At 35.4% G+C, this 72,089-nt stretch overlaps 4 protein-coding genes across 4 annotated transcripts in view; 2 read left to right on the top strand and 2 right to left on the bottom strand.

Annotated features, from left to right (window-relative positions):
* Positions 1–14,054: 14,054 nt before the first annotated feature.
* On the bottom strand, positions 14,055–32,199 carry LOC144436988 (aminopeptidase N-like). The gene is made up of 17 exons (XM_078125858.1): positions 31,257–32,199; positions 30,405–30,684; positions 29,180–29,300; positions 28,554–28,708; positions 26,897–27,016; positions 26,016–26,222; positions 24,648–24,713; positions 24,094–24,266; positions 23,194–23,279; positions 22,334–22,470; positions 21,344–21,399; positions 20,950–21,097; positions 19,466–19,650; positions 18,661–18,828; positions 17,666–17,806; positions 16,684–16,762; positions 14,055–16,157 (listed from the first exon to the last, which is right to left on the bottom strand). The coding sequence occupies exons 1-17, from the start codon at positions 32,123–32,125 to the stop codon at positions 16,005–16,007; spliced, it is 3,144 nt and encodes a 1,047-aa protein (XP_077981984.1). The 5' UTR covers positions 32,126–32,199; the 3' UTR covers positions 14,055–16,004.
* Positions 32,200–40,044: 7,845 nt separating this feature from the next.
* LOC144435487 (epoxide hydrolase 1-like) lies at positions 40,045–44,906 on the top strand. The gene is made up of 5 exons (XM_078124083.1): positions 40,045–40,642; positions 42,010–42,139; positions 42,839–43,038; positions 43,610–43,838; positions 44,687–44,906. Exons 1-5 carry the CDS (start codon positions 40,045–40,047, stop codon positions 44,904–44,906), a joined length of 1,377 nt encoding a protein of 458 aa, XP_077980209.1.
* A 986-nt stretch (positions 44,907–45,892) lies between these two features.
* On the top strand, positions 45,893–66,655 carry LOC144435618 (5-aminolevulinate synthase, erythroid-specific, mitochondrial-like). The gene is made up of 12 exons (XM_078124214.1): positions 45,893–46,017; positions 50,849–51,072; positions 54,629–54,748; positions 55,281–55,415; positions 56,301–56,462; positions 57,200–57,431; positions 59,164–59,348; positions 59,893–60,072; positions 61,093–61,257; positions 61,539–61,678; positions 63,336–63,464; positions 63,910–66,655. The coding sequence occupies exons 2-12, from the start codon at positions 50,898–50,900 to the stop codon at positions 64,189–64,191; spliced, it is 1,905 nt and encodes a 634-aa protein (XP_077980340.1). The 5' UTR covers positions 45,893–46,017; positions 50,849–50,897; the 3' UTR covers positions 64,192–66,655.
* Positions 66,656–71,734: 5,079 nt separating this feature from the next.
* The window catches only part of LOC144440386 (mitochondrial potassium channel-like), a 2,120-nt gene continuing 1,765 nt past the window's right edge, over positions 71,735–72,089 (bottom strand). The window contains exon 2 of the mRNA XM_078129759.1: positions 71,735–72,089. This exon is cut by the window's right edge and continues 1,149 nt beyond it. The gene's annotated coding sequence lies outside the window, so the exon portion shown is untranslated.

Here is a 72,089-nt window from a genome sequence, read left to right as displayed (position 1 = left end):
TTCAATCACCTTGATATTTTTCTTTTCACATGTTTTATAATGTGTCCTATTTATCACTACTTCACTTTCTTTTATACAGGTTGCAAGTGAATCTTCTATATGTATTAGTTTTGCTCACACATCTTTTATTGTGTCGATTATGCCACTCCTCCTTTGTCCAGTGTTCTTGTCCTGTGTCGCCTATTAGCCTGTTAACACTATGTCCATTGCATATCAGTGTCCTTTTTATTTACATGTCGTTTTACATCGCGTGTTTCGCACTGTGACCTGTTCCATTTTGTGTCCATGCTAGTGTACCTATTTCGCACTGTAGACTGTTTTTTAATGTCATTTTATATAGCCATTCTCTGTCTTCAACGTGTCCTCTCACTTGCCACTTTTCTTGTTTCGAAGTGTGGCCCGTTTCATTTTGTGTCCACACTAATGTGCCAGTTTCGCACTGTAGACTTGTTTTTTAACGTCCTTTTATATCACAAGTGTCTCTGTTTTCGATGTGTCCTCTCACTTGCCACTTTTCTTGTTTCGCATTTTGGCCCGTTCCTTTATATGTCCACACTAATATGCCAGTTTTGCACTGTGAACTGTTTTTTAATGTCCTTTTATATCGCCATTGTCTCTGTTTTCAACGTGTCCTCTCACTTGCCACTTTTCTAATTTCACACGGTGGGCTATTTTATTATGTGTCCACACTAATGTGCCAGTTTCGCACTGTAGACTTGTTTTTTAATGTCCTTTTATATAACCACTGTCTGTTTTCAACGTGTCCTCTCACTTGCCACTTTTCTTGTTTCGCACTATGGGCCCGTTCCTTTATATGTCCACACTCATGTGCCAGTTTCGCACTGTAGACTTGTTTTTTAATGTCCTTTTATATAACCACTGTCTGTTTTCAACGTGTCCTCTCACTTGCCACTTTTCTTGTTTCACACTGTGACCCGTTTCATTTTACGTCCACACTCATGTGCCAGTTTCGCACTGTAGACTTGTTTTTTAATGTCCTTTTATATAACCACTGTCTGTTTTCAACGTGTCCTCTCACTTGCTACTTTTCTTGTTTCGCACTATGGGCCCGTTCCTTTATATGTCCACACTCATGTGCCAGTTTCGCACTGTAGACTTGTTTTTTAATGTCCTTTTATATAACCACTGTCTGTTTTCAACGTGTCCTCTCACTTGCCACTTTTCTTGTTTCACACTGTGACCCGTTTCATTTTACGTCCACACTCATGTGCCAGTTTCGCACTGTGGACTGTTTTTTTAATGTCTTTTTATATAACCACTGTCTGTTTTCAAAGTGTCCTCTCACTTGCCACTTTCTTGTTTCACACTGTGACCAGTTTCATTTTATGTCCACACTCATGTGCCAGTTTCGCACTGTGGACTGTTTTTTAATGTCTTTTTATGTAACCACTTGTCTGTTCTCAACGTGTCCTCTCCCTTGCCACTTTTCTTGTTTCGTACTGTGGCCCATTTCATTTTATGTCCACACTCATGTGCCAGTTTCGCACTGTAGACTGTTTTTTAATGTCTTTTTATATAACCACCGTCTGTTTTCAACGTGTCCTCTCACTTGCCACTTTTCTTGTTTCACACTGTGACCAGTTTCATTTTATGTCCACACTAATGTGCCAGTTTCGCACTGTGGACTGTTTTTTAATGTCCTTTTATATCACCATTGTCTGTTTTCAACGTGTCCTCTCACTTGCCCTTTTTCTTGCTACGCACTGTGGGCCATTTCATTTTGTGTCCACACTAATGTGCCAGTTCCGCACTGTGGACTGTTTTTGAAAGTCCTTTTATATCACCACTTTCTCTGTTTTCAACATGTCCTCTCACTTGCCACTTTTCTTGTTTCGTACTGTGGCCCATTCCATTTCATGTCCACACTCATGTGCCAGTTTCGCACTGTGGACTGTTTTTTAATGTCTTTTTATATAACCACTGTCTGTTTTCAATGTGTCCTCTCACTTGCCACTTTTCTTGTTTCACACTGTGACCTGTTCATTTTGTGTCCACACTAATGTGCCAGTTTCGCACTGTAGACTTGTTTTTTAATGTCCTTTTATATAACCACTGTCTGTTTTCAACGTGTCCTCTCACTTGCCACTTTTCTTGTTTCGTACTGTGGCCCATTCCATTTTATGTCCACACTAATGTGCCAGTTTCGCTCTGTGGACTGTTTTTAATGTTTTTATATAACCACTGTCTGTTCTCAATGTGTCCTCTCAATTGCCATTTTTCTTGTTTCGCAGTGTGACCCATTTCATTTTGTGTCCACACTAACGTGCCAGTTTCGCACTGTGAACTGTTTTTTAATGTCATTTTATATAACCACTGTCTGTTTTCAACATGTCCTCTCACTTGCCACTTTTCTAATTTCACACTGTGGGCTATTTTATTATGTGTCCACACTAATGTGCCAGTTTCGCACTGTAGACTTGTTTTTTAATGTCTTTTTATATAACCACTGTCTGTTTTCAACGTGTCCTCTCACTTGCCACTTTTCTTGTTTCGTACTGTGGCCCATACCATTTTATGTCCACATTAATGTGCCAGTTTCGCACTGTGGACTGTTTTTAATGTCTTTTTATATAACCACTGTCTGTTCTCAACGTGTCCTCTCAATTGCCATTTTTCTTGTTTCGCAGTGTGACCCATTTCATTTTGTGTCCACACTAACGTGCCAGTTTTGCACTGTGAACTGTTTTTTAATGTCCTTTTATATAATCACTGTCTGTTTTCAACGTGTCGTCTCACTTGACACTTTCTTGTTTCACACTGTGACCAGTTTCATTTTATGTCCACACTAATGTGCCAGTTTCGCACTGTGGACTGTTTCATAATCTCTTTTTATATATTAACCACCGTCTGTTTTCAACGTGTCCTCTCACTTGCCACTTTCTTGTTTCACACTGTGACCAGTTTCATTTTATGTCCACACTAATGTGTCAGTTTCGCACCGTGGACTGTTTTTTAATGTCTTTTTATTTAACCATTGTCTGTTTTCAACGTGTCCTCTCACTTGCCCTTTTTCTTGTTTCACACTGTGACCCGTTTCATTTTATGTCCACACTAATGTGCCAGTATGCACTGTAGACTTGTTTTATAATGTCCTTTTATTTCACCTCAGTGTCTGTTAAACACCTTGGCCTGTTTTTAACATTGACACTACATCCATTTCACATCAGTGTCTAGTTTATGTACGTGTCCTCTTACCTGCCACTTTTCTTGTTTCGGACTGGTGGCATGCTTTTTACATGTCATTTTATTTCACCACTTTGCTCATTTCATTTTTCATATCAATTTACCCTTGCCATTGTGTACATTTCACAACAGTAGCCTATTTTTTCATCTCGTTTTACCCTTGCCACTGTGATTGTTTTTGCACCGGTGGCCTTTGTTTTTTCATTGCCACTGTGACCGTATCTCACAGGTGGCCTATTGTTTTTCCATCCTTACATGTATATCACAATTGTGTTCTTTTTCACACAGGTTGCACATTTTTTCACATCTGAAAATTCCGGAAGCACGCATTCCATCCACTTAGTTGAGGTTTCCACTTCTCCTGGTTCATTAGGTTTTTTTAAGTCTCCGGTTGGCATCACCAGTAGTTACAATATGTCATCTATCTCAGGAGGATGAAGTTCAAAATCTCCATAGGCATTCACAGAGAAGATCCTTCGTATTAGGATGTTTATGATTCCAAATTTGTAGTAGGCACTAAAGCTACCATCTCTCTGTCCATCCCATTGCAATGATGGACTTCCTTACCAAAAGTAGGTAATAGGTGGAAGTTTTTTATGTTCCTGTGTTTTGGGCTGCAAGTTCATTAACCTGATCCTTTAACACTTGAATACTTGACAGTGCTTGACTGATCAAATGTTTGATTTGCTCTTCTCCCTGTGTTTACTTTGTCTTCCATATACACGCTCTTCATATATGTAGTCCATCCTGCCTGGGAAGTAGCAGCTTACATAAGAATTTATAGTCATCAGCTCCCCTCCCTATTGAGGGTGTCCTCAAGGAAGGCTCTATTAGCCATAGAGTGATGGCTTTTCAGTCACACATTAACACCTGTTCATACAACATATCTGTATGCATAATCTGAAAGAAAGAAACAAAAATAAATGTCAGTGTTCTGCCAAGGTTTAAAGCTAGTGGTGTCAATATCCCATAGGCTGCAACAAAATGGGGACATTTTACCTCAGGATGGTGACAATCATCAGTTGATAATAAAACCTTAAACTAACTATTTTTGATAGATAATCAACTACCCAGTTATTTCACAATCAAAATTAACACTATAATATATAAGCCTAGTAAACTATTTTTGCAAATATCAGGGGAGGAATTCAAATTTCAAGATTGCCAAAGCAACGCTGTCTACCCTAACATCATTTACAATGTAAACAAGTCATTGAGAATAACATACTCCCCACTATGATTGGGTTTTAAGGAACTGGCAGTTTATGTTGTCATTTTCTTGATATCACTACACTGATTACGCAACAACACTTGTGAACCTAAATCAAACAGACTAAGATATGTTGTGTCTGCTCGTTGGACATGGAACATGACTACTCTTCAAGATAATGTGATGGAATAAACCATTCAACAATAAAGGATGGGTCGGGATGAGGGGAGGGGACCTGTTCAAGCATGTCTGGGTTATGGCTTTCGACATGAAAACTGCACCAACAAAATTGCTGCCAGGCGGATTGTATCATGACGAAAATGGATATGCACATGTATGTCATAGCACACTGTCAATACCAACTTTGAATGAGATCTGTTCAAGCATGTCTGAGTTATGGCTTTGGACATGGAAAATTCACAAACAAAATGGCTGCCAGGCAGCCATATTGGATTGTATCACGACAACAATGAATATGCACATGTATGTCATAGAACACTGTGCTAATACCAACTTAGAATGAGATCTGTTCAAGCATGTCTGAGTTATGGCTTTGGACATGGAAAATTTGCAAACAAAATGGCTGCTAGGTGGCCATATTGGATCATATCACGACAACAATGAATATGCACATGTATGTCATAGAACACTGTCCTAATACCAACTTTGAATGAGATCTGTTCACGCATATCTGAGTTATGGCATTGGACAGGGAAAATTTGCAAACAAAATGGCTGCTTGGTGGCCATATTGGATCATATCATAAAACAAATTGACGTGCATATGTATGCTATAGGATGTTGCCCCAGTACCAAATTTGGAAGAAATCGGTCCAGGCATCTCCAAGAAACGGCTGCGGACGGACGGACGGACGGAACCCAATCCATAAGTCCCCGTCCGGACTTCGTCCGGCGGGGTCTAATAATGACTGGCAAATGCACAAAAAAAGGAAAAGGATTTTTGAGGTTGGCTATAAATAATTCCAGTGTTTTACAGCTTTAACCCTAGAAAATGTTAATGATGAATGAAATAAACTAGGGATCTAAAATAATTTTGAGGCAATTCGAATTTCAATTTTCTAACAAATTTACCAAAAAAAACGTCCATAATTGTCAACAACATTCAACTTGTAGTAGACATAACATTGTCTGCTATTTTAATTTAATAGTCTATGGATCTGCATGCAGGTGGTGCACATATTTTGTTAGTCCTGCTTGCATACGGAACAAGTCACCCTTTGGTGTTGAGGGCTGTGTCAGTAATATAGACCCCTGCCCATCTGCAAGCAGGGCTAGCATTTCGTATGCAAGGTGGACTAAATTTAGTCAAGTGTTCAAAGCTCCATGTGACATGGCAAGATACATTGTGTAAATCGGAATTGTAGACCTACTAATCTCGACAAAAATAAATATTCCGCTAATCATAACTGAAAAGGTCTTGTCTGAAAATTTTTCAATCTCAATGACAGAGATGCAGAGTGCTAGAGCTCATACAACCAATACCTACCACTCACACATTGTACTGTCAGTACAGTGTACTCATACACCAATACCTACCACTCACATACTGTACTCTGTCTGTACAGTGTACTCATACAACCAATACCTACCTCTCACATACTGTACTCTGCCAGTACAGTGTACTCATACAACCAATACCTACCACTCACATACTGTACTCTGCCAGTACAGTGTACTCATACTACCAATACCTACCACTCACATACTGTACTCTGCCAGTACAGTGTACTCATACTACCAATACCTACCACTCACATACTGTACTCTGTCAGTACAGTGTACTCATACTACCAATACCTACCACTCACATACTGTACTCTGTCAGTACAGTGTACTCATACTACCAATACCTACCATTTACTGTGTTATCATAAAATTTAGATCTAGATATAAGCTCTACCATTTGCATAGCATAAACCATTATCACTTCCTTCTTACAGAACCAGTAAGCTTGTATCCCACAGTATCATCCCATCAACTCAGGTGTGGGTGAAGATAGGGGGTGACCATGGAGGAGGAAGTATGAAATCTGTGTTCCAGATTTTGAATGTGTCTGAGCCCAACAGCTGTGATAACACAGTTGTCTGGAATTTGTTCCAAGCTAAAGACACAGACAAGAACCTTTGCACAGCAATGCAACTGAATAGAGACCAAGTCAATTTACTTGATGGTCATGAATGGAAGTAGGTTTATTTCATATGTACTTTGCTATAATGTGGTCTCCTTCTTATTTCAGATTTATTGTCTGTTGTCTTTTGCACTCAATAATCACTACATTAACCAACATATGTTTAAATCACCCAGGGAGAAATCACTTGTGGTCTTGATAGTTGGGGATTATGAGTATCTCCAGAAGATCTATGGTTTATCTGGCCCAAGTGGTATGTGATCATATACATGATATATACATTGTATTTATAATAACCATAATTTTGCTTTCAAGTAGCCAGCAACATCACATGACTGTCTCGAACAAACATGCTGTCCCAAATCAGAGTACATATAATTGTGTGGTCATATCTGGCCATATTCAATGACAGCAGTCCATAATATATTGGAAAGAAACCAATTATTATTTTTAAAGTTCTGGTCACACACACACACACACACACACACACACACACACACACACACACACACACACACACACACACACACACACAATGCATGTGACATAGTTGAAATTTTACAACGGTATCACAAATGAACAAGCACAATATTTCAGTACCAACTATTTTTCCATAGAAGTACAACAACCATAGTCCATAGAACACACTTTGTGTGTTTCTATCTTTGTAATTAAATTCTTCTCTTTACAGGTAGCCATTTAAGACAAAAGTACAAACTTGAATGACATATTCTCAAAAACAATACTCAAACCTAGCATTGATTTTTCACTGAGATATCAGTGAACCCGTTTGATTCTCTGTATTTCCAAAATGTAACAATCTTTTTTACAATTGATCTAGATAAAAGATAATAAAATGTATAATTTTATCTGTTTATTTTTATTTTCTATCTCCAGAGTCAACAATTACCAAACTGATGAAACATTACAGGGTTTACATTACAAACGTATTTCCTAAACTACATATGCTGGAGAGCGCATGTTGTACAGAGGGTGAGGGAATTTAAGCGTGGATTGGGGTTCTTTTCTGAACAATCTTTTTTGAAGCTATCCACCAAGAATTAAACAAAAGTTTGGTAAATTTCCAAAGTATGCCTGGGGATGATCTGAAGAAAGTGCAGTGTTTAATGAATGACCACCATGTCACAGTACATCCAGACCAATGTAAACCAATAATTGCACGAAGGGAGAACTACAAAAAGTGTGGCAAATAGGACAAAACAAAGTGTAAATATGTAAAAAAAAAAAAAAAAAAAAATGTAACTTAAATATGTAAATATGAAAAAATCAAATAAAATGTCAATATTTTCAAATTTAACAGAATAGCAGTAATATACAAACAAAAGCATGAGTTAACATCTCAATCACAAGTGAAAACAATGTTGTAAGTCCCTTTTCAAATCAGGTTTACATTATGTAATTAGAGCATCTATGTGATTGAAATTCAAAATACACTATAAATATTCAAATTTTCTTTTAAAAAATGACATACTTTCATTATGCATCCAAACTTGGACACTTCATGACAAAAGAAAACCTGTTTTTTCAACAAAATATAAACTACAATAAGCAGTAAACTTGAGTAAACCAGTAAACAAAAAAATCATAAAGTAGTCGTTGAGGGCACAATCCAACATAGGGAAACGCATGTGTATTACTATAAAGCAGGTATCTCTTTTTGCCTGGTAAAATACTCGTGTATCTTACCAAGCTTCTGTGATTATGGCTGGGTTTGTCCTAGTTTCACAACAGGTGTCGGAAGTATACATAATAATTACAGGAGTAGTCATTTACTTGAAGTCGCTAGTCGGCAGACAACTTCCAAGAGTGCTCCAATCAACACAGACAACGGGCAATTTATTTAGTTTACATCCAACTATTATAACTTCGACAGGAAAAAAAGCAAATATGGCGAAACTATTTGAAAACTGAAATTGGAAATTCAGAGATTGCAATCACTAATTCTTTAATAGGACCTCAAAAAATTAATCTCTGAATAAAGGGGCAAATAATAAAATTTCTAAGACAATTGATGGACTCCAGGGGAGCTGCCTAACTGTTCAGCAAAGCAGGTACTGGGTAGAGGTAAACTATCTATGAATGTTTACTAACTACAAAATTTGCTGTAAAAATAAACAATGTACTACCCCAGTATTAAACATTATAACACACTGCATACTCAACTCTTGGTCATGATTGGTCAATGCTACATCACATGTTATGGACTATTCTCGCGCTATTCTATGATAAATGATGTGGCAGGCACTAATTAATGGAACTAGTCTCTAGCTCCATTGATTAGTGCCTCTTGATGACATCATATATACACGCGAATAATGACAATATTTTCAAAGAACAACACATTGTAAACATGTCTGGCTCGTCTGAAACTACGACCACAAGCAGCAGCCAACGTAAATGTTTTGCTCGATTCATCGAAATTTCGGAAGATGAGCTGGCCAACATTGTCTCTGAGAAAGACTCTAAAAAAACAAAGACAGTAATCAAGACAGCGGTTGGTATTTTGGAGAACTATTTGTTATTGGGGCAACTCTAAAATGTTATTGAACACAATGCAAACAAACTCTGCTTGCTGGAGAAGTTTGTTATAATTATTTTAGTGTGCTGTGGTGTATGATTCTAGTTTGGTGTTATAAAACACATGTTGACTGACATAATTTGGGTGATAGCATGAGTTCTTTCCCCTCGGGACCAGCCAGTCACACCAAATTAGTTTCATTTAATTCCAATCAGGTTTTGCCCTCAGGGGAAACCAAAACAGTCTCGTTTCTGAGACTGTTTTTGTGTGACCGACAAGTCCCTTGTCAACAAACGTACGCTATTGCCCTCATTGTCAGTCAACATGTGTACACTATACCGATACCACTCTCCCTGTCATTTTTTTTGACAAAGGAAAGAGCAGCTATGTGGACAGCAAATGAACAGTCAGTAACAACTAATTGCTCTGTTAATTCTGGGCTAACGGCTGTACACAAAAAAAAAACAAAAAAAACAGGAAGTCCCTAAAAATTACAAAATTAAATTCTCACTCCCAAGGCAAAAAAGAAAAAATCTTGTTTGCTGACTGAAACAGACACTATTGCCTCAAAACGGAATTGACAAGTGTTGATTTATTCACAAACTTAAAAGGTTTTTTTGTGTGGAAGTTCAAAAAAATGTAATTCCAAGCCTCAACAAAATAGAAAATGAGTGGAAACTTGTAAGGGCTTGTTTCCAAAATTTACCAGATGTTTACGGAATGCCGACAAATCACGCATCCATGAACAACATTATCACTGCGACTTTTGGCGACCCATACTGAAAAAATATACCGAGAAAAAATACTAACCGGGTTTGTCCTCGTTTCACAGCCGGTGTCGGAACGTAATAATTACCAGCAGTCGTCGTCGTCGTCCACCTCAAGTCGCTCATCGACAGACAACTTCCAAGATGGCTTCTGGTGTCTGCAGGTATCAATTCAAGTTATCTCCCAGGATTAGTCTTCGGATGTCCCATGAAGGTCCCAAAACTTGTTCCAAAGACGCTACCATACTTGTTAGGCTGTTTTCCGACGGCGACTACTGTCAGTGTGACATGTTGTCCCCACTTTCATCGCTGATGGCGATGCATGTTAGAGCCCAATTTCACTACAAAAAACAAAAACATTATAAGTCACTGTTGAGATTAGTATAGCAGTCAACTATGTTATCACTTGGGAAGAACAAGTTGACGGCCCGTTTCAAAAGGAGACTAGCTGCATTCTGCCTTCACTGTAGTAATACCATCGTTACAGTCACATGGACGTGTACACGTACGTATATTCTATTTGGAAAAGTCACTGCGTCACACTCCCGGGGTCACATAGCTGCAATAATTGTAGCGTCTTGTTGCGGTTTTGTGGGTTTTTTCGTCTGTTTTGGTGACTTTTTAAGTTTTTGTGTTTAACCCGCACCCGTTAGGGAGGGTTAAACACAAAAACTTAAAAAGTCACCAAAACAGACGAAAAAACCCACAAAACCGCAACAAGACGCTACAATTATTGCAGCTAGGGGTCACACTGCCACCATCACATTTACACTCGATCACAACACCCTTTTAAACCTTGCAAATTTCTACAAAACATTTCTTCAAATACTTTCGAGTATATAAAGTCAAATATGGTTGTTGATGAAGTTGCATGGGTAAAAACAGGCGAAATATACGGATTTTAAGAATGGCTATGGGAACGAACACTTACCGACATCTCACCCATCTCAAATTGGGCGCCTGCCTCGTTCTGAGACATCTGAACCTTGACCTCGACGCACAGTCGCTTGTAAACTGTTATTCCTTTGCTAAATGGTTTTATTCTTGTCTATGCAGGGGCATGAGGTAATATTTCTGGTGAAACTCGAAAATGATAATGATGTCATACAGGTAATAAAGGCCCAAGTCAGCTATGGGTCACATTTACATACTTACTTCTTTATTTATAGTATATTTTTAATAAACTCATTATACACGTCTACGTACACATATATGTTATTATGGGTATAAAGGCCGACCAGAAATGGAATGATTAAAAATATTATATGTATGTGCTTGACAATGTACACTTTCTGGTCTTTCAACATTTTTTATAATAATCGCAGACAAAAAGTTTATATAAATATGGAAGACTCAAAAAAAAAAAAAAAAAAAAAAAAAGTATACGGATAGACATGGTGCAAAATCGACGCTTAGTGCGCTCGCGACAGCTGACGCGCTCCGCTGCTTGGCGTGCTCGAGCTCAAACGTATTCCTTAATCAATCAATTGCCTGAATCAAGCACACAGTAATTTCCAAAGGCGCTAAAGAAGCCCCCCCAAAAAAAAAAAACAAAAAAAACAACAACCCAAAAACCAAAACAACAACAACAACAACAAACAAACAAACAAACAAACAAACAAAACGGCGTTCAAAATGCCCACAAAACGATAAATCTAAAATCTCAATCTCAATCTCATAATAATCACCCCCGTGTTTTGTTTTAGAAGTTAAAGTGCCGCGTGAATCTATAGCAATTTTTTTTTCAATGTCCATATATAAAACCAATTATCAGTACATTGTAAATGGCATTTCGTCTTATAAGTACCTTTTAAAGTTTTGGTAGTGTGTTAACGTGGGCAAAGTAGTAATGATATGAATACATAAAAACAACTAAACGGGTGAATCTCAATTATAGATCTTGGTGAAACTAACTTCCTTTTTTTCCAAAGGCTTTTGCTAGCATAATCTTTTGATTTCATTGTATGTAAGAGGCATCTCTGAAGTAATTCATGATGTATTGAAGAATAAGCTTAAGCTTACTTAGCTAAACATCAAAAAATGTCGGTTTCAAAGTATTCATTTTAGCAATAAATAGAATCACGAAAAGATGCTATAGTTTGCTGCACGAACAGCGCCACCAGGCGACTAAACTGAGAAAATATACAATAGCGTCATTGATGTGTATAGTAACACAATTTCACAATTTTAACTTTTTAAGGTGCTTATATTAATTGTCTTTTCAACAGTTGGAGTCCATTATCCCCATGGAAAGTTAAAATATAATTTTTGACATCAATTTCTTATATCGGGAGCATACATCACAATACACCATGGCCTTTTAATAGTACATGTTTTGCTTGTGATTAAAGTTGGTGATTAGATCATGTCCACTAAAACCAAATTCCAACTAAACGAGAGCAACGTGTGATTGAAATCAAATATCAGCAAAGAATTTCATGGTTTCACACATACACATACACACACACACACACACACACACACACACACACACACACAGTGTGCTTGCATACATACACATACATACATACATACATACATACATACATACATACACACGCACGCACGCACGCAGGCAGGCAGGCAGGCAGGCAAGCACGCACGCACGCACGCACGCACGCACACACACACACACATACATACATACATACATACATACATACATACAGAGACAGACAGACAGATAGACAGACAGACAGACATACAGACAGATAGATAGATAGATAGATAGATAGATAGATAGATAGATAGATAGATAGATAGATAGATAGATAGATAGATAGATAGATAGATACAGGCAGACAAACAGACAGACAGACAGGGAGGGAGGGAGAAGAGAGATTAAAGCATACATATTTCGTATAGTAATCACCCATCTTATCACTGACTGTAGGCTTTTGAATTCATTGTGGCAAAGCTGCAAGAAATGTTCAAATGTACTCGGTAAACGACCACTCGCGAGGTGTACTTTGGTTCAAATCATGAGCTAAACATTTCGTGCCCCTCCCTTTCAAACGATCAGAATTTCCATGTCCCCCCCCCCTTAAAACCTCCAATTTGTTGCCCCCCCCCCCCATTTGTCCTCAGACCCCCTGCCATAAATTCAGAACTGAAATACTCTTCGTAATCTCTCGATAACAGGCCTCAATTCTGTGATTATGTCGTGAAGTCACATATCTATGAGCATTTGGGTCATCCCAAACCAAAGCACTATATTACAGCCACAGTACATTCTCAGTACCTAGATCAGCATTCAAATGTATAGGGCAGAGGTACATTCTTCGTTTTTAGTCTGTCTGTTATTCGAGGTATTGTGCATCCAAGATCCAACTCTCATGATATATATTCTACAACTATTCCACAGGACACTGTCATTTTCAATATAACTTTTAATTCTTGAGAATGCGATCGGTCCATTTTTCCCCATTGGTCCAGGACAATCTGATTAAAATCTAATGTGGTGAAAGCAGCTAAATGCTTTATTTATCTCTATTTCCATAGTTTGTGTTGCTTGTTTTTGTTCCGAGTGATCGCCGCCTGCGTGGGAAACATCACAAAACGATGGAAATAGAGGTAAATAAAGCATTTAGCTGCTTTCACCACATCAGATTTTAATGAGATTGGGTCCAGGAATACTAGTATTGATGGGAATGGTGTTTCCGTCCTTTATTATCTTTAAAAAAACATTTATACACTGGAAACAATTGATGTGTTTACCACTTGACATGATCAGATATAGTGCTAGTCACGAAGTTGAAATAGCCGCCAAGAGTGTGCCAAGGATTGTGGGATATATAACCAATTTCCGTCATGCAGTCCAACTTCCGTCAAGCAAAAAGAAAGTTTTGTCCTCGCATATTAATGTTTCGTCCCCAAACATTAATGTTGCATCCTGTGTTAAGTAAATCTCGTCGATAAGAAAAGCAGGTTGTATGGTGACAAATGTTGTTTCTGCAGTCAGAGTATAAGATTGTAATGGACTTAAATTCATATTCCGGCTTGACATTTAAATACTTTTTACACAAAGTTAGAGTTTTTTCACAAAAACCTGGTGTACTGCTCTAAGGATTAATAGTTTGCAATGAGGTATTTTGAGTCTTGTTAGAAAACTTTAGAAAAACCGGTTCTAATGTTTCAAACATTGCACCAACAATTAAACATTTTATCCCACAACTTAAATGTTATCACTCGAAAATAAAGTTTGGGCCACACGAATAAAAAATTTCGTTTCGCAAATTAATTTTCTGCTCTGTAAAAAGAATTTATTTGTCACAGAAATTGTAGTTTTTTGCTTTGATATTTCTATATTGACCCAAGAAATTAATGTTTTGTCATATGAAATAAAAGTGTTATCCTTTTATTAAATATTTTGCCATCAAAAATCAATTATTTGTAGCACAAATTTAGTTTTCGTCTGTCACCTGTGGGCCACCGTAGGGAAAATAAACCCATTGTGTCATAAAAATCCTAGAAGACAAATTTAACTAAAATTGATGAAAACAAAAATATACACACAATAAGTCTTAGCAACCGTTGGTTTGTTAAAAACATTTCTTTTTGTATAGAGGTTATCAAAATAATTGCAATACATCACCTGATAATATACACAATATATAAGACAAAATAATACTGATAAAAATAAAATGAGAACTCACACAGTGATTAAAAAAGTAGTTGGTTTTGAAAATTACCTTCTCCAAAGTAAAAACCCTTACTATATAACAATAATGCTCACAAAAGTAAAAAATGTCTATGTACAATCTCCATATGGATTTGATTAGACGTTTTATCTCTTCAGATACATCCATACACAAGATTCTTTAAATCTAACTTCTGCCCTGGTGTGGTATATGTTGAATTTCATTTGTCTAAGTCTTTCTTCGCCCATATATTAGCAAGAAGGAAAGGTGTTCATGTTTTTGTCTTTTCGCAATACAAATTTTCATGAGGCGAAAAATGAAACAATTGTATGTTTCCAATAACATGGCCTCAGAAATTAGGATAGGTAGGTTGGGACTTTATTACAACTGAACAAGAGAGTGTCATTATTTAAATACTGTTAAAATGCACAAAACAATGCAAGATCAAAAAAAAATACTGGCAAGTAATCAATTATGCAAATTACGCATGAATTATAATAAAAGGAACACATAATTTTTTAGTGTCTGGATTCATGATTTGGAAATTTAATTCCAAATCTACTTTTGGACTAATTTCAGAAGTGCATATAAAAAACTGGGTGAACAAATTTTGTGAGAAAATTTTTTAAATGATCCACATCTCTGATAACATACAGAACTATAAATATGATAATAAAGTGTGTAATGGCATATATTAGAGATGTTTAGATACATGTTAGAATATGTACGCGCATGGCTGAGTGTGTGATCATGCAGGCGTACACGTAATGACGCATACAGAGTTGTGTTATCTACGTGTTCAGAACACAAGTTGAAAGACAGTGGAATGTGCATGCACACATTGGCATCTTCTGTTTTAGCTACGCCAAACACATGACTTTGTTTTTTTCAAACTTGTTGGTACTTTAGACTTTATACATTTTTCATTTAAGTACTCAAAGGAAATACTTAACATTAACTCTAACATAAAAGAATTATGACATTTAATGGAAGAAAAATGACATAAAACTTAACACATATATACAGTTACATGTAGACCTCCATTTTGACGTAGCATCATCTGGTACAGAACACCTGGGTTGCCTCAAATCACATGATTATGACGCTATGCATTTAGAACACATGTAAACACGTGCATCTAAACCTCTCTCTATTTCACTGAGTACACTTTTCTATAGACAACTGACATGATAAGACTGTGATGTCCTATATTAGTCTCATACAGGTTATATACAATAACACATAGAAAATGTGTCAATATTATAGTCCAGTGTAGTCTTCTGATAGATCTATAGTAAAATAGGTTTTCTTTCATCCTCCCAAATTGTTACTGATGGATAACTTTACTCATAGGATACATATATAGGATAGGATATGTATGGAGTATTAAAACTACATTACAAATTGCGCCCTCTTGTGTTGGAATTATCTGCATTCCACTGACTTTTGTTTTTTTATGAAATCATCAATACCAATACAGTAGTCTATTAGAGACTTCAGCCTCCACTTGTATGTTCTTGTAAATATCGTCCAACCACTGTCTGATATTTTTCTAACCATTCAATATTTATTTTCATCATTTCTTCCGCCTTGTCAAATATTCTCTTCATAGATTGATCGTGAGGAAGCTTACTTCTCAATGACTGAAACTTCAAAACAACAAAAGCAAATGTGTGTTAGAGTAAAGTTGAATATTAGGTCATTTATAAACTAATGTACCAACACCAATAATCATTTTTTATTCATTTTCTCTCACATTAGACAGCCTCTCTTAGTAAAATTGTAACTAAAGCAGACGATGGTTATTTGGAAAAGGAGAGGCAGAGAAAATGAAGATGATTTTTTTTTCTTACTTTTTTTTAAAAATCAACCAGCTGACCCATAGTTGACATAGGTCATGTTTTTTTCTGAATTAAATTCAACAAGACTTCAATCCTGTAATTGTCTTAAAATGACAAAGAGTGACAACATAAAGAAGCTATGTGAATATGAGATTGAACCCCCTGTTCCATATAGCCCCCCATCAAAAAAATTAATTAATTAATTAATTAATTAATTTTTTTTAAAAACCTAAATAAATTCCCCCAAATTATTAAACATATCTATAAATCAGATATTGTGTTTGTATACAACAGCCTTTTTATTGTATTGTATTGCTTATTAATAAAGATATACCTGTTTGAATTGTGTGACTCTATTGACAGTGTTGACAGACTTAAAGATCCAATTCAATGCATACATATTACCAGTATACCTGAAAACAAGAAAAGAAAGAATGCTTAGAAGACCATCGAAGAAATGATAAAGAGTTTAGGACTCGTCATTCCTCTAAATCAGGAATATCGTTAGTTTGTCTTGGTATATAATTTGAATCACCGGGAATAGGCTGGTAAACAATGCTACTGTTTTCACGAAAGAAACTAAAAGTTATAAAGGTATTTTCTGGTTCGACCCACAACTATAAGATGAGGTGTGTGTGTGTGTGTGTGGGGGGGGGGGGGGGGGTTAATTTATAATATTTGCTGAGTTCCCCGGCCCTACATAACACATAGGTTAGAACTCATTGGAAATTCCTGTACACCACTTTCAACATAAGGCTGCTTTCACAAAAACTTGTCAAAACTTTCAAATGTAAATTTAAAAAAAATAATTTTCCTAAATTCTTACAAATTAACCTTGCTAAATAACTAAATAATACATTACATGTGATGACAACAAATTTTACAAACACAAAACATTGAACAAAGATAACATCAATATTTCTAATACCTAAATGCACAGTAAATTTCATGAATTTGCAACTTGATTTTGTACCAAATTCACTGAAACACTTCAATATTTCTAACATTTTATATTATATATATTTAGTATATCAAATTATTATGTTATGTTGAACATAATTAACTACTGAGTATTAAGATGTGACCTTTGAATTTTGACCTTTGAGCTGGGGTTTTTTGGTTTTTGGTTTTTTGGGGGGAGGGGGGTGTTCAGCATCCATACAGATGATATAATAATACATTTTTCTCTCTCCTACATTTAATTTCTGTATATCACAATCAACAAACTCAAATATCCTCCACCAAAACTTACAAGAAATCAGCTGAATTTTAAATTTGTTGAAATATCATTTAGGGTTACATTTCAACAGACTTACACTTGTAAAATATCATCAAAATGTTCAACAATAAAATCAAATACAACTGCACTTCCGATATCATTCTGACTGGTTCTGTAAATCACCATGTAGCTTTCATCAGCTGGAATAACGGAGAAATTTAATGACCAGGTCATGTATCTGAGAACAAAAATCAAATAAAGTACATTTACATATAGAGAAATAATTGTAGATAAACATTTAAAGTTGAAAGGGAAATATAGCGTCAACAAAGTCAGTGTTTGTAAATCAAAATATAACCAAAAAATGTTATTTTTAAAAAATGTGGAAAAAGTTATTGTATGTACAATAGCAAATCTTTTAAACATTTTCAATATTTTGCAATTTATTAAGTTACAAACAAAGATTCAGTATTTGTTGTTTCACATTGGTTTTCCAAGTATGACAGCACACGAGTTAAAAATCCAAAATAAATTCCTGTTTGTTATCCATATGGTACAAGCTTTATAAACCTTTCACTCAAGTGAAAATACATACACAAAACCTCAATTAACTATTCTATTATGCTGTTCATATATGCCTTCTATCAAATTACAATTGCCTCCTGGCATTGTTGGAACTGATGCTTGCGTAGTATGGATTCTGTGTCTTTTTTTGATATGTATGCTAAATCATATCATCAGAATTGTTTATAAATGATATCTTAATTCTGGGTGTGAGTTCAGTCAATTGCAACTGATGGTTATATATGCATCAGTAAAGTAGAATACGAAATGTGACTTTTAAATACACAGTATAAACTTCACCCAACAACTTATAAACTCAGCTTGTGCCCCTTTAAGTCAGAGATCGTAAAGAATTCATTCAACGTCATGTTTCCCTCAGGGTGAAGGTGATACCTGATTTAAAGTACAAACGAGAATCCTGGCACAATAAACATGGAATACAGTAAATAAAATCATTTTAAAAGTTTGATTAAATTTTTCAGTTCACTATATGATTTCAAAATTTGCATATCAGTACAATTTCCTCACCTGTTAAGAACCCATGGATCATGTGACTTTGTGAGAGATTCACGGATTGCAATGTCATCATCAGCAAGTAACTGTCCATTCAACTGACTCCACAGTATCTGCCATTGTGTGGAATCACTGCTAGCCACGCCTACCCCAAATATCTCGGTACGTAGATCAGTTGGTAATCTTAATATACAAGAAGTGAACACAGAATGTGATTATGAGGGGCTGCTAGACTCACAATTATCTATATCAGTGTCATCACCTCAAGCCCTGCTTCTGCCATTTGTTTCTGAATGGCTATATATAGTTACAGTCCTTAGTGGCCATCATTTGAACTATAATTGTTGCAGTGTTGCACCCCAAACAGCTGTATAAATAGGGACCTGGTAGGACAGACATTGTTATGTGAAGGATTTAATCCTTTGCACTTATTAACAGTACCATTGTTCTGCCTCAATCAGTATAAGTGGGAACCTGGTAGGATAGAGGTTACTATGTGAAGAATAATCCTATTTACTTATGGTTGCAGCATGGCTACCCAAGAAATTGAGGAAATATAAATTTAAGAGCTCTTGTGCCAATATAGGTCTGTGTCAGGTGTAATACAGTGCTATGAGTAGATACAATCTGAGTGTGGAAAAGCTAAATATAAAAACACATTAAATTAGAACCCCTTGTGATTATACTACCCAAGTGACACTAACTTTTAATAAATAGCAAAAAAAATGTATTGCAAAATCTGATTTCATCATTCTCATGAGTAAATTACTGGTACACTGATAAATGTAGTCAGTATATTAATATAAATACTACAACTTACGGTGAATGTGAGGTCAACCAGTTTGTAAAATACTGTAAGCCATTGTAGGTGCAATCTTCATCGCCATAGTTACATGCGATACCAGTGAGGAGTGTCCGTAAATACCTGGTCTGGAGGGTGTCCAAAATATGAGGCGTCCATCCAAGATTGATCCATGTGTTGTGCAATAGACCTAGAACATATCTCTGTAATATTAAATGAACATGAAAAATTCCAAAATATAAATGTTTTCGTGACACCTTACAAGTATTGACTAATCACTCTAGGTATCAACATAGTATTTTATTATTAGGCCAAAAAAAAGAAAAAGAATTGTTTCTGGTCAAGACATTCTGTCTAAAGTGGTGCGAAGATATGGTTGTTTTTTTTAATTCTCAACAAACCTGTCACTCAGTCTACCATTTATGGCAGTTACTGTTCTTTTTATTTAGTACTTTATAGTAAGTGTGTGTGGGGCAGATGTCATTTGCTTGTTCATGATTGGCTCTGCAGCTGTCTTCACTGAAGGAGCTAGGGTTATTTGTTGTGTATTTAAGTGATGCGTGTGCTGACCAGAAACAATCACTTTGTATTTTTCTTGGCCTTGTAAATTATCTTTTCTAAACAAGATAAATTAGTGGTGAAATACACTTATAGCCAAACATAAAAGAACATATTATAAATCAAAGATATATAACATGCATCTCTTGTTAATGAACTACCTAGGGCCAAAACAAACATCAAACACTGTGCATACATGAATAGCAACATACACGAAGCAATAATTTATCTCATCTGCCACTAAGGAATCAAAAATGTAGAAAGACAACAGGAACAGGTACATGATTTAGTGGGCCCTTGGTACGCCAGGTGAGTATTAGTGAGACAGGTGGATGTAGTAAAATAGTATGGTGGTAACTATTGCTAAGAGCATTTTGATTTATCTCCTGACAAAGATGGTTTTTTAAATCTTTATACCATGATTTCTGTTCAAAATACACCAGAGTTGATGAAAATGAAAATTCATAATCATTTTAGTCCAATCAGATCTTGTCAGCGGCCATGTTGCTTAATATAATAGGTGACATCGTATTATCCCAGACTCTGCTGGGGGCACTATGTCCTAAACGGCAAGCGGCTGGGTAACCAAGACTACATGGGCATATGCTAAGTTAGATTACAAGAAGTATCGATATGTAGACATCCTGAAATTGACATCATCAAACAAAAAGAAAATGTAGAACGTTATTTGAATTACTCAAAGAATGCAATTGACATTTGCTGTAAAACAATGGGAAAGGATGTATGGTTTCTAAAGTACACACGACAGTACTGATCAATTCTGGCCTACACTCAAGTAAAATATATGCTGTCAATGCAAATAGTGCCCCCAGTGGCCCAACTATGCAATCTTTTGTTTTTCTGATAACCCGCCTATATAGTAGAGTTTTAGTAAAACACTATCAGTATATTCAATGAATGTTGTACTTTTAATAATGTCATACCTTAAATCTACCATACAAGTCAGTCAGGTATAATCTTTGTCTGAAATACTCAAATCCTCTTGATGCTGCTTTCCATGGTGGATAACTGTCTTCATTGGTGAGATATAAGGTGACTCTGAGTGCTGTATTCGTATCCAACAGACCAGCCCTGTCAATTTTAACACACACCTCTATGAGATCACCATGCCATCAAAAAGGATTTTAACTCAGGTTACCATAGCAACCATGACATTTATAACAGAAACTGCACTGTAAAGATGATTAATTTAGACTTAAAGATGAATCTAGCAAGTAACTAACTAAGCCTATTCTAAAAACCAATCTTGAATAGTTGCAACGTGATTATATGTTGATAGTAAATATGTTAATTGGTTGAAATTATTATATTACATACCTTTGAAGGAAAAACGCATCATCTATGATAGTAGCACGACTTACAACACTGAATGCCTGTCAAGAATGCAATAAATATGAAAGTCAGATTACTTATATAATGGTATATAATAAAATACATTATCATGCTTTTTGAATGATTGATGAACTTCCAATGAAATCTGCTGAAAATGACATATTATTGGACTAGATGTCATGCATAACTGCCTGTTATATCTGAAAATCAGGCACACTGTGATTTCTCACTTTTCCTTGCAGGCCAAGAGTGTGGGACAGCCATATGTGATAATGATGTGATCCCTGACGTTTCATTATATATACACTAACATCATCTTTTTTTTTAATTCAACATTTACCTGCTCCACCTGATAGGTTAATTAATTAATTAATTAATAGCTTTCTCTTGGCGTACATTGCGTAACTGGAACTATGATTAAAGATTCATTTACAGAATGATGTATCTTCTAGCTAATAATTGATGTTACACTTTCTTTTGGGGTGATGGAAAATGCCTGCTATAAAAATTCATACTGTGCTGTGCTGTTTTGAGAAGCAATGCATGGTGGTTTGTCATAATGTCTAACTAATTAGTATGCAAAGAACAATGTAATTCATGTAAACGATGTATAATTTATGAATAAAAATTCATCCAATAAGGCAACAAATCCGTGGAGAAACACAAAATAACCCTCCCTACTTTAGTGAAGACAACTGCAGAGCCAATCATGAACAAGCAAATGACATCTGCCCCACATACACAATAATGTGACACTTGCTATAAAGTACTAAATACAAAGAACATTAAACTGCCATAAATAGTATAAAATATGCCATAAATATATTTAAAAAGATAAAAACAATTTGCATTGTCAACATATTCTAACAAGAAACAATTCTCTCCTTTTTTGTTTGCCTAACAAAGTAAATATATAAAATGACTTTATAGCTCTTATCTAGATCTCTTATAACAACTGACTGTAATTCTCCGTACCGTGTGATCACTTTGTAGTTGTTTGATAATAGCCTCCCAGTTTTTCACTTGGTAGTTCACTCGTAGGAAACTATTTAGATCTACATTACCCAGTATCCATGCATCATTTGATGTACTACTAGGTACGGAGATTTCATCTTGTAGAGAGAAAGAAAGATAAATGAATATGATTAGGCAAAAAAAATAAAATAATTGTGTTTCTAACAACATGGCTTTGGAAAATAGGGTAGGTAGGTCAGCATTTTATTTTATTTTCATTTTATTTTATTTTATCTTGTTTTTATTTTTGAACTATATTGCTGTGACCCAAATCTAAACAGAATACCCCCCTTCTGTGATAGTTTGATGAAATATGCACAGACATGACTGGGGAAAGAAAACAGACATGCATGAAGGTCAAGAAAACAAAGAATTTCTTTTCTTCTCATTTTAAATGTTTAAAAGAATATTTAGAGTCGGAGACTTAAACTAGGGCCGGTCAGGTTATTGGAAACACACAATAATTTTATTTTGCCAAATGTATGAAATATGGTTTATAATTATATTTATTAGTCATATGAAGAAAAAAAAAGATGATATTAACAACAGATGACTGTGAAAAATAAATAATTCCAATATTTTTACTGTGTGTACTACAAACGTTTTTGGTAATCTGAGTATCACATTTTTTATTTAGTTTTAAAAATGGTCTATTTTATTTGTTTATTTAATTATAAAATCAGACTTGCAATATTTTACTCACATTTGAAAGATTAAAATGGCTACATTTAAACTACTTATGTACATGATTTAAATAATGGCATATAACAACAACAGCTCATCTCCCAGTACATGGGATAAAATATAATGTACACACTTACAGTTACTGTTTTCCTGTTGTAAAGTTGTCATCTCTGTAGTAGCCTGGTTTCTTGCCTTATATTTGAACTGTATATACCATTTATTACTGTTTAAGAAGTATATAAAGGCACAGAGGTGAACAAATCATTTTGTGAACTGGTGGTCCCCGGACGAGTGCCTTAAAAAATCCAGTGGTCCTGCTGAAAAAATTAGTGGTCCCCGGTCCCACTAATGTGAGACATTAAATCTTACCTATGAATCTGTATAATCAGACGACTTTTTAACAGTTATAACAGTAAGGTACTGGTCCGATGGACCAGACAAGGTAAAATTTGTGTGGTCTGCCCAAAAAAAATCACTAGTCCCGGAGTCAGGACAAGTGGATTTGTTCACCCCTGAAGGAGGATCAATTTTGAAAACAAAAAATACTACTATTATTCATGATAAATGAAGTAAGCCCACACTCTATGTACTCTCCTATGTTCTAATGTTTGAGGTGATAATCCTGTATTGACAGAGATCCTGGGGACAAAGTTTATACCGTTATGTGGCTATTGTTTAATGCAAGCCCTGTGATAAAAACAAAAGTATACAATTAAAAGTCACTGAGGATATTGCTACATGTTGTTGAGAACAGTAAAAATAGTACAAGAAATGTGTGATATTAAAGTTACAAAAATAATTGAGTTCTGTAAAGTACATTATCTAAGGTTTGCTATTAGCAATCAGACCTCTGTGGATCTTCACACAGTCCTAAGCTCAAAAAGAGTTTTTAAGCAAATGTATTAATCTAGAATTTCAAAAATTGTAATTTTAGAAAAGACTTATTTCTGTAAAAACCTAGAATACTTTAAATTTCCTCACGCATAATGCTCATAGTTATGGTTAATTCATACATATTGTTTCCAAGGTAAACCTACCCAAACTCAGTATCCTCTGGGTCAAAGGTCAAATCATCAGGTTTGATAATGAATGATGATTGGTCAACTGCTACACTGGTAGAGACATCATCATTTCTTGTTAGTGTAAGTAGTGGATAGCCTGGTTGTGATGTCCATGTGTTCATTAGTTCTTTCACATCATGACCATAAGCCTTTACATACAAAATACATATTAGCAGTGAGTTCATTTTTAACATCATTTGAATGGAAGGTTAAATTTGTACATAAATTTGAACACAATTCTTCTCATAATTGTCACCTAGTTCTCACTCCATTCACAAACCAAACACGAGGTTCTGTTATTATTACACGTTTATCTGAAATGGCAAATTTCCCTAAAAGTCATAAAAATCATACAGCACAATCATGCAATTTCGTGTGTGACAGGTATGCAATAATGTTTTCGGTATTGCAATGCAGTGAAAATATCACTATAGGCAGTACAATAATCTCCTCCGGGTACAAGTTTGGTACATATATAATATGTTTTATTAATAACTATCACATAATTTAGTATTTAAATGACACCTTACCTGAGTAAACTCTTCCCATAAATCATTGGTATCGGCATTTTGAAATTTGTACTTATTAAGATAAGACTGGAGAGAGAGAGAGATAAAAAATAAGTGGTCCAATATTTGTAAGTTGAACAAACAATCACTTTCTATGAGACTATCAAACTTTGGGATTCACTTGTAATTTTTTGACACCAAAATGGTCACTGTTAAATCCCTCATTTCAGCAGTTCAGTCTAAATTACATTATATTGTAATCAAGAAATGTTTCAATTGATTCTATTCTAAAAGTACTTTGTGGAATGTGTGGGGCCAGAGGATTTTTTAATCCGTCTTTTTTCCCCTTTTCTATTTTTTCTTCAGTATATGGAATTTTTTTTTTCTATTCCGAAATAAATAAATAATAATAATAATAATAATAATAATAATAATAATCATGTACACTCCACAATAATTTATTTAAACTTTAAAATGTTTGTCTCTTTCAAATATCAAATACTTTATCATTAAAATATGTCAACTTGTGTCTTTATAATTATTGTGTATTTTCATACAGCTACTGTGCCACACCTTTTTCTCACGAGATTGTGTTATGTTGTGTTGTGTTGTGTTGTGTTGTGTTGTGTGGTGTGGTGTGGTGGGGGGGTGGGGTAGGGAGGTGTGCTGTTGTGTTGAGTTAATTGTTGTGTGGGGTGGGGTGGGGTGGAGTGGGGAGGTGTGGTGTTGTGTTGTTTTGTGTTGTGCAGTGCAGTACTGTGATGCAGTACTGTTATGTGGTGCAGTGTGGTGTGGTGTGATGTGGTGTTGCATTGTGCTGCGTTGCGTTGCGTGGTGTTGCATTGCATTGCATTGTGTTAATGTGCTGTGTTGTGTAATTATATCCTGTATTGCGTTACATTGTGAGGTGTAGTGTTGTGTTACATTGTGTGGTGTAGTGTTGTGTTCACTTTATACAACAGAAATCACAAACCCTGAAACAAAACGTCGCCTGATTCAACAAAAATATCGCTTTGATGTTGTAAATGTTCCCGTCTGGCTCAACAAAATTCTAATTGATATTTCCACATGTTATCGTCTGGCATGATAAGACCAGCAGCTGAACTACAATTGATACATTTTAGTAAATTGACTGTCTCAAAAATATTAAAGAATGCGCCAAACCTTAGGTTTACCAGGCAGGTGAATTTGGCGTTGATCTCCTAAGGTAAGTATAAGAAAGTATAACAATATCGGTAAAGATATTTTTCATGACAATTGACGAAACGCTGTTGTTAAGATTTTTGTCTAGCCAGCCGATAGAATGTAGCAATGTCAATGAGATTTCTGTCGAGCCAGATGACGTTTTGTTTCAGGGTTTATGATTTCCGTTGTACTATTATCACTTACCCTGATTCCCGCTTTAAATATGGTATCTCCCAAAATTAACTTCAGCATGTGAAATACAGCAAACCCTTTGAAAGATGTAATTTCATCATAATTTGATAGAATTGTGTTGACATCCTGTGTGCTGGGATCAGATAGTGGGTGACCAGTATTGTAGCTGTCAGCTTCTAAACCTTTCTGAACAACTTCAACCAGGTGTATATCATCAAACTTTAAAAATAAGCACATAAAAACAAAAACTTTCAAAGATAGAAAATGATGTACATCTTACAAGTATAAGTACACTGTATGTGTCTTTTAATAGAAAATAAATAATGGTGCAATCATGATGGAATTTAGTGAATCAAGGTACATGTACCTACATACAAGGGCATCATTCACAAAACTGTGCTTGAATAATTTTCGTTAACAGATTTGATTTTGGATTGGTTACATTAATGTGTGTAGTTGTTTACATTACTGTCTCATAATTGCTTACATCGATGTCTGCCGTTGTTTACAATTATGTCTGTACTTGTTTACAATGATGTCTGTAGTTGTTTACACTGTCTGTTGTTGTTTATATTGATGTCTATTGTTGGTTATATTGACGTCTGTAGATTGGTTGTTACAATGTTGTATCAGTGAACTCTAGGTTGATGTCCATGTGTAAACAATGCATGCAGTCATCAAAGATGTACTAAATCATTATAAAGTCATTGGTAAATAAAGTGAAATGAAGGGAAACAAGCAAGGGTTTGATAACTATATGATAACAATGGTAACACAACAACATAAATATAAATTTCAAAAAAAAGAACATAAAATTACAAAAAAAAATTGCATTTACAATTCTATACATATTCAATATTGCAATCATTTCATGTTATTTTGATTGTACTTACTGCATTATCATCAAACTCTGGGTCGATATCTGACATTGCTTCATAACTGAAAAATGTAGCTAAACCTTCTTTCAGCCATAAATCAGACCACCATTCAAAGGTGACCAGATTACCAATCCACTGAAATCACAAGTTTAGTAAAAAAAAAAACAATAAGATTAAATAGCTTTATGTATACACAATCAATCAACACTTAAAGTGACCATGGGTGAAGATTGGGGGGTATTTATTTTGTATTTTTGATTATTTATAAAACAATTTTGTCATGACTTCCTACTTGAAAAATCAATGTGTTAAAACATATGCCAAGTCCTTGTTTGTCACTCAATAAATTGCAAAAGATTGATAAATGTGTAAAATGTTTGTTATGGCACGTATAAAATAACAAACTTTGTACACATTTGTTTTAGCAGTTTGCAATGTATTGAGTTCCAGCCAAAGACTTGGCATGTGTTGTTTCACATTGATTTTTTAAGTAAGAAGCAGTTATAAATTTGTTTTGTAAATTAAAAATCCAAAATAATTACCAAATCCTCATGTTTATGGCCACTTTAATTTCAAGTCATTTCCATAAAAAAAAAAAGAGTTTCACATTTTCACATTTGTCATAACTCAAGTACTGATCATTTGATGTTATGCAAATTACATTTCAAAGTTTTTATTTCATGTAACAGAGGAAGCAATACAACAATACAATATGTTTATAAATCTATCATGAAATCTGTCCCTTCATGATTGAAGTAGTGATTATACCAATTAATATGCTAATGATGTTTATACGTCACACATCTCCATTCTCCTCATTGATTCTAATCATGTGGTCATGCTAATGATGTCATGTGACACAGAGGGTAGATTTAAACTCAGTAAGAATTTGCAAGCATTGAATTCCTAAGTCTAGGTGGGAATTCCCTAGAGACCTGTCAATTCAACTATAGGACCAATCTGATTAAAAAATCTGATGTAGTGAACTAATTGGTACGATTTCTTGTTTCCTACGTTTTATTGTCATTTGTATTGTAAGATGGATTCTAATTGGCTATACACTCATGTGTGCAGGCTTTGAACCCAGGGTTGGGGGGGGGGGGGGGGGCTACTCCCCTTATTTGAGTATATGTATATAGCCCTGTCTAAAATGGGGTCTGGTTTTTTTTGAGCTGAAGAGTTTAAAATTGGGTCCCCGGTTTTGCATTATTTTCGATTTTACTCGGTCTAAAAATGTGGTCCATTGTCCTTTACCAAATCATAAGTGCCATTAATTACTAAAAAAATGTTGCCTCGTAAGAAAAATGTATTTAGGTCTAAACTTTCATCTTTTAAAAACCTGTAATGGTTTAAAATGGGGTATTGATTTTTGGTCAAAGTGGGTCTAAAATGGGGCCTGGGGTTTCCATCACTGGCCACACACCCCTATCAGAGCTGGCCACTGGTACCGCCCCCAAGGATTTGAATATGAACTCATACGGTATTGTGTCAGATGTAGGAACATGCAAGGTCCTCACTCACAGAACAAAAGAGAACATTTTTAATGACAATGAATGTAGGAAAGAGAGGTAAATAAAGAAATCACCCCAAGTTCACAACATCAGATTTGAGTCAGATTGCTACTAGTAGGCTGGCCTAGATCTTAAGTCAAAGCTAGTAAGAAATCACTTACTGAATGTGCTATTTCACGAGACACAATCTCAGCAATTTGAACCTGTCTTCTAATGGAGGACTGGAGATAATCAAACACGACCTGTTTTTCTAGAATTGTCACCATTCCCCAATGTTCTGATGACAGAGCAGAATGGGTAGGAACTGCTACCAGATCTAAAATAGAAAAATAACATTTGTAAGATCAACCAACAGATTAAAAATCGGCATAGCACAGAGACACACAGAGACAAATGTCACAGAGACACACACACATGCCATATTGTATATTCTTTACTTGTATAGAAACCAAATATGTTCTCATAAAAAATACAAATATTATATTAATATATTCATATATTTATTCAAGTATATTTTGTTTCTATATAATATATATACACTATACCATACATATATGAAACAAACAAAAATACAAATAGATTGTCTCAATGCGCAATAAATCGGTTTTAAACACTCCTATGGCAGAGCATAATCTAGACTGTAAGATACGTCGTGTTGTTCTGCACTCACTGGCCTTCTTCAGGGTTGACCAAAGTATGTGTGAGGGCGCCCCGTGATGATGTACCATACAAACTAGGCATTATCAGGTTAGTATCAATATCTGTATTCCAAGTTATACCCACTTACCTATTTTGTTTGTAGGGTTTTCAATATCAAAGTAACCAGAGAAATATGTATAGCTTCTTTCTGCATAATCTAACAGCAAGTTCATTTCATCAATTACGTCTGGTCTTGACCAAACTTGAATCTATGGACCAATCAAGTCAAGTTATGAATGATATGTAAATTTAGTAAAAACCAATTTATGTAGAAATAAGGAGTTATTACTATGGTATTACTATCTATCTATCTATCTATCTATCTATCTATCTATCTATCTATCTATCTATATATATATATATATATATATATATATATATATATATATATATATATATATATATATAGTTGGGTCTTCAGGTATACATAGCATGTTTTTCTTTGTTTCATATTGTACACTTGTAATATTTTGTATATAAATGTAAGTAAGTATGTGTACTTGTTTTTATTTATTTATACTTTATATGTATTTAATTACATGTACTTTCATTATTTACTATTTACTTATCATTTATATGTACACCTTGTATTTAGTTACTTCCATTATTTACTATTTACTTATCATTTATATGTACGCCTTGTATTTAGTTACTTTCCTAATTTCTCAGAACTATTTCCATGGTCCTCACCAGAACATTTTCTTATTAATGATATTTTCATTTTGTAGTGTTATTATCTTATGTTTCTGGTGGAAATAAATTCATTTCAATAATAAATTCAAATTATTCAGGAAAAAATGAAAATCCTAACATTTAAATTACAAGAAATATAAATCAATATGTACCATAAAATTTTATAATGAATGCAGAAACACTGAGAACAAAAAAAATCGCAGAAAGGAATTCCTTTATATATGGATAAAAATAATCATTAAAAAGACAACTTGTTTTTTAGCTGAACTTCCCCTTTTTAACAAAGTGAAATTCAGTTTCTTTCCTAGCAATATTCCAAAAACAGCAGCTTAGTTGGTTGGAGTTATTTTTACAATAAACAAACAAACAAACAATATTTGTTGCTCAGATTCATTAGTATTCATGTTTAATTAATATTCACAGGGATGTACATGTATAAACAAACCCTTTAATTATACGTCCCTGATATTCATATGAAATGTGGTAGTTTTTGTCCTTCATAACTTTTATGTTTGTGACTGTTTATGGTTATTTATTTCTTTATTGTTGTCTCGTTTGTTTGTTTGTTTGTTTACTTAAACAAAACAACCAATTAAGCCAGTGATCATATGACAGTATACCTTGTGTCCACCTGCCCAACTCCTTTCTCTGTTTTCAAGCAACCCAATGACAATGCCAAGATTATAAGTTGAGATAACAGGAGTCTCTTTGAAGTTGTCACGAACCCATCCAATCTCAGCATCCTCTGTCTTCTCCACTTCAGTACTAAATAAGACTTGGTCTTGGTAAAACCTTGGATAGGTGATACTTAGTTTAAAGATTGCTTTATAGATCGGCTCATCAAAACATGGAAATACCTTCCGGGCAAATGTTGGCTGAAGTGCAGAAACCACCATTGTCCTGATCATTATTATTAATATAATTTGGGAGGGAAAAAATAAAAGGAGAAATATCAGAGGAAAGAAATAATGCACTTGATTTCATTGTCTGTCTGTCTGTCTGTCTGTCTGTCTGTCTGTCTGTCTGTCTATGTATAAAGTGTGTCTGTCTGTCCATCTGTTTGTGTGTCTGTCTGTCTGTCTGTCTGTCTAGTTCCTGTGGTACTGCTCACAGAGGAGATTTCGTCATTAGCTAATTCATACACATATTTCTGATCATCCGTAAAGTCGTTTGTGTGTGAATATTTATGAAAAAAAATAAAACTTTTTTCTTTTAATTCAATACTGTAGGTTATCATTAAATGTGATATAATGTGAAGTTCATAGTATACTATATTACTACAGTGAAATAATTGGCGTGCACTAAATAATAAACGCGCGATCTAATAAATTTGACACACTGTGCAAAGTGTACGCGCGCATGCACACGTGCAATATCTATTCAGGTGAGCGCAAGTTTCAAGTAAATTTTGCGTGCTTCCACAAAAAATGTTTGCGGTAAACTTTCTATCTCGGATAGGGCCATTTACATACCTTTTGACACCATTGGTATCAACGTAAGGACTGAGATAGAGACCACTGAAATCTTCCTTTAGTTGACCCTTGAACTCTTCAATCTGGATCACATATTCAGTATTGTATTCAATACTTTCACCAAGTTCGATCACATAGTAGTTGCGTTCTTCAAACTCAAATTCATTTTTGATTGGTATTTCTTTGTCGCTCTCCTTGGCTTTAATCGAGATGAGACTGTCAGTAAAGTCGAGAGCCATGACGTGTATAAGTACGACATCGGTTTCTTCAGTGCAGCGGAAAGTGATTGAAACAGATCCGCTGAAGATTTCCTTTTCGCGGTCAATGCGTAGATCCACATCATAACGCGATGGCTCCACGCTACCTGGCAGGCGCACGCGATGCCACAGTACAGACGGGTCAAGTGTAGGTGTTTCCGTTGACATGGTTACATTTGCTACTCCTCCTGAAGGTTTTGGTTTTAAAAATCCAATAAGTAGGCCAACGAGCAGGAGTATTAAAACGACGAACACGACGATCCAGAAAATTCTCCAGTAAGATAAAAAGAACCCTTTATTACCTTCAAACTTGATACTTTCGGATGGAGGAAAGTCGGATCGCTCCGACGGTGGGCGAGATGGCGGACGAACGACCGCATCGACAGTGGAGGGCACGGACATACTCGCTGTCGAGCTGGCATTTGACGGAGCCTGGGGACTATAAGTATGACGCTGTTGGTACTGACGCAATGGCGGCTCGTACGACGATGGCGATTGATATTGTGCATACACGTCCCGACCGTGTCGATTGTCTGTCTGCCCGGAATAGTTTACCATGACAGGGTTGTCGTAAGTCATTGGGTTACTCCGATGTCGCTGTTGTCGAGACATGATGGAAATGCGATGCCTTAAACCCGCGGCAAAACCGTTAGTTTTGCACACCTATCCTTTCACTCGGTGGAGAAGAAGCGTTATGACCCCAAAGCTGAGGTCACACAACAAACACACCTATATATGCTGCAGTCTCCTTTTTCCTTGTAAGTGAAAGCTGAACACATATAAATTAACATAACAAAGGTAGCCATCTCCGGGTCATGGTAAGCGGAACAAAAAGTGTCCCCCATATCTTGTTTTCCTTGTCATCTTATGCTACTTTCAGTGCAGTTTGTAGGAAACTGTCTTGTTGTTGTTGTTGTTGTTGTTGTTGTTGTTGTTGTTGTTGTTGTGGTGGTGGTGGTGGTGGTGGTGGTGGTGGTGGTGGTGGTGGCGGCGGCGGCGGCGGCGGCGGCGGTGAGTCATGATCATGATCATGAAAGATAATAGCATTTTCCTGAATTCCAGAGAACATATATGAGGGACTTTTCACAAGCTCATTTCATAAAAACGATGAATTCGCACTCAATTCATAAAATGAGCAAAAAAGAGAGCTGTAGGCTTAGGCAAAATAAAAAAAATTGAGTGTTTCCGATGACCCGACCGTCCCTAGTTTAAGCCAACGACCCTCAATATTGTTTTTAAAAAGATGTTCGAAATTCTTTGTCTTCTTGACCTTCATGCACTTCTGTTTTCTTTCTCCAGTAATATCTGTACATATTTCGTCACACTATCACAGAAGGTGTATTCCGACCGACATTTTCGTTTAGTTTTGGGTCTAAGCAATATTTTTGACACAAAAAAAATTAATTAAAAAGATGAGATAAAATAAAATAAAATCCCGACCTAACTACCCTATTCTCTGAGGCCATGTTATCAGAAACAACCAATTTTTCCCCCGCTTTTAATAGTGCAATTAAAGATACGTACACATATATTTCATCAAGCTGTGCCACCGGCCGCACGTGCTCGTACACTTGACAAGGTTGATCTGAAGTACGATTTTAAACAATATAGCACCATGCCAGAGCGCTTACTTTTGGACCCAAAATGTCAACAACAAAAATTCAACGGCGGGAGGGGCCCGGGGACACCCCTGTACAACCTCTACAATATACAAAGATTCAGTTCCTGGATAATTTTCTGACTTACAATGCAACAAGGTAATTAGTGTTCGATAGATTTATTCCATTTCTATCTTTTAATATTATAATTTGGCTCCATTAAAAAAAAAATTCGTAACTCAAGACTTCCTCTCAAAATAAACTCACTGCTGTTGCAATCGTCAGTCTGTTCCATATAAGACTATAACGTTGAATTAGCCGACCAACTATAGTTTCTTCTCAAACCATCTCTTATACGAGGTACCGTACCGACTTGGATTGTGTTGAGTAGAACTCACAACGAAACATACGTATCTGGTTCAACGAACGCCAAGCTAACCACTTGGTTGATTTTATTACATCGTGACCAATCTCCGTCTCCGCCCCTCAGATGGGCTAAAAACCCAACTTAAATACTGTACATTTCAAAGTTTATACACATCTCTATTCTTAGAGTATGAAAGACATCATCTGAGATCTAATATCCAATCACCTTCTCTAGATTAGTAATACAAGTTCATATCGCAAAGAACATAAAATAGTCATGACATATTAAAACTTGTTGACAGTTCAATCGTACCTGGTACAAACAATTCCGAAATAGCGATGTTGCGATGTCGTAGACCTATGTTGTTACGTAACAAAATGTCACTGTATGTACAAAGCGGTTTTGACTTCAATTTAGAGTTCATACCAAAATATCCTGAATGGATATAATTTAGATCTGTGACTCGTAACACTAGTACTTCCAAAGCAACGTAGCATGACAGTTACTGTACGTTACCATGGTCACACTTTGAAGGGAACGTTAACCTTTAGTAATTACAAATGGGGGGGGGGGGTAATAGGGCAGTGACTTTTTCCAACTCAGTCCTCGGGGGGGGGCGCCATATTTTAGAAAATGGAAATTAGGAAAGTGTGACATTTTACATTGACCCATTTCTTATCTAACTACATTATTTTTAGTCTAGGTTACCCAGTCTCTCGCCGCTGGAGGCTCTGCCTACGAGACCACCCCACGTTTGCGGTGGTACTAGTAGGCTGGGTGACCGAGACTACATTACTAGTAACGCCGTCTGGTGTGTTCTTCCCCTTTACAGTGTAAAAAAAATATAATTGAAAATTGCACAATTTCAATCAGGTATAGAACTAACCGCCTCCCCTTAGGGGGTTATTAGCTTGTCCTTCAGTCAGAGATTAATGTTTAAATTTGAAAGAATTCTTTATAAGACGTACATGCAATGAAATTATCTCCGTGACACTTTTCTGAGATTTTAATAAGAATTTGTGTAATCCTAATTCATAATGCATGTAATCCAAACTACTAGTGTGTGTTGTGTACCATATTTATACATAAATTGAAATGGGAATGTTAACGTCACCGTATACTACGATCATATTCGTGAAACGTGAAATTCATATTAGACTTTGGGGGCGCTATTCCGACGAAAAGAGTTCTTTCTTTCAAGGTGTTATCTTTGGCGGATATTAAATCAAATAAACAAAACAATCATGGAGCAAATGAAGCTGATCGTTGAAAGAACATAGACTTGCGATTGCGAAACAGTCGGGTCACGGTAAACTCCTAAGTCCATACTTGGTAGTACTTAGTAACTGAGAAATTTTGTTTTTAAAGTTTGTAATCTCTCATTGTTATGTATGGACGCTGAAGTTCATTTCCACTGTTAGTTTAATGTACATCTCTGAAGTGAAGGGGGGGGGTATATTATAATGACATTAAAATATGTGTAGCCGGGAGGGGGGGGGGCTACGAAAAATCTAGGATTCATTTCCGGCGGGGGGGGGGGCATGAAATCTTTTTGAGAGTGTGAAGGGGGGGGGGGCTACGAAAAAGATTTTGACCAAAATAATTTCTCCTCACCCCCCCCCCCCATCTCCGTAAATTCTGACCCCAGCCTAACTCAAAACATCTGAAGACAGTGAGACTCAAAATCCACCAAGGAACTAGTGTCGGTCTATAAAGATCACACACAACAATCTCTTCTCGTGTATTTTACATTTCTTCATAAAAGATCATAGATTCAAACTTGGTGGTTATCCTCTTCCAAGTCCTACTATCGATAGTAAAGGTCTTCAATACTCGATCAACACCTGCCCATCGAATCATTTGTAGGGGCCTAATCTCGTAACCGGCGTATTTTTGGCGAGACGTGTCAAAAACACAATATCGCAAACTGTCACAATAACTGAAATATCCAAACACACGTGTGGTTAATTTGCCCCAATATAGAATCCTACTGCATGGTACGGACGCTCATCATCGTTCATCATCGTAGGGACGCGCTGAGAAGAAACGTTGCGATGGTGCCTGGTAACATGATGTTGCTATGACGCTTTGTTTACCAGAATGCATGCCGGGTGATTCTTACACAAGCGTACTACTAACGTTAACGATTGCTGACAAAGTTTTCTGTATCTATTACGATATTTCACGAGTAATTTACCAAGACACTTGAAAAAAGTTACATTGCAACATGATGACAGAGATTCAGAGTAAAGGTAGGAGTGATGATTTAAATGGTAACTATTTTCAAATGCTATTATTTCTGGAGTGATAAAAATATCGATTGTGATCTGTATAAGCTTAAAGACGATTCCTGATCAGGGTGAAGCAATGCAGATATTTCGAACAATACATTTGAAAAGGCACTGTCCGCCAATTTGTCGCTACCCTATCTTACTGAAGGTCCACCCTTTATATGTTATCTCTTTCACTCAGATATTATCCGAGTAGCTGCAGAAATTGCAGATATTGTACCTCGAGAGTTCCTTTCTGCAACTCAATATGAACAATTGGTAAGACATATATATAAACATTTATGAAATATTTTTCAAGAAGGGAAAACGAATTATTTCCATAGCAACACAATCAAAACTTTGTATATTTGCAAGCTTTAAGTCAGAAATTACTAAATAGTTAGCCTATCTGTGAGATGTACTGGTATGAAATATAGAATTTTAACCGATATATAAAGGTTGATTCTCACCGTCGTTCGTCGAAATATAGAATTTCGTGCAGGTCTCGAAGTTAAATATTTATTTTATTTCTACACATTAGAAGAGTAATTAACTATTGCATACTTCTTGTATGTATCGCAATCTCTTACACAACATACCTACGATTGTTTTTGGTCCTAAATATTTCCTCAAGGTCAAAGTTGCATGTGTCGCTAATAGGCTTACTCTGTAGGCCTGCCTTACTTTGTCATTGGTACTCAGAAGGTGTCCATGTTACATGTAATATTTGTTTTCTTGTTCCTCAGCAATGTCAATATATACCGGAATCATCCATCGAACAACCAGAAAGTTTGATAAACAACTCAGAACACTATGTAAGTATTTGATACAACTAGTATATCACAAGTACGTCCATTAAACTGCTGATGTGTGCTTTTTACAAAAATGCTAATTTCAATTATACTACGTGATAATGTTTTGTTTTTGTTTTTAGTAGCTCAGTCATCTTGTTGTATAAACTGTATATTTTAATTTCTCCTCTATCCTTTCATCTCCAGACTCAATCTAATACTAGTATTGGTCAGACTCCTAGTAGATATGACCCGTGTATTTACTTTGCATCCCCCATGACAAGATGGGGTACAACGTATCCAGATTTCTCGTTATCAGATGAAGCTGAGTATAGTGATAGGTGGGTACAAGCAATGTCTTCAAATAATTATCTTTATACTAATTTAGGCTTTCCCGACATCTCTGATGATAAATAGTCTGTGACAAGAGAAAAACCAGCGGTTGCACAGAACATTAAAATATCGATTACTGGTAAACTTTATTCAGATATTTACAGTTACGAATACTATATATTTCATTTAAAAAAATAAATCTTTCATAACCTTTCCTTTCAGATTACAATTTGAATACCACAATCCTTGGTCTACAACCTCTCCGTATTACTTACAATCCACGCCATCAACTCTTGTAGTCACACCATGTGACACAACGTCAACCAATCACAACAAAGCACCATGTAAACCAGTTCTACCATACAGTCCATTAGTATTGTCACAGTCAATGTGCTCCAACCCAAGAAAGAGAAGTCTCGATTAGTAAGTCTAAAATCTTACTCTGCACTAAATCTCAAAAAAATGATACGATTATTTAGTCCGTTTATAGCGTGACTGTGTTTGATACACGGGAAGATACAGACCGGGACCGTCCATGAAAATAACGTCTGTGACAGAGGGCATAATGGATGCAGTCGTGGGGACTTTGGTTCACTACACATTTAACAATTTATATTCTTCAAACTTGTCGCATATCGAAGTGAACATGTTTTGTGAATAAAATTTGAATGACACGTCTTTCACACCATGTACCTTTTTTTGAAGAGAAGGGAGTGTGTTTTGAACGGGGTACATGATGAAATTCAACCCAAAGTATTATTTTATCTAGTCTATATTTTCATCACATCTATTGCTTTCACCTTAAATTACTTAATCCAACACAATGATGACATTATTCTAATCTCATCGGTTGTTCATTTCAGTGATATTCATACATCAACACCTGTCACCAAAAGACTTAGATCTGATATTCACGGTGACTTGTTTGATGACAACGAGACTGTCTTTACACCAACAAATGGGTGCTTTAAAATCAGAAGACGACAAACCCGACAACACAAGTGAGTATAGACAAGAATGGTCACATTAAAGACAGCTGCTTCCATGCTTCTACTATAATCCGAAACGCGGGGGAGTGGGTATTATACACACGTGTTTAAAATTGACTGTTTTTGGCGCTATATATGTTTGAAAGTATTCAGAACAAATTTTACGGTTCCCCTCTCTAAATGCAACTTTTCACAAATTGTTTTCTTTTCTTTACCTTTTACTATATGTACTTTCTTTTCTTTTCTTTGTAGGGGTTTGTTCAGGAGAGTTATCAATAGAGCTAGGAGTACAGTCGCCTCTGTCAAGGCTCATTTCAAACATTAACTATGAGTACTTTATTAATATCACTCAGTTTTAAGAATTTTTATAATTCTTTATTTATTGTGTTTATTTGATTACATTACTTTTGATAAAAGAGATGAGATATTATAAAGATAATATATAACGTATTTTCTATAAATGACTTGTTGTCTCGTCTGATTAATTTGCATTGGATGGTATATTTATTCTTCATTTCTTCAAGTTGTGTACATCACCCAATTTAAATTTCTTTATTCCTCTTTCTACTTGGGTGGGGGGTGGGCGTGGGGGTATTTGTTTTTACACAAAACTACAAGTTATGAAAAACAGAAACAAACGTGAAGCTGATTTTGTCTGATCAGCATTTACCATGCTTACTAAGCTAAAAGAAATCTTAATTTCACCAACCATGTAACACTTGACCTGTCTAAAATGGAGGTACAAATCTCTCTCTCTCTCTCTCTCTCTCTCTCTCTCTCTCTCTCTCTCTCTCTCTCTCTCTCTCTCTCTCTCTCTCTCTCTCTCTCTCTCTCTCTCTCTCTCTCTCTCTCTCTCTCTCTCTCTCTCTCTCTCTCTCTCTCTCTCTCTCTCTCTCTTCATATCATATATAAATATATATATATATATATATATATATATATATATATCCATATCACATATATATCATATATATTACAAACTCATTAACGATTGAAATGGTTGTAATAGCAAGATATGGTTGTATCTTTATGTGTATATCATGTACACGTATATACAACCTGCATATCTTCCAAACTGCTTTCTTTGTCTAGTTGCAATGTATTTCATATTCAGTCTAGTAATGAACAATTATGCACCCTGACATTTAATTTTAAATCAATCACATCAAAGTATAAGACGCGTCTCTAAATCAAGCTACGAACCTCAAAATCATCAACATGACAATTACTTTGAACTTTGGTTTAGAAAACAATAGCCTGATATGAGTTTTAAAACCACCATTTGACTAATACATGTGACTAACAATAACATTACAGCTTGTAAAACTACCAGTATCATTCACATGACCCGTTCCGTGAATACTTAGAGATGCACAATTAGAGTTAATGAGAGTCAGAGTGCAAACTTAAATGTGCTGTTCATTTTTAAAGTCAGAAAGAGGCTTACCACTAAATAATAAAACAAAATGTATTTATATACATATCATTTCCTCATGTGTGATATTGTAGGATATGTAGCCAGTTATTAACTAGACAAACAAAAGGTGTACACACTGGCAGACACTGAATGTAGATTCACATCAATCTTATTAAAATCTAAAATATAGGTCGTCAAATCTTTTTTTTTTTTTACAAAGAAATCATGCTCTATATACATGTGTAAGCTTAGTTTACGTGGTTTTTTGTCATGATCACCTCGCTCTACGAAACTTTCAATACCCATATGACGATTCAAGCACAAACAGAATAAAGTAGGTGTGTGTGTGTGTGTGTGTGTGTGTGTGTGTGTGTGTGTGTGTGTGTGTGTGTGTGTGCTGAGGACAGGTTGGTTGACATGGTACATGTACCTGCGACTCCACGATACTCTTTCATACTGTTCTACTATATATAGTGAGGTCACACGTCTCAGGTTATGTTAGCAAGTATAGTGGAATCACATGTCTAAAGTGTGGACAGGTTAGGGTGTTTTTTTTCAGTACTTTCTTTATATATATTTGATATAGGTATATATTCAGTTGCATTTAGCTAGGGAGTATTGATCTAAATTGGTAGTTAGGGTCATCAATGATTATCATTGACAGGGTACCTCCGGATTGATACTGCTAACTTACCATACTCGCTATAGTCAATCGTCTGTAATAGTACATGGATCTTCCACTGACAATTTGAAACCTGATCGCAGTATGGGTCGCAAAATTGCAATATTTATGATATTGGTTGCTATAGTTATTGGACTGTATAAGTGTGGGTTTCTTACGAAACGACCAGAACCTATAGAGTACGGTGATGGCTGGTGGGGAGCCGGAGACAAGCCCAGTGTCGAAGACACGACGATACGAAAGTTTGAGTTACACGTCGACGACGCAGTTCTGCTGGACCTCAAATCTAGATTGAATCGCACTCGATTTTTTGAACCACTGGAAAACTCCAACTTCCATTATGGGTTTAATCCGACGTATATGAAAACAGTACTCGAATATTGGATGAATAAGTACGATTGGCGAAAACAAGAAGAAATTCTGAATGGGTTTGATCAATTTAAAACAAACATTGAAGGCATCGATGTACATTATGTTCATGTGAAAGCGAAAGGAGTCGAAGCTGGTAAAGTTAAACCAATAGTTATGGTTCATGGATGGCCTGGTTCATTCACGGAATTCTACAAGATTATCCCAATGCTGACAGACCCCTTAAATCATGGAGGCACAGAGGATGACGCTTTTGAAGTGGTTATCCCATCCATACCAGGGTTCGGTCTTTCTGAAGCTCCACATAAGCCAGGTATGGTAACTACTGACAAAAACTTATATACCCATAGATTACATTTTTTGTTTTGGAAATATATTAAACTTTCCTATCTTTGTATTTTCTGAACTGTATATTTCACAAGTACGATTTTACAAATGGCATGATATACTGATGTGATACTGTGGTTGATTACGCACTAGGGCATGTTTATCCGTGTCTGTGAGTTGATGGTATTTCATTGGTGTGTACGTCATTTTCCAAGGCCTAGTACAAAAACTTGAAGGCTATCTAGTATCAGTCTACCATATTTTTTTGGCCTTGGAGCGGGAATTTAGAGCAGAGTATGAGAAGATGATTCTCAATTTATCGAACTATGGCCCTTCATACATAATTGGAAGTGTTAATTACAACCCCCGTAGTAATAGTTAAAATAGACAGTACCACTGGGATGCCACCATACATACAACGGTGTGTTTTGCTTCTATCAACACACCATTTTAAATATAATTATTAACGGTTGGCCAATGTATACATTACAAGTAATATTTGGACCCGTACTGGTGGCAACCGTAACAAAAACAAATCAACAATAACAACAGCAATAACAATAACAACAACACAAACTCCAACAGCATAAAAAACAATATTAACATCACGACAGTTCCTGCAGTGTTTTAGACAGTGCGCTGATGACCGGTCACATGCCACCGAAATGTTGTGTAAATAAAGGCTTTTACGTAGCCCTGTTACCAGTGGATGGATGGATGAATGAATGAATAAATGAATGGATGAATGAATGAATGAATGAATGAATGAATGAATGAATGAATGAATGAATGTGACTGAAATTATACATGTGTTTCTAATGCGGTATGCGATATGATATAATGTTGTTCCCCGGTGTTGTTCACATTTGACGCAGAATTTCAACGACACTTTGAGCTGCATATATATGTAAAAGCCTTATACGAAATGTCGGTGATATAGTAGTAAACTGATGCCAATAAGAGCACAAGTGAATAGGTTAATAATTCGTAGGTTGTATCACAGCTCTGATTTACACATAAACGAGATTGAACGCGAAGTGTTTTTATATACCCTGGTCGTTCTACGTCACGACAACTCGTGTCTACGTCATTGGTTGTGTGGTGCATGAAATATAAGTCAAAACGTTCAAAGTCAACATTATTTTCCCCAAATTTTTCACAAATGATGATTGAAGGGATATGATTTTATTATTCCCAATTGTTTTGCTTCATTCATACTCATGACCTAAAGGTCTTGTCACTGTAATTTGTTTTGCACTCGTAGTGACAAGGCCCCTCAGGTCACTCGTTTTATCAGAACGAAGACAATATTGGAGGATATTATTTATATATAATTATGTTTTGTTCTTACAGGTTTGGATCTCTATGATACTGCCCGTATATTTGATAAACTGATGACAAGACTTGGACATGATAACTATTACTATCAGGGTGGTGATTGGGGTTCAGTCATTGGGGTCGCTCTCACTTATATCAGACCAAGGTGAGAAAAAATCATGGTTTTTGTTCATTAATGTTAAGTCATAGTTCTATATATAAAAAATTGATTTCTTTGTAATAATTTTTCTTCGTCATAATCAGACTTATATATTAAATCACGTGTGCGCATTTTTTGAATTTATTTCGTGATGTGACGTGATGTCACAGTGATCATGTGATGTGATGTGATGATGTGATGTGATGTGACGTGATGTGATTGATATACTAGTATGATATGACGTGACGTGACGTGACGTGACGTGACGTGATGTGACATGACGTGATATTATTGGTCGAAGACTATATTGATTTAGCAAACAATCGACCCTACATTTCTTTAATTATTATGATTTGGGACTCAGAAAATCATATTCACTAACCCTCCCCATACAACCTCTTTACAATGAAGTTTTCTTAACTTGGCAAATCTGGCCGTGGAGAGGCCTACTCGACACTGGAGCGAGGAATCATGGGAGATAACTAATGTCAGGAGCTTCCTTTTGTTCGCACAGCTAGCTGGCCTCAGTTTTGTGCGGCCATTAGTTTCAAGAGGTGTGAAGCACCTAATAGGTAACATTGGCCTCGCCTTTACCGGCTCCTCCAACTGGTGTCTCTAGAATTTCTGTACTGAAATTAGATGTAGCAAATCACTTGTAAGAAATGTGAGTTACTACAAATAAATAAGAATGGATTATCGTATTAGTCTTGCAGGATACCATACTAATATGCCATTTGGTCAACCTCCACTGGGACCTTTGAAATGGGTCATTTCTAACATATTTCCATCACTGTACTTTGATGACGATGATAAAGACCACCTCTACCCTGTGTCTAAGTACATTAGACATCGCTATGAAGAGGCTGCCTATCTTAATATTCATTCAACCAAACCCGATACACCAGGTAAGATGTTATAACATGTTTTCTTTAAAAAATCATATATCATGGGTGAGTAGTTATCCCGATGTGACATTAAAATGTCACTTCCTTTCATATATTATCTGATTCACTGATTTTTCATGCAATGTGTCGGCTGGCCATCTACACACGTGCGCACGCACGAACGTATTCACACACACACACACACACACACACACACACACACACACACATACATATACATACATACATACATACATACATACATACATACATACATACATACATACATACATGGACATACATACACACACACACACACATACATACATACATACATACATACATACATACATACATTATACATACGTATGTACGTACACACACACACACACACACACACACACACACACACACACACACACACATACATACATATTCTACCAACGTTATTTAATCCTCTGTCTGTACAAATAATCACTCTGTTTACACACATACATACATAATAACAAATTTAAATGTGATCGGAGAAAATGTTATGCATTATTAAAGATTACTATATTTAAGCTTTTTGGCTTCTCCTTTTTTTTTTAAGGTTTTGCATTCAATGACTCTCCAATTGGTCTAGCTGCATACATCATGGAAAAATTTGTGGCATGGACTAATCCGGCACATATGGATTTAGAGGATGGTGGATTATTGAGTTATTACACAATGGATGAATTACTAAACAATGTTATGGTATACTGGATTAATGGCAATGTAGCATCTTGTCTCAGATTTTACAAAGAAAGTATTCCACGGACAATGGCACAACCTATGAAGTGAGTCTAGTTGGTATTTTACTTTTATTTTTTTCTTAGTTTCATCACTATATGAAGTTGAATATGATAGTATGGTAGTATTTATGTCTTATCTGACTGAACAATTTATCAGACTAATGTGTTTTAATGGTAAAATCCCCAGTCTTTAACCATGATGGTTCCATATCAGTATTTTCTACGATATGGGGACAGTAAGCTTATTGTAAGTAGTACATCTCCTAGAGTTCCCGTCTTTAGACCAGGGTTTGCTAACTAATTGCTAGAACATACAGCCGTGTCCCCAAATCTTTGCTAAAAAAAACTGTCATTGCCTAAAACTTGGGTGCATACGTATGGACCACGTCAAAACAATCTTAGTAGTATTCCCATCAAGCAGTAAACTCGTGTAAGTTGTGGCGTGTATGCTTGAAGGACATAACAGTTGAAGGTGCAAGTGTAATCTTTATCATCGAGAGTTTTGTACATTTGAAGATATGGCGCTTGTTTGGTAATGTGACTGTATATAGAATGTATTAAACTGTGGAAGCCAAGCTAGATACAAACTAAAACTATAATATTGTTCGATGTGGCAGATTATACAAGTGGGTGATAGCGTTGCCTAATTAGTTGTGCTGGTGATAATCACCCTGTAATCAAGCTAGTGTAAACATTGGAAGTCCCAAAAATGTACAGAGCATAATCATGGAAGTCATTAGAAACATCACGCCACCAACGTCTGTCAATTCAATAGCCTATAGTCGTATATGTCGCGGTGATTGTTTTACTTTGTGTCTATCTTAGTTGCCAACATATCAGTTTCCATTGTTTGTAGTCTAATATTGAGTGTTCTGGTTTATTCTATTTTACAGCCGTCAAAGTAGAGTTCCTACAGGCATCGCGTCGTTCAAGCACGAGGTCGGACACCTACCTGAATCCTGGGCAAAAGAGATATATCTTGATTTGGTTAGTTATACACGTATGCCAAGAGGTGGCCACTTTCCAGCTCTCGAAGTACCAGAATTACTAGCAGACGACATCAGACTGTTCAACAGGAGAATTGTAACAAGAAAGATGAACCCAGTAAAATAAGAAGTGTTTGTTGCGACGAACTGAAACTTTCTAATTTACTGGAATTTTAACTAAAATAATATCTTTTTATGTCGTGAAATAAAGTAAAATGTTGTATTGAATATTGAACCCAAGGCCTAAATAAACACCTTTTCTTCAACTTTATTGGAGCTATGGTCACTATCGCCTAATTTGATTCAAGATTTATATTTTGTGATTCCGGAATTTTGCCTCAAGAACTAGATTGACCAATAATAAGAATGTCAACATTCAAACTATATATCAACCTTGAATCAAATTTGGCTCGAGATGGCGATATCTGTGTGTAGAATGGTTTATACATGTTTATTGTTTTCACTCATATATACCCATATCTTGTTGTGAGTACGTTAAGGCAAAATGTATATTACTATTTCATCTATTCACAATATATACCTTCTCGCATGTCTTTATCAACATTTTGACTATATATTTTCTGGAAGATGACAGATTCATCCTTGCTAGCATGGGGTAACTTTTTTATGCGAGGTTCGAGCGCGGATTTAAAAACAATTGCAGGCCAAAAGTAAAATATTCTTCAGCATTTAAAATGCTGAAGAACTCAGACAGAAAAAAATGCCCAGGTATGACTGTGGGCTAAAAATAATATGCTGACATTGTCAAGTAAATTTGTCTCTGGTGTCATCGCCTTTGCCGGGCAGTATCAAATTAAAATTTTGAATGATTCTTCTCAAAGGTCTACATAAGTAACGCCGAAACAAAACAAAACAAAACACTATACCATGGCATCAACTCAAACTACAATGGCACCAGTACCATGTACCAGCATGATCATGGATGTGCCGCCAGCATCGTGTGTACTAGTGCTACCACAGGCAAGTTACACGAGTGTGTGTGTACCCATGTGTACCAGGGACGAGCATTAAACAGCGCCCTCTTCGGATCGATATGGCGAAGGTTATGAAAACAGTGTAAACTCTGACGTCACGAACGTACATTTCGGGTCAAACATAACCGGTGATTGGCTCACGTAAGCATTAGTCGTTCTCAGTGAAGAGCACGGGACCAAAGCAGCAGTCGTTCTCAGTGCAGAACACGAAAATAACACCGAGAATACCTTTTGAAGACTGATGTAAGTATGCTAGAGATCGTTTTTAGTCACAGTTATTCAAAGTTTGGTTGACATGAGGGTATATTTGGTGTATTTTTCTGTACCTGCCTGGGTGTAAATTTTGAGTCTGTCTACGTTCCACTCTCAACTTCGCTCGGCTGGGGTTTAAATGAGGCAACGTTTGCCATGTAACATTAGCACATGTTGTGAGATTTACATTGATTCGAGTTCACGAAAAAGTTGGGAAACCGACAGTGAATTTGTTATGAATTTACCGAAATGGCCGTCCACCCGGTACCCAGACAACTAGAAATAGAACGAGATGACTTCCCTCAGCTGTGCACTGCGCACCGTAGCACGCACGTTCACAGCGTTGAGCTATGGACGATAAAATCAAGAGGTGGCCGGCATTGCAATGTTACCACAACTATGTAGTGTTACGGGAACAGAGTGACGAATAATTATCAAATAATGGAGAACCACAAGAAAGATGTTCAAAAATATGTGGCATGAAATATGGTCAGAAAATAGTCAAGGAACTTCCGTGTAGGTGTAGTAACGCCTAACGGTGTACACTTTACTAGGAAACTCGTAAAGAAACCGGATGTGTACATTTGTTTCGTAGAAATTCCACTCTCGTTAAACGGACTTGAACGAATGTCGTGACAAAATGACAGCTATATATCAACCACTTTTGTATATTATCTAACGGTATGTTTTCCTCACGATTCATCAATGCCGAATACTAGTACTCTGCAGACGGTTGGCGATACATTTTGTATTTCCCACAAATCCTGATTTTGGGATGCTCCGGGTCACGCCCAAATCAGCGCCTTGACTACAAGTTAGTTAGATTTTCTTTTTAAAAATGGATTTAGGCAAGCGACAATTTAGTTGTTTGATTATGGTTTGAAGTACATTTTTGTCTAGCAGAGCTGTACAGGAATGAATACTGCTAAAAAAATGACAAACATTTCTTAGGCCAAAGAGGGTCTGTGGCCTAATAAAATTTAAAGAAAAATAGTTTTTTCCTGATAAGCCGACCGACTCTAGTTAAACCGCAGATTCTGAACATTTTTTCCATGCAAAAGGGTGAAATTATGGCAATTTACTTCTATTTCCTTGTAGATTTTCTTGCCAAAGATTGTTTTTGGTTACTTGTATTTAAAATCACATTCCAGAGAGAAACGATGTCTGTTCAGCCTACAACACCACAGTCTGCATAATATTGTGTTTGTCTACTTCCGAATCACACAATTGTCTTCATTTACACCTCATCAACTATTTCTGAAGACGTGACCAACGAGTATCTTGCCTTTTGGTCGAAGTGATTTTAAAAAAAATAAAATAAATGTGAAGTAAAATAAAATTCTGACCAACCTATCCTATTTTCTGAAGTCTGTCAGATTCAGAAACAGATACTAGTAATTTGTTTTATTTTTGTCTTGTGTGTGTAGTATTAGTATATCTAACACAGATAAGGATGTAATGTTGTCAGTTCTTATTCATTCATGAACAAGTTACATCACCACATTGTGTCACTCCATTCAGATATGGACAAGACAAAACACCACTACACTCACCAAAGCTATGTATGTTCAGAAATGGATTCAATTTTCTTAGAACAAAACATATACTGTTCATCTCCAATGACCAATCCATTATCCTTACGTATATTAATATTGTACTAATTTAAAAATCATGAAAAATTGCACACACAACTGCAAGTCAGTTTCTCAAAGTTTGTTTATTTTACTTGTGCTTTACCATCCACGTTTCAAGTGAAATCAGTGAACCGTTTTCGTATTTGAATGACAAAAAAATCTTTAAAAAATCATAGTTATCATTTTGACTCAATTTAATTTAAAGACTGTCCATCAACTGCTGACATTGACAATATACTGTATACCTTGATATTTTCACCACAAGAAAATTGTGATTTTATAGTCTTCAGCAAGTTCTCAAAGACTAAATAATTTTACTAATGACCAGACTCAGTATATTGTGGTCATATACAAGCAGACATTTTAGTCACTTCTTAGTTCTGCAGTTTTGTTTCCAGCAAAATTGACAAACAAGTCTTTAGCAAAAATTACCAAGTAACGTAACCAGTACCTTGCCCTCTTACCCCAAACGTTGATGATAGGCAAACTACAAATGTAGACACAGAGAGACTTTGAATGATGAGTGAATTACCCTTTTGATAATGTAGAATCTACTATTACATGTAGTATAGACTCTACATGTGTACATCATACATTTTGTATAATTCTCTCATCTTGTCCAGCCCTATCAGGCTGCTCAACCACTGATTCGAAACCAGTGATAGCTGATATAGTATGGTGTGACATTTTACAGACTACTATTATATCAACCAGAACATTCTTATAAATATTTCGAGTTACAAATGTATATTGCCTTCTTTTAATTTAACAGTAACCTGCAGTTCACCAGACAAGGAATGCATTGTACTGAAAATAAAATGACATGAACCGGCATTTTGGGCAAGGTCATACATATAATAGGTCTCTAACTAAAGGTTATTTAAAATATTCAGATCACCCTAGAGTAGCCTGTGTCCTTGCGGCGTAAAGGTCATTCAGTTTTTCACCATACTACATTGTACCAATTCAATCCTGAATTCATAATTTCATGTAATTTGTGTTATGAGAATGTGTACATTTGTACCAGTATCAACAAGTGAATGTTTGGAAGTGGCATATACCCAAGTAAAGTGTACATCTGTTGATCAGTGTTTGTTTGTGTAAGTCTGTAACCGAGCATGTTGGAGTTGGAGGTCACCTTCTCAGAAATATCTCAAGAGCAGAGTTCATGTTATATGAAGTCATTGTTAGTTTATGTCCTTACAGCATACAAATAGTGCTATAGTATAAAACTGATGACAATTCAGGTACAGCTGAGTTCACATATGAAATGCGCCAAGTGTCAGTTTGGTTCCAAATTTTTCATAAAGCCTAAGGGTGCTAATTTCTGCTTTTACTAAGGAGAACATTGCCTGTAAAGATATTTTAACCTCTGAATAATCAAACTAGAATAAAGTCCACGTTTCTTGATGCCCTGATCACCTCATTGCAGTATCAACATTTTGCAAGTCATCATTCAAACTCTGATTTTGCAGTGTGGCCACGCCCACTTAATAAAACTAGGGAAACAAGGTGTACAAGTAACATGTACTTATTATGTTGCTTCACAAATATAACAATTTTGTAAAGATTTCAGAACTAATCTGGGAGAAAAAAGGGTGTGTCAAGTAAAAACTTCTTATTCCCATAACATAAAAGAATTATTTTGGTGCAAAAAGAAAGTGAAAAATGAAATATGAGAGATACTAGTATACATATACAAAATGTACTCGCCTAAATTGTGCTTTTAACTTTAAAGACAAAACGCTTACTCCACAGTACTAGTAACTTTCATATCACTAAGTTAATCTTACTCATAGTATTAGACATCACATAAAATAAAAGCGTTGATGTGGAAATTTGTCTTTCGAGTGTCAAAAGTTAAGTCTGTGCTAGCGAGTATTCACTGAGTGACACTAGTTGAAACTGGACCACTTTATCACATGTCACTTGACCTGAGGCTGAATCCATACCCTCTTCAGTTCACGTGAATGCCTATCATGTTAAACCTATTGACCATCATGTTATACATATACACTGTGATAGTTCACATGAGTTTGGAAGAATAAGGGCTACTACTAACATTCAATATGTGAGAGAATAAAATTTAGGGTTTTGTCATGATCAGACTAGTAGTAGTAGACCACAACATAATGGAATGAATTGGTACCTCTCCGTACCCTGACCCTCCCATGTGAGACATTGTTACAGCCATTCTTTGTGATGACTAAGTCTATTTACATTTCTATTGTGTAAGACATTTGTTTGAAATGGTATAGTAATAGCAGTGCCTGCAAGAAAATCACCACAGGGTCAGACCGCCCTTCATGCAAATACATGTACACACGATATGCTGTCATGATCATGTGATACAGTTCACAATGTGCAGATGGAAGCTTAAAATTTAAACTTGCAGTCATGTGTTAATAAAATTGATCATTTTGATTATAAAACATTCTCAATCAGGGTAGTAGTTCAAATATGATTGTGAAGCAAGTGAAACACTTCTTTCTACCAAGGTCTGTAAATAATATTCTTATTACTATATTAGTTTTAGTGATATGTATAGTGGAAAAATAGATTTGTTCAGTATTAATACATGTAGTCACTTATGCTATTGAATTGTAAAATGCTTCTATTCTGGGTATTTCTATTTGTAACATTGTTCTTTGTAAAATATATATATCATTATATTCATATCAGAAGAGTATTTAAATGGTATAATTACAAAAGAATGATTTGTTGTTTGTCATACTTCTTTTAACGTATGAAACAAAAAACCTCAAATATTGTGGTTGTTGTGCAGTAGACACAATCCAATTCATCATAGTCTCTTTACATGTGTATGTAACAAGACTTGATGGACCGTACAGATGCATGTAATCTTAGCAATAATATGATTGTAAATTATATTTGGCATAATATTCAGTGTGATCCGGTGTGGCTTTTATGAAATTTGATAATTTTCAATATTTTTTCAAATTTCTCCTGCGATATGTATTTACATAATGATAACTGATAATCCATGTGATCAAGTTACAATAACATATATTGATGAAAATAATTTTTTTATTATGCTTTGTATAATAATTTCTGTTGTGATATACAAACAGACCTACAAATGTACTAAGTAAGCCATGTTTTTTGCACCCAGAACAAACATTTTCTAGTAGTCTCCTACACTTTCATCATTTGGTATTTATTCACAGATACCAAACTTCAACTCGCTATCGAACTTTAGTTTCAAACACCAGAAGGATGGCACAACTGACAGGACTGAAGTGTCCCTTCTTGGCCAAAGTGCCAACATCTTGCATCAAGAAGGCTGGAACAGCTTTATTCAGCTATGCCGAGAGCTGCCCCATTATGTCTAATATGCTGAGCAGACATGCATCAACCATGCAAAACAACGCTGATAAGGGCAAAGTCGAAGGTGAGTCTCTCTTCATTTACTAGTTCTTTTAATATGGTAATAGCATACATGTGTAAAGGCAGAACTGAAGAGTATTTTGGATAGAATTTCAGAGATCGTGACCTGCACTGTACATGGGTTACTGACTTCTGATTGACCTGTTGTTGGCTTGTCTTTAGGTTGGCGGTACACGTACATGTAGCTTAATGTAATAGGATGGGAGTAACATTTATAAAGAAGTACAGTGAATGGGAAAAGGGTTAGATACTCTATTTACATATCAGCAACTTGTGTTTGTTCACTGAAAAGTGAAAAGACCACTGTATTCTACTAATTCCTGTATCTTGGTCTGTGCACCATAGACCGTGTGCCCTCCACTGTGAATGGTGCACCCTAGTTTATTCAGTATAAGACTGACAATAACATCAGAAGTCCTGATATTATCAATCTAATTGAGTGATACAATTTACAAATGCAATGCAGAGACTGGGAAATACAAGATTCGTATTCCTTATATGGAGTGTGAAGTGACAACATTGCCCTTCACCTTGCCTTCTCTCTCCAACATACATGTATCTAGTTGTGAACAACTAGCAGCCATCTTTTCCAAAAATACACACCGGATGGAATTATTACTTTATATTTTCAAGTTGAATTTTATTGTCACTGATCTCGGTTTTTCTCTTTGTTTCACTCAAGATGTGAATAACATTTTGTGACATCATTTATGTCTTTAGTGAATTAAAACCAAATGGTTAACAACTCGAATACATGTATTTTAATTAGTAAAAGTAAATTCAATTTGAAAGTCGCCCTGTAGTTGTTACATTTGTGTTTAATTATGAAAATTGTTGCTAAGATTTTTCAAAAATAAGAAATAAAATTTGTCAATATGTCAAAACACATCCAGCGACAACATTTCACAACTTCCCATGAAAACAAAAAAAGATGATGAAAAAATCACCGGTTTGACAATTTATACCTTTTGTTGTGTAGATGGGGTCTCTAGATTTTTTTTGGTAACTTTGAAATTAAATTTTTACAGATTATTGCATATAGAGTCTGAGAACTTTGTTCAAATTGCATGGGTCTAATGTTCTCTGAAATCAGGTTTGAGAAATCCACATCATGTGTTAGTCGAGCCATCTCGTGAATTTGTTAGCTGATGTATACATCAGGAAAAAAATAAAAAAACTCAGAATGTCGTCATTATCTGAGATTGAAATATTGAAACCATCACATGGTGCATTCAATGAGACGGTGGCCCCTGATTGAAATCTAAAATCTCACTATCTTCACTAATATCTAAACTGATAATAAAATTGAGTGTCACAGATGTTCAGTCCATTAATCTATACAAAAAAATTATTAATAACAGAATACTGATAATACCATCAAGCAATTGCTTGAAATATAATTGCATAGCCATAGAATGTACATGTATGCTGTAAAGCAGAGTGGTAACTATATTGGTCGAATAGATTTGACTCGTACATTCTAAGCTAGAATTTCTTAAGAGGTACTTTTCCTGCTACTAAAGACTGTATTAACTTGACAAGCCTGTGTTTTCCTCTTGATTGATACACTCATAATCACATCAATAACTGAATATAGAGATAGAGTTAATGGATAGTAGTAATAAATGAAGGGAAATCTGTCACGGAATGGATTGGAAATACCAGCAGGATATTAGAAAGATGTGGAGGGATTTATTGCGGAATCTCATTCAATTTGTCATTCTTTACCCCTTGAACACAGTGGGCATTCTGATGTTACTCACTGAGTTTATCTGAAAAGGCCATACTTAAAAGGGGCACAGGGTGAGTTTAGATGGTTTTTACTTTGGTTAGTAATACAAAATATTTTACATAAAACGATGGCTAAAGTAATCAAGTATAGTGTTTACAACAATTCATTTAGCCATGACGTGTCACTTTTTACCAACCATCCAACTCATGCATTGTTCATGTAATGACAGGGATTTCCTAAGATTTGTTGATACATACCAACAATTATGTCATCAAATCTTTCATATATATTACATATAATTTATATCTAAATACCAGGATTGAGTTATACCAGTATCAAGTAACGAATGAGTGTGCGTCAGTAAGTAGAATACATGTACAATAATATAACACTTCTTGGGCAACAAAAATTGTGTCCTAAAATCGTCTAAACTCAGCCAGTGCCCCTGTAATATACAGTAAGATATAGCTTATATGTAGTCGTGCATCTGCTGTCTGAAAAAAAAGAAGCAATAAAGTATTTCAATATCTGTTTTAAAAGTTTACGTATTTCTTAGTGTCTGCCTGTCTGAAAACTTGACTTGGGAGTTGGACATCAATAAAGCGTATATACGTTAGTCTTTACTTGTCTGTACAACAAAATATTTGCATTTCTGTCTAAACTGCATACATATTATCTTTCTGTCTGGTAACATGGACATGTGGGTTTCTGTCTAATGAGAATGTACATATTTATACGTGTTATACTGATTACCTTTTTCCAAGGAGTACAAATGTAGTATTGTACACATGATGCAGTCGAATGTCTGCTATGATTCATGTCTTAAACAAAGGAGAAAACATGATAACACTCAGTTAATTACTTTTCCCTGTATTGTAGCAGTGGTGTGGGGACCCTTGCAAAGTTTCTCAATGAAAGTCAGACTTAATCCATTATACATTCCACTGCAATACTAATTGACAGTTATACTGTCTTGTTATGTAAAATAGTCCAGATTTCATCCCTGATACTGATGTTTTCAAGGACAGTGACACTGAAAGCAACCTGTGCGTAACAGTGTTTTGTGTTGGTAAATGTTTTGTGCATTTTTGTATAAATTAAAATAGTGCTGCAAATAGAACATAAATTTAAGTTTTGTCTGGTATGCAGATTAGTTACATGTACATTGCAGTGATAAGGTCTAGACTGCAATGTACTCAAGTCAATAAAAGTTTTTATAAGTTGTCCTGCTGACATTTTTGTAAAGTTTTAATATAGAATGTGCCTCGGAAATAAACTCTTAAAACTTTTGCTGTTACCATTGTCAACCTATTCTCTGTTAAAATTAATGAAAAAACTCTGAGGTCACCATACATATTTTTTATATAGAGCTCAAAATTAAATAAAAATTTTAGAATCCAATATGGCCGCTGCTGACTACCATGTTCAATAACTCTATGGGAAAATAAAAGATTGACAATTTCCTTGGAAACAAGAGAGTCAACCCCAAAATATCTGTTTATTGTGCAAAAGGTCAAGTAAGAAGCTTTCATAATGTTGCAAAATTTGTAGAAAATTGTAGAACTTTGATTTTCAGGGAAATTTCTCTGTGAAGTGCATGCTACCTTAAAGTAGATTATGTAAAAATTCAGTTTACTTCACTGCTGTTACTAGTAATGTTGTATCAGCATTTTAAAATATCAGAAAAGGGGCTGAATTTGCCATAGGCAGAGTTTGCCATGATGTTTTTGTCAGTGTGTCGGAAAAGAAATATATAAATCAAACCTTATATTTGAAGCGATATCTTTGGTATAATGTATTCTTACATGTTTTGTTTTTCACCTATTAGCCGAAGGTGGTAAATGCCCTGTGTATGGAAAGTGTCCTTTCCTGGCCAACACTGAATACGTGAAGCAGTGTAGTGATGTCATTGAAGGAGATGTCATCAGAGAGGGGGATGAAATCACTGGTAAGTCCTTTGCCGTATTTGATTTGCGAAAATAATAATGTAATTTAATTTCCATCAATCAGATGAGTTTTCATAAATTGTGAATGCTTTGATCAGACATAATTTTTTTGATGCCTCAAGCATAGTTTGGTTCACTAACAATGTGGATTCATAGGCAGTCCTTAGAAAATGTTTTTCAGACGACAAAGCTGCATTGAAACCTGTGTATCAGAGGTTTGTCAAATTGTGTGTTTGTATTGAACAGCTAATGAACAGCATTGTACACAAGTACATGTACCCCCACCCTCACCAGTAAAATAAGATAGCATTACTCCTCTATCTCTTCAAAAATAGAGATATTTTTTTTGACATTGATGTTTTAATTAGTTGAGAATTCATCAAGGCTCTTGGACAGGAATATAATGAAAATTGGAATCTTGCTAAAAGTAAGGAAATGTGTATTTCAGTATGAGTAATTGAAGATACAGCCCTGTTTCTATAGCAAGTCATATGCGATATTTGCCATAATGTATTCAATCAATTTGTATTATAGGTTCCTCTGTGATCGATAAGGCTAAGGAGCAGATGAGAGCTATTCATCAGCTTCATCCTCGCAATGCTGCTGTTGCTACGGAAACCAAGGCATCATCCATAGCAACTGACGTCAGTAAGGATGGAACCATGCTAGGTATGAGGATGGATAGCATATAATATATCTTGAATGTGATTAGGTTGTTGAATAATTGAGTGCAGATAAAATGGGAATATAGACAGATATAGTAAACTTTGGTCAAAGAATATTGATTGGTGTTCTGTGTTGATATGATAATATGATACGTGTTGGATCAATACTGTGGCATGCATAGAACCATCTAGAACTCTTGTTGTACAAGTCACATGATGAGGGTCAAGGGGTCATGACCTGTATAAGATTTTATGACAATTAGAAGTATGTGTTTAAATAGTTTATTGTGTCAATGTTTACCTAGAAGCAAAAGATAAAAGAGCATTGTAGAAATTTACTAATGGAAAAAACAACTGGAGAAATTAATTTTTTTTAAAAGCAATATGCAGTTTTTAGAAAATGTGAAAAATTGATTAGTGAAATTCGTGCTGGAAATAATTTTATTTAATTAAAAAAACATTGCAGTAATGACAGTAATTTACAAAATTAGATTAACTCCCAATAAAAAAATATATTTCCAACGAGTGTCATATAGTTAGTTCTATACAATACAAAATGGATGTGCCAATAGTTGTCAGTAGTAATGAAATTTTACATTTTAATTACAGTGAAAAAAAATGAGATATTGGAAACCAGTGAAATCATATCCCCAGATATTTTACAATGTGGTGTTGATTGCAAATATACAATATCCGATATTATAAGATACATGTATTGACAATATGGTTCTGAGAGAAAAAAATATAAATATAATATGGTTTTGAGAAAAAATTAATTATAACACAGATGTAGTGATATCATGGGCCGATTTCAGTACTGTATGATGTTCATTATAATTGGTTTGTGATAATACATGGTAGTCATTAACTTCATTTGAATATCATGCAGGTGAAAGTTCAAAAAGTGGCTCGTTAACCCAGAAAGTGTTCAACTCCCTGAAAGAGGCCATCATTCCCAACTCTCCCGTAACACCATTGGCTAACCAGGCTGCCGTGTCTGAGAAACCCAAGGTGAAGTTTGAGGAGCCATCACCAGCTGAACTAGTGCAAGGTATATTTTTGATGACAGACCCGGAATTTTTCATATTTTGTGTTATACTTATGAGTTGTGTCATTTTTTGTACAAGCCCAGTATCAAATTAAGGATTTAAATATATGTGTGATTTAGAGGTGTCTGAGAGAGGAGCTGTAGAAAAAAAAAGCCCTGAGTAATAAATGATAACGATATATATTCTAATCCTTATGGCTCCACTGATAAAGATAGTTTGAATTCAAAACCATGGCATTTAAACATTGGCGTTTTAAATTGATTACATTACCTACCAAAACTAACATGTCATTTGTGGGAAATTCATTTGTAGCTAGTAGAGCCTTTGCAAGCATTTAACCAGAATATGGGGATCCAAATTTTGGCATAGATATAGAAAAGGTCATTTGTGAACAAGCGAGTGATATTTAACCCCTGTGGTCATGCTGGTAAGACGACAGTAATGCAAGACTGTGGTATTCAAAGTTTTTGGGGTTCAGGAGTAATAATATGGATATACATTTTGTAATAATGTCATGTAATCTGGTATGTACAGCGATGATAACAAAGCACAAATGGAAATTTGAGAATACTCGGAAGTTTGAGAATATTTGTGAGTTCATTCAAATATTTTGGATGTAATCCTAGTTGGGGAGTCAGTGATCTGCATCTGTTAACAGTGTATATACCATCATGTTATAGATACTGGTATGTTCATCTCCTGACAGCATGAATGACTATTTATACATTTCACTACACAGATGATGGTACCTTTAACTACGACACGTTCTTCAAGGCAAAAATTGAGAAGAAGAAAGCGGACCATTCCTACCGTGTGTTCAGGAAGTTAGAAAGAGATGCAACTCAGTTTCCGCATGCTCAGGAGTTTTCCAAAGTTAAGAAAGATGGAGAAGCTGGAGAAAATATCACTGTGTGGTGCAGTAATGATTATTTAGCCATGAGTCGTCACCCTGCTGTCACTGAGGCTGTCAAGTAAGTCAAAGATCACAGACTTTACAGTGACAGATTTGATCCACATTTTTGTTCAACTTTGTTATATTTTGTATGTTGTTTAATCTTGTTTTTCCAAGCTTGTAGTGTTTTGTGTACAAACAAATATCCCCCTGGTAGAAAGATGATTTAAACAAAGCTCCAGCTAGAAAAATGAAATATTTTAAGTGAAATTGAAACCTGATCTGAGAAGTAGCAGACATTTTTTGCACTATGATGTCACCTTTAACCTAAGCAGTACTGTCAATATTTGGATATAAGTCAAAGGTAAAACTTGATATTAAAGTGAGAGAATGCTTGCAACTTGGAAACTCAGAAATCCTAAGGTAAACATAACAGAAAGAGAAAATTGTCAAATTAAATTAGTCACATACAACAACATGATATAGGAGGTAAAAGGTTATTAATCTGACAAATATAACATTGACAGACAAGCTTTTACTATATTGAACTAATTTATTGTCTGTTCTATACATTGCTGTAATATCATTAGTTATATTAAGGCCAGAGTTTTTCTCCTGTGTGTATATCATAGTTAAAAGAGAAAGCAATATTAAATGTTCAGTCATGTAACATGTAATCACCAATTTATCTCATGCTTGTGTGGTTGCCTGGTGAACATAAAAGTGAGGCCTGAATTGATATATAAAACATAATTGTTTATCAGATGAGTGTATCCAAGCTGTTTTGCAGTTTAATATCCTGTTGACTTTTATCAGATTATTAGGTATACACCATGTGTGACATGTCTGCAGTTTGTGATATTAAATCAAACAAACTGATGTCTGTCAGAGAGTAAAGCTATGAATAGAACTATGATATCAAAGACTTGCCCTCCCATCATGACAACATTATCAGTACCAGCAAGTATGAGCCATTTCCGCCCTGATCAAACAGTGCACTGAATAGAGACACAAATATAATAGTATGAAAGGTGACAAAGGGAAAGTGCTTAGGAATGAACTGATATTGTGTATGGTCAGATGTTTGAAAGTAGAAGTGAAGTGTTAATGTGTTCCATGGGAACCAGTGGGACATGTCTGGATACCTATATTTGATTGGCTAGTTAGTGTATACAGTGCACTGTATTGTGGCCAGGAAAGACAAATAGTCACCATAGAGCAGTATATAAACATTCAAAAAGGGAAAAAAAGAATGTAAAGTATCAGTAAAATGAATGGGTTGATCATTGGTGTGACGGACTGGTTCTTTTATTGTGTGCTTGTGGACAATACCAGACATTGTGTTTTCCAACAAAAAAGAAATGGTCACCGTCTTTGTGAAAGTTGAACAACAAAGATTTAAAAAAATTATAATAACAAAATCGAAATATCACAGTATTAAAGACTTTTAGTATTAAAGGTTCCACTTTGAATTGTAGTTCAGTACAGTGTTTTTACTATACACCAAGCCCTTGAATAAGGTTGTCTGTACTGTTTACAGCTGAAATGTCAGGTACTTTAAATAAATACTGATTTTTTAGTTAATCTTGGACTTGTCTTCTTGAACTAAATCATTTCGTTATACTCATGTCAAGTCTCAGCATTGAAATTTCCTTGTTTCATGCACTGATATAGTTTTCTCAACGAACCAAGCTTGCTATTAAAATAAAGAAATGACAACCTTTCCTCCTTGTACAGGACATAACAAATTGCTTCCAAGCCCAGAAGGTAAACAGAAAGTAATAATTGGAATATCTTTTTCTTGAAAACAGTGAAACCTTATTGAAACGAGGAGCTGGGGCTGGTGGAACTCGAAACATCTCTGGTAATACTACCTATCATGAGAAGCTGGAGAAACAGTTGGCAAATCTGCATCAGAAAGAAGCTGGGTTGGTGTTCACTTCATGCTTTGTGGCCAATGATTCAACTCTGTTTACTCTGGCTAAAAACCTACCTGGTAAGGATGAGTGTTTTCTGAAAGTAAATATGTAATGTTCTGTTGTATGGAGAGTAGAAAAGATCTCATGGTGAAACATGTTCACTGAAGTGTTTTTGATTTGTGATTGTCCATGTGTGTGTGTGTGTGTGTGTGTGTGTGTGTGTGTGTGTGTGTGTGCATGTGCGCGCACATGTGTGTGTGTGCTTGTGCATGTGTGTATGCAGGTATTATGTATGTATGGCTGGATGGATGGATGTATGTACATGTATGTATCATGTATGTATGTGTTTTGTTGGGTGTGTGTGTATGTGTTTTGTTATGGCTGTGTGTCCCTTGTTATGACTGAGAATTTATTTCTGCATAATATATGCCTCATTTCAATACAGTTCCTGTCTTGAATAAGGAATATGCATAGCCCCAACCCCCTTTTATTTGGGTTTTTGTATCTCTTACAAAAAACACTATGTTGTACATTTAGTATTTCCATTTCACAAATGTGGGTTTATTGCTCAATAAATAAATACAATATCATGTATATTGGGACTTTTTTTTAATTTGATAGGTTTGGAGTTTTATTCGGACGCTGGCAACCATGCCTCCATGATACAAGGTATACGGAATAGTGGTGTTCCCAAGTTTGTATTCCGTCATAATGACCCAGCTCACTTGGAAGAACTGTTGAAGAAATCAGACAGGTCAAAACCTAAAATTGTTGCCTTTGAAACTGTGCATTCCATGACAGGTGAGTCCAAGTGTTGTCATGACGATAAAGAAAACACATATAAAATGTTGAGTTCACCAAGATGTCACGTTTCAACTTAAGTTTGTGGTGTTTCTGATTCAGAGTCTAGTAGAACAGATACAGACAGCAAAAAAAAAAACCAGTGCGTTTACTTGAATGAAGGAAAGACTTAACACAAAGACAAAATTAGGTAAAAACAACAATACAACTGATACAAAAAAACAACAACACATGCCTTTTATCAGTTTGTTTATATTTGTGGAAGTTATAATGTAATAGCATCAGTCAAACTCAATGTTATAATGTGTTGTGTTCCATCAGTAAACAGTCATGGGGTCCAGGCTCCTGTGAATATGTTTATGCTCTGATGAGTTACTGACACTAATTACATTGTATGTCTTTGCATAAATGTCATCTCTCATTCCTGCTTACCACAAACAAGTAAGCACACCAGTATTTTTTCATGGGCTGTATAAAATCAAATTTATATTGGTAGTAAAGTATGAATAACCGTTATTTTGATAATTCATAGTAAAAACTTGTATGCTTGTACTCCATACTGTATATACATGCAGTGTATTATATATATATATATATATATATATATATATATATATATATATATATATATATATATATATATATATATATATATATATATATATATATATATATATATATATATATAAGGATAGTATATTGCCACCAGTTCTGATATCATTTTTGGTGTACATTACATGACATATGTCATATACTAGTACTTTGTAAAAATGTAAACATACAGATAGAATTTAACATTGAAATGGTAATGCATACATGTATGTAATATTATGCAAGTGTTGATTTTGACATAATGTCCTTGCTGCATTGTAGCAAATTTTGCGTGTTTCTGCAGCAAGTTAACTGTGTCCACAGAAACCCTATATAGAAACCACAGTTGGTCTCATATAGATGCATCAAGAAAGGCAAATTCTAACTATCTTCCTATAAAACTATGTCTCATTTTGAATCTGTCAATAGGAGCTGTGTGTCCATTGGAAGAGTTGTGTGATGTAGCTCATCGCTATGGTGCCCTAACATTTGTGGATGAAGTTCATGCTGTTGGTTTGTATGGTGACCATGGAGCTGGTATCGCTGAAAGGGATGGAGTGCTGGATAAACTTGATATCATTTCAGGAACTCTAGGTAATTACAATGATAGCCAATACCCAAGTATAAAAAAAACAGAGTATTCCGTATGTGTACACCATGATTTGATTACAGCACATGACAAATTGAATTGTCATTGTGTCTGCTTTGTGAGCTATAATTTTTGAGTAGGATAAGTGAAAAACCGTATTAAGGAGTTTGCTTTCTGATGATTTATGAAGCTGTACATGTATTTGAAAATTTCCACAGCTTGTTAGTTTCTTTTGATTTACTTAGTGCTAATAGATTGATGAGTTGTCCCTATTTTTTTTTTACAGGCAAAGCCTTTGGTAACATTGGTGGATACATTGTTGGAAGTTCTAACTTGATCGATATGATCCGTAGCTATGCTGCTGGTTTCATCTTTACCACGGCATTACCACCAATGGTTTTGGCAGGAGCCTCGGCTGCGATCAAGGTAAGGAAATCGCAAGTAAATGTCTTATTTGTCGATGTGTACTTTGTGTAAAATGATCTGCTGTATGGATGGTATAATTTCATTTTCTATATCACTGCTTGTGTGTGTGTGTGTGTTGATTAAAAGTTGTCTAATTAAGTAGTCAGTGTAATACAGAATGGAAACATGTGGTGTTCAACAAAGAAGATTAATATGACAGAGGTAATCCCTCCATGTTAATACTTCACAATATTAATAATAAAACATAAAACAATATACCAGCAGTGCCTGTGTGTCACAAGAGAATCACACTGTTGTATTTATATAACAATCACATCACACATTAAAAATAACCACAAACGTGTCACACCTTACAAGGCAGTTCAAACAGGTTATACATCACTCACCTAATCTTTAGTCTTGTCTGACAAGTTCTTGACCATTGCCCCAGCACTGTAATTTATAAACTCAGAAAGATCTATTGTCTTCTCTGATATCATTGCTGTTGTCAGGTTTGCTATGTTGGGTATCATGTGAGTTGTACCATATTGCATACATGTAAGTGTGATACCAACTGATTGAACACCAACAGTTGAAATGTGATGTCGTAATTCAGTTGTGTGGGGGTGGGGTGGTGTGTGTGTGTGTGTGTGTGTGTGTGTGAAGGGGTTGTGGTCGGGTTTCCTATATTGAGCATCATACAAGTTGCAATATGTTGTCAACTTGTCTACACACAAGTATAATACCATAATTTGAGGGTGGATGGGGAAGGGGGGAGGGTTCTGGTCAGGTTTCCTATATTGATGATCATGAGCTGTACCATCTTGTCTACGCACAAGTGTTGACACCATTGATAGCAACCCCAGTTGAAAGGCGATACCATAAATTGATAACGTATGTGTGTGTGGTGGTGGTGGTGGTGGTGGTGAGGGGGGGGGGGGGAGGGGGTCAGGGTTCTGGTCAGGTCATATGAGTCATGCTATCTTGTCTACTGATACAAACCCCAGAAGAAATGCAGTACCATAGATGAGTGGGGGGGGGGGGATTCTGTATGATGTCATAGATCAAATGAAACTGATAACAAATAAATAAAAAAATCCCCTGACAACATCTGGTATGTGATCCCTAATCACTTATCTGAGCTTGTGTGGTAATCCCAGGCTGTGACAAAACAAAGCTTTTAATATTTATAGGATATAACACATAAATAAATGAACAACATGTTTATGAGAGAAATAATACTGAAAAGTAAATATACTGTTATGATTTGAATAGTTTGATAAGTTATATGGACATGGAATTATGTGGAAAATATAATTTTATTGATGTCTTACACTCAGTCATCAAGACTTGGCCAGTGTGAGTTAAATATGGCAGTACAAATAACAAAACTTAGATGTGCAGTAATTACAAAATCTTACGTACTGGATGTACTACTTTCAGAACAGTGGTGGTTTCATGTAATTGAGTTATTGCCATTAACTACATTGCCAGTCTGTTTTGCATACACTTTGCTGATTTTCTAAGTATTGCAAACCTTTGTACGATATGTAATGCTTTTTTTCACAGACCTGTTCACTTCTATTATGGTTTGTTGCCAACAAATCATGAACACATGTAAGTTATTAAGGTACATTGCTCTGAAAGACTAAGTGTTGATTTGTTCCCCCTGTTTCAGGTTTTAAGTGGACCAGAAGGGCAAGAATTACGTCGTAAACACCAGGAGAATGTGAGAGAACTGAGAAGTAAACTGACTGTTGTTGGACTACCAGTGGTACACTGTCCTAGTCACATCATTCCTATCCATGTAAGTTTTACCCCAATCCGTACATAGTTACTGATCTGTATACGTGGGTACTGATGAACCAAGGCCATCATTGTTAATATTAGGCAAATATGACAACTGAAGTAGAGGCTGGGACTTTCAAGTTTAATACATGCCATTTACAACTGCTGTAGATTTAATCACTTATTATAACAAAATAAATATATATGAAGAGGAACAAGTTTGGAATATTTCAAAGTTTTTTGGAAAAAATTTAAGAAGGATATAGAAAAACTGACAAATGAATTTAGATCCAAATCAGATGTTGCAAATTAAGTGTAGTATAATTGGATGTTTAAAGTGTTTGTACTATGTGTTTTTTTCCCTCTTGTTTGTTCTGTATATATAAAAGAAATAGTACAATTTTGTATCCCTGGGACGTCTGTATATTTTACATCTTAAACAATCTCATCTCTGTTTTACATAGGTTGGAAATCCTGAGCAGTGTACCAGCATTGCCAACGATATGATGAATAAGCATAACATCTACGTGCAGGCCATCAACTACCCTACTGTCCCATGGGGTGAAGAGAAACTGAGGATTGCACCAACACCATTCCATAATTCCGAGATGATCGATGGGTTTGTCAAATCCATCGTCGATGTCTGGCAAGAGAATGGCCTGGCTCTGAAGAACCCGATATGCACTTCGCAGTGTCGATTCTGCCAAGACCCAAAACTGTTTGAGCAGCTATCTGCCAGACAGTAAAAAAAGGGCAGAAATGAATATTGATGCTGTTTATATGACAGCAGCAACAAATTTATGATTTCAGTTTAGATTAGAGCCATTAATTGGCAGTCTCTTTGCAACTTATCTTACATGTGTACCCAGACTGGCATCCTATTTTCTTATCAACTGATGTATTCTAGATAACTTTGTGATCTTTTTTAATAACTTAACAATGTATCTACATGATATAGGGTGTATTGTTGTGAAATGTTCCAAGAGAATGAAGTATACTAACCATGTGGTTTGATGAAGTTCACATATTGATGAATATTGATTTCAGTCATATGAACTATGACAGACTGTTTTCTTTGGGAGATCAAAGAGTAGGAACAACATCAAATTTGAATTCTAGTAACTATGTGTTATTCATATTCCTCTCAGTCTACTACAAATATGAATTTCCTCTACAAATTTATGAATTTTCTGTGCTTGTTATGGGATGAAAAGACTAAACTGTACTAGCTCTTAGAATCTAATGTGATAGAATTTACGTGTTTTTTGCATGTATGTCGTGCTTATGTGGAAAAAACATCGTGAGGTTCTCATATATCAGCTGTGTTGTCAACAAAGAATTATTTTTAATTAAAATACATATTCATCATATGATCAAAACATTACCTAAATTCTTTGTCTTTGTTTCAGTCGTGTCTTCACTCTTGCTTACACTGAAATTGGAACTATTTTATTGCTGATGCAACTGTTCCTACATTGAAATGAATTTTACCTTGAAACTTTAACTTTTAATTACATCTAAAAAACAAATAATCACTGATTGTAATCAACTTACAGAGAAATTGAGAAAAACTATCTTCTCAAGTGTAATCTTACGTATAAAAGCTGTGAAGAAATTCAGTGATGCTGTATACTTCCTGTCGATGAAGTCTATGTGTTGTAGGACAAAAGGTGTTATTTCTTGATTATGGAATTCTGTCCATTGTACTATTATATATTATTGCTTCTGTTTTGTACAATGTCATGTAGCCAGCACACTTTGAGATCAAGGTACACATGTAAGAGTTTGTTAAAAGGAGACAGGCAGCTGGTCTGTCAGTAGAGTAGACACTGCTATGTGCATATCTATGTTTGGGTTCAAGGGGTATCATTGTATAAGTTTACGACAGTGATGTGAAGAACACAATACTATCAATACAACAAACATTGTATTTTTACTTCAGTTCTGAGTGAGTGAGAATGGTTTTGTGAAATTGCAGTTATCAGCTGAATTGAAAGATTTATCAAAACACAAGAATTCCCTTGACCATCACAGTTTTGAAGCCAACCTTCAACAAATATATAACTGGTGTCGTTTACTTCCCAATTTTGTGAGTGCGAACATGTATAGAACCAAAAACTATGTGATTGATCCAAATGATGAAATCCAAATTGCTGTTCTCAGACTTCACGTATAGAATATACTACTGTAAGAACAATACCGATTTTATCAATCTCTACAAGTTTTCAGAAACTCAACATGTAAAGCCCCAAATCTTGCCCCTAAAGAGTGTAAGTTTAGTACCCTCTGCACTATAAAATATCATTGTGGCTATCAGAAATATGTTACATAGTCCCAAGTATTCTTATACTGTACAAGTCATATATTTTGATGTTCTGACATACACAAAAAAATTGGAGGAATTGTGACATTGGGATTCTTCAATATGTCAAATAGGTTTCAATGATTTATAATCTAACTGTATTGTGTATGGCCCAAGATTAATTCTTAACGATAGCCATGATCTCTTGGCATCTACACAGATCACAGAGAACATCTTGTGAGAAAGGTATTGATAGTATTGTGTTGTGCTAGCTGTCAAATGTATTACTTCTGTATACTATTAAATAATATCACAGCAAATGAAATTGGTTACACATGCAGGAGGGGTTCAGTCACAGTTCTTGTATGACTAAGTCAAATCAATTGTTGACTCTAAGAAGATATCATGCTGAAAAGTGGAGCATCATACAGCATTAAAAAAAAATAACAATGTGAATTCATTGTTGTCTTATCAAGAAATATACAATATGTAGATTTCTTGTAACCCATGGATACAATTCTCGGTACCTGCAATAGCATTTTACACCAGTCAAAAAAACAACAACACAATAATGTGGACATAGTCTAATGTATGCCAATTCTAATGCATGTCGAGTGCAAGTCCTGGTGTCAATCAACTAAGCAAAGAATTGCTATTGCTGTCACACACCTGGGGAGTAAAATGCTATTTCACATATCAAGAATTAGTGTTTGAAACGTTCAATATATGCTATGTAGATTTCATGTAACCAGGGATACAGTTACAACATTACAAACATACTGTTCCTGTATGTAGGTTCCATGTATATAATTCAAATCGTAATGACAATGAGAGAAGATGTCACCATCTGTGAAGAGAGTCATTTACAGACAACAGTACAAGAAATAATAAATGCTATTTGGCAGCTGACAATATATATATAGTTTGTGTATGTACTCTGTGTGTGTGTGTGTGTGTGTGTGTGTGTGTGTGTGTGTGTGTGTGTGTGTACACATACTCTGGTCATGCACAGACAAAGAAAAGACAGGTTGCTGACCTGCTGTTTCCTTGTCTGTGGGTCATGGTTAACGTTCACAATTTTCAATTTTGTTGCAATCAGACTAATGAGATGGAGATATACCATTACCAAGCTTCTAATTTTCTAAATTTAAAGATAGTCTAATCAATCACATAATAACCTCAAACCTTTCTCAAACTAGTTGTGTGGTATACCTGTTAGTAGTAGTCCTGTTTGCAAATGGAGTACTCTTCTTAATTCTGACGTCCACAAACAAAAAGAAAAGGACGTCAGAATCGAGTCCCAACTTACTCCATCTGCAAGCAAGGCTAATCTGTTATTGTGATGACAGTCATGTACAATGGTGCACATGTTGTGTTCTGAAGCCATAGCCAAGACAATTTCAACATCAATAGAATGACTAGGGTGGATGATAATAATAATGTACCATTCTGTGAGTGAATGAATGCTTATAGATTTATACCCCTGGCCTAGATTTATAATGGTATACATATAAGATAACCCTTTACAGTATACTTCCACAACTACTTGGGGTGTATGATGATATAGAAGTAAGATGTGTTTGCTGTATTCCCCCTTGTTGCTAGGTGGCAACATCACATTGCCACTACAGACGGTCTTCTAGCAATATTGGCTTTCATGTGGAAGAAGCCATCTCCTGAAATTCGTTGCCTGGTTTCAGTGTACTCGACTAAGAAATCCTCTTCACACTAGCTTGGGATTAACTTGTCCACAATCACAATCAGTGTTTCATTCAGTCTGTATTGTACATAGGTTATATTTATATCATCAACCATGGAAGTACAATGCCTGAACTGTAAAATACTGGTAGCCATGATACATCACCACAAACACTTCTGGAGAATCAATTGACCTATTCAACTACTACTTTTATACATTCCATTCTTTTAGGTACTGAAAGGCAGGGTAAATCTTACATCCTATCTACACAATAAGTTTGCCATGGGAGGGATACCTTCATTGAAAAGCCGTACTAGTACATGCTGCCCTAAAGGTGTCTACTTTTTGTGCAGCCAAGTCTGAAAATTGGCGTCTCCTGTTCACAATCTTCCCGTAGGTTGATATGAAAGGGCAATGCATAAACAGACCATTATCTATCAACAAATGTCATAACTCCCCACCCCCACCACAAAATCATATATGACCAATTTACACTTCATGCCTATATCCCCTTTAAAACTGTCACCCCAATAATCCCAAAGTACCTGAAAAGTACCACGGACACAACATGTAAACTCACTTTTTGCCCCTTTGTATAAAATGTGTTGTGTCACTCCAACAAATAGCATTCCTGGTGCTTTAAAAAAGCAAAGCTTGAATATGTGGTAACAAGTCCAGTCTTGTCATGAACCCAACCTTTGGCAAACTGAAGACTGAAGGTTAAAGGTCACCTCCACCCTCAGGATACAAGTATCATGGTACAATGACAATACATACTAGGTCACACCTGGGGGCTATCAGTAAATTTCAAAGGTTCTGGCAGGTTGTGTGGAAATATTTTTAGATTTACTGAAGTATTTGTGTTCATTGAGATCAAATTTTGGGACAATTTTAAAAGACACTAAGCAAATTTGTGCTTGGAAAGTTATATAGCAGAATAATTGGGGCACAACTATCTCCTTGACACTATTTTTCAATAACACTGATCAATCAAAACTTGTGAGAGCTCACTTCATTTGACCTGTAAAGTATCATATTTGCATATTCAAAATGTTCATGAAAGATTTCTTTACATAGTCTGTGAGGGCGCCCTGCTCACCAACCACTTGTCAAGGAACTATCCGAGATACAGAAGACAACAATAAGCACACCAACACACATAGAGTAGTGAACAATAGGCAGTGACACACACAAATTTATTACAATCCAGAAAAAAAAAATGATTAAAATTGTCACAAATCACTAAAAGTTTAGACTCCAAGTTGTGTCGTTGAGGGCGCTGAACATTCAAATTAGTGCCCATTTCTCCCTTTGGCCTAAAAGGGTAAAAGATGCAACCTACACTCCACTAGGGTGGAATTTATCAAGGACCCCACATTCAATATTGCTGGAGTATTATTATGTGATCAAATTGTCTATAAACTCACTGCTTTGACAAACAATTTACTTATCACACTGCTATTGTATAAAAGATGCCATGTCACAATGGGATGTTAATCTATGAATGTCACTACAGGATGTTAGGGCCTAAAAACTTTTGTCAAACTTTTAGTGAAAGTGTCAGCACTATAATGATGTGTTGTCCTAATATACAAAGACAGACAGACTAAAACTTGTCCTACAGATATTTGAAAAGAATACAAACTTTGTGATGTAAATGTTCAAGTAGACTATGAAAGCCCCAGTGGCTGTAACTGGAAATACTTTTGTTTTTATAACTTTTGTTCCTATCATCAACACATTATGTTGTGTTGTGTGTGTGTGTGTGTGTGTGTGCGTGCGTGTGTGTGTGTGTGTGTGTGTGTTGCTGAAGCATGTATTATCACCTAGTCATCAGGCCCTAGCAAACTTCAAACAAAGTCACAATCTTCTGATGACTAAGACACATATTTCGTTTACTGAAGCTCCCATTATTTCACAGTTCAGGATACCAAGAGGGCACAAATGACAGCACAGTGTCTTATCAACAACTATTAGACAGATTCAACACCGTCCGTATTTAAAGATTTTGTGTACTTTTCAACAAACATTTTCTTTTCTTAAAAATTTTTGAAAAGTTACAGCTACCAGGACAAAAGTGATATTGTTTCCATGACAACCTTCAATAAGATTTCAGACTTATATCAGACCTAGAATGATAAAACATTTAAATAAATTTCACTAAAGGTCTTCTTTTAGAAGAGCAAGCACTGGGAGTTGTCATGACAACTCCTTAATAGCATTATCAAAATAAATAATTGACATTTAAATCAAACATAACCTCTTATTATGACTCTGTTTCAGCAATCCCACAAAATATACATTTTTCATCACTGTAGATGTATTACTTTGAAATCTTCGTACTTTTACATGAATGATAATTTGAGTTGATAAGTTGAACAAGAAAATAAACAGCGGTAAATGAATTCATCAAATTTAAGGCTTGAATTTAAGACCACATGTAGTTTGAGTTTTTTTGCCAAGGAGTCGATTCAAACAGACTGCATTGTCTTATGCATGCCCAGGTCATCATATCTAATTCATCATCAAAATACTACTAAGGCAACCGAGGTCATGTTTACTAAGACAGAAACAAACTAAAATATTTTTTGTAACATTTTGATATAGCTTTGTTAACTATTGAAAGAACGTTGGTTTAATTGTACTCACAGCACGGTGTCATTTCGTATGACATCTGTGGTCTTGCAGTATACATTTTGAGACTTCCAATGTTTTAAAGTACCTTGATTGGATTGGCACAACAGAGTCATAGCTATCACCTATTTGTATAATTTACCACATTGAAGTACAATATTTTTAGTCTGTGTCTATCTTAGTAAACTGAAACCTCAATTGCCAGAGTAGTATCTAAAACAGGTAGAAAAAAGGTTTACCATAAATTACAGTGCTCTGAATTTAATAAAATAATCATGTAAAGTTACTAGTACACTGGAAGTCAAACATTTTTCTTTGTGTTCAATACTTTCACTAGAATCATGTAAAAATGATGTGCTACACTCAAATCACGTACAAAGCAAACTGTAACCTGCGTCAAAAGTGGAGCCATTGCAAATTGTAAATGAAATTTAGCCAAACAATGTAAAAACATGAGTAAAATCTACCTCTATACATATCCGAGACTACTTCCAAACCTTATACATTTCAAAAATGTATTTTGTCAAGACTGTAAAACTTTTGTTGTTGGTGGCACTCTTCAATCTACAGTGTAACCCACTCCACACACAGTTAGATACTGTAATACCCTGGTTCTGTTATTCATGATAACATACAGACATAACCCAGTGAGAAACTCGAAGTGTTCAAACATTTAAATCAGTCAAAACTATTCTGAAAATTTAAGATGGCTTGCATAGGATGTAATATTATTCAAAAATCATTTTTTTATCATTCAGGGGGGAAAATACTTAACTTGTTGGCGTAAGGATGTGTGTGATAGGCTTCATTCCTGTGTAAATTAAAAGCCAACAATTATTGGCTGTACAAAGGCAAGTACAACAATAAAAAGTGTGATTGCAGGGATGTAGCTCGTTTTAAAAGTTGGTGCTAAAATGTGAGAAAATGGTGATAATATCTATGAATGAGACTCTTCAATTCAATCTGCCTAATGATGGAAATATACTGGTTGAAATAAATATTTTAACAAACTCCTGAAAATGTAGCTGACAAAACATTGTAGAGTAGTGGATGGTTTTTGCTGGCTATTGGTCCTTATCTACATCCCTAGATCGTTGGTGGCAATGCAATAATCTACAATAATGTACCGTTCATTACCAGTGTGTCAGCAACAACTGCATTTTAGTTTAATACAGTCTGATACAAATATTGCAATAAAATATTTTTGACCTTTGACCTTTACTGAGTAATGGACACATATGCAAATGTACTAGTAAGAGCTATTCCTTATAAGGATCTCATCTGGCATGTAACAAATTAACATGCATGACTATCAGAAAATACTAATACAGTCTGACTACAGCAAATGAAAAGCTGAAGCACATTGGATCAAACTTTCCCTCCAAAAACTCTGTGAGAGAACATTGGTCATGGATGGGAAGTACTAAAAGTCCATGATTGAATGTATCACACAAAACATTTTCTGATTATGGCCACCTTCTCAACTCCCCCCCCCCCCCCCCCCCTCCCCCATCATCTACTTACATACAATGTATAACTGAATTGTATATAGTAGATATACATGTACATGCATATCCACTACCCCTTTAAATATTATTGATATAATACAAAAGGAAGATGGGGGATGAAGTTACACTAATATACATCACCTAGGGTATCCCATCACGTGATCATATCTTGAAATCACATGATCATGTCACTTTGTCACATGACCAATTTAACTTATTGAAGTGACACTGAAACTCATCACACACGTCACATCCTCTCTCTTCGAAGGGGGAGGGTATACTATCTGTTTGTACACACAAAAAAATACAAGTCGAGCAAAACAGGATTAATGGGCCAAAAGTGGAAGATTTAATTTGGTTTAGAGAAAAAAGTTTTAACTCAAAATGAGATGGAAAAAATAACTTACATTTTGATATATTAATAAATCAAATCTTAAGTGATGAGTTGGTAGACAACATTATAAAAGAGACTGCATTCAATTTCAATAATGTTGTTCTACT

The sequence above is a fragment of the Glandiceps talaboti genome, chromosome 1, assembly GCF_964340395.1.
Source record: "Glandiceps talaboti chromosome 1, keGlaTala1.1, whole genome shotgun sequence".
Lineage (NCBI taxonomy): Eukaryota > Metazoa > Hemichordata > Enteropneusta > Spengelidae > Glandiceps > Glandiceps talaboti.
The sequence above is the reverse complement of the archived record's forward strand: the minus strand, read 5'-3'. Positions and strand labels throughout refer to the sequence as shown.

Bases quoted from the DNA above. Each gene is read 5' to 3' on its own strand.
- LOC144436988 (XM_078125858.1), bottom strand. From the start codon at position 32,125: ATGTCTCGACAACAGCGACATCGGAGTAACCCAATGACTTACGACAAC. The intron at 26,223-26,896 runs GTAAGTACAATC...TTATTTTTAAAG, and splicing joins CAGAGTTTGATGATAATGCA to TTTGATGATATACACCTGGT. The intron at 24,267-24,647 runs GTAAGGTGTCAT...TTGTATGTAAAG, and splicing joins TATGGGAAGAGTTTACTCAG to GCTTATGGTCATGATGTGAA.
- LOC144435487 (XM_078124083.1), top strand. From the start codon at position 40,045: ATGGGTCGCAAAATTGCAATATTTATGATATTGGTTGCTATAGTTATT. The intron at 42,140-42,838 runs GTGAGAAAAAAT...TTATCGTATTAG, and splicing joins CTCACTTATATCAGACCAAG to TCTTGCAGGATACCATACTA. The intron at 43,839-44,686 runs GTGAGTCTAGTT...TCTATTTTACAG, and splicing joins ACAATGGCACAACCTATGAA to CCGTCAAAGTAGAGTTCCTA.
- LOC144435618 (XM_078124214.1), top strand. From the start codon at position 50,898: ATGGCACAACTGACAGGACTGAAGTGTCCCTTCTTGGCCAAAGTGCCA. The intron at 56,463-57,199 runs GTATATTTTTGA...TTCACTACACAG, and splicing joins ACCAGCTGAACTAGTGCAAG to ATGATGGTACCTTTAACTAC. The intron at 59,349-59,892 runs GTAAGGATGAGT...TTAATTTGATAG, and splicing joins TCTGGCTAAAAACCTACCTG to GTTTGGAGTTTTATTCGGAC.